The sequence below is a fragment of the Symsagittifera roscoffensis genome, chromosome 4 (genome assembly GCF_963678635.1).
Source record: "Symsagittifera roscoffensis chromosome 4, txSymRosc1.1, whole genome shotgun sequence".
Classification (NCBI taxonomy): Eukaryota; Metazoa; Xenacoelomorpha; order Acoela; family Convolutidae; genus Symsagittifera; species Symsagittifera roscoffensis.
The window spans coordinates 21,349,190-21,410,137 of NC_087065.1; the positions used below are offsets into that span (position 1 = coordinate 21,349,190).

At 33.8% G+C, this 60,948-nt stretch overlaps 1 protein-coding gene across 10 annotated transcripts; it reads right to left on the reverse strand.

Annotated features, from left to right (window-relative positions):
- Positions 1 to 7,700: 7,700 nt before the first annotated feature.
- On the reverse strand, positions 7,701 to 60,616 carry LOC134843523 (5-hydroxytryptamine receptor 1D-like). 10 transcript variants are annotated; one of them, XM_063859625.1, is made up of 10 exons: positions 59,385 to 60,616; positions 44,540 to 44,852; positions 25,377 to 25,456; positions 24,730 to 24,876; positions 16,455 to 16,674; positions 15,486 to 16,039; positions 14,860 to 14,889; positions 13,575 to 13,589; positions 8,637 to 8,787; positions 7,701 to 8,069 (listed from the first exon to the last, which is right to left on the reverse strand). In XM_063859625.1, the coding sequence occupies exons 2-10, from the start codon at positions 44,817 to 44,819 to the stop codon at positions 7,765 to 7,767; spliced, it is 1,782 nt and encodes a 593-aa protein (XP_063715695.1). In that variant the 5' UTR covers positions 44,820 to 44,852; positions 59,385 to 60,616; the 3' UTR covers positions 7,701 to 7,764. The 10 variants fall into 10 exon arrangements, with proteins under 10 accessions (XP_063715695.1, XP_063715689.1, XP_063715690.1 ...); XM_063859619.1 differs by having other exon boundaries at positions 44,540 to 45,094; XM_063859620.1 differs by lacking the exon at positions 59,385 to 60,616 and adding an exon at positions 52,192 to 52,296 and having other exon boundaries at positions 44,540 to 45,094.
- Positions 60,617 to 60,948: the final 332 nt, after the last annotated feature.

Below are 60,948 nucleotides of genomic sequence, written 5' to 3' on the forward strand. Positions count from 1 at the left end.
TACTAGAAGAGCTCTAAGCTCATTTTTAACTGGCATATGGTAGAACCTAAAAGGAATGAGTATCTTCTTTTTTTTAAATGTGAACCTTTACAAGTATAATTTTATTTCCTCTTTTTCGATAGGTGACGAAGTGGCGAAGAAACTTTTTGGGCCGCGCAAAGTTGTGAATTTTTTGGCGACACGCAGATTCGCTCAAAATGCTTCATCGCACAAAGTCGCTACATACCCTTTGAGTCGCAATGATTGCAACAAATGTCGGCACAATAGATAAACAATATCATTAACAATTATCTATAAACAATTATCTATAATCATCATAATAGATAAACAATGGGTCTTCATATGCAACCGAGTAAAAACAACTGCATTTTTCAAGACACACAATTGAGTTATAAGGTGGGGGCTTGTGAAAGAAAAAAAGCCGAGTTGAAACGTTATGATGTAAATAATGGCAGAATAGCGAAGTATTAGATAGATTATAATTAAGAGTGACCCAAATTTGATCCGGTTTGCTGATGGTCAGCGATTAGATGTAGGCAGTAGCGACCTTTCCATCCTTCATTGGACCCCCTGACCCCCCAAAGGCACCGTAGCAGTATTCGAGGAGATCAATTTCTAGCTGCACGACTCTGAAACTTTCGACCCCCACCCCTTCGATAAAATCCCAGATCCGCTTTTAGTCAGAATTTTCAGAAAAAAAAGACACGAGTTTACATTCGGCATCGGCTCAAAGTTTTTCAAAACACGGCCTTTTTATTTCAATTATGGAGTGTATTTTGAAGTTTGACCAAAAACTTGCTGGAACGTTTTTCTCAAAACAAAAAATATTGATGAGAAAAATTCATTTAATTTTTTTTGATTTTGTAAACTATTGTTGAAACAAAAAGTTATGGACGTATCTAAAATTATCTCAGTAGAAAATTTTCAAAAATTCTGTCGACCTTTTTTTTTCAGGCGATTTGAAAAAAAAACAGGCCACAGAAAGGGTGCATTTTTAGGCACTTTTCATTTTTTGAAAATGTTTTCTCTAAAAAATGCGTTTTTTCTTGAACGCTTTTAGAAAATATTTAAGATCTGCCGGCCAAAATGGATGTCGTAAAATGTGCCAGGAGGTTGAATCGCCGAAGAGGGAAGGGTAGGGGAGAGGAGAGGAGAGGAGAGTAGGGGAGGGAAGGAGGGAGGGTCCTTGTCATACTTTACATCGTAACATCACGCTCTTACATATTACAGCACATAAAACAACTATAAAATTGGAAAGTTTGAAATGTGGTGGGGAGAGGGGAAAAGTGCCAAACCTAAACTGTCTCCTAAACTGTTAGTAAACAGCATAATTATTTTTTGAGTGCTACTAGTGCTAATTTGACATGTGCGTTACTAGTGATAAATGCGTAGCCATAAACCATAATATCTAACAAGAGTGGTCGTATTTGGGCAAGGCTTTGAATCTTCTGACTGTCCTTTAGGCTCTCTGTTGATTCAAGCGCACTATACCTCTTGTGTTGAATGCGAGTCGAGCGGAGTGGAGCGAAGACAGGCAAGCAATCGTAACTTGCCAAAGCCAAAAATCTTGCTACGATTGTCACTTTTACGAATTTTGGTCAAATAAAAAAACGGAATAGTTTTTTAGCACTTAAGTTTCTGATTTTTTTTGGTTAGAAGTTCTAATTTAAAAAATCAGATATTTAGTGCTAATCAGATACTTAGTGCTAAGGTTCATTTTTTTATTTGACCAAAATTTGAAAAACGTGTGAAACGTAGCAAGGTTTTTGGCTTTTGCATGTTAGAATTGCTTGCTTCTCTTCGCTCCACTCCGCTCGACTCGCATTCGACTTAAGATGTATAGTAGGCGTGAATCAGCAATGAGCCCAAAGGACAGTCAAAAGATTAAAAGCTTTGCCCAAATACGACGAGTCTTGATAGAAATTATGGTTTATGGCAACGCACATATCACAAGTAACGCACATATCAAATTAGCAATAGTTCAAAAATTAATTATGCTGTGTACTAACAAATTAAGAGAATTTGACTTCCTTTTTTACCAAAACAATGCAAAAAAAAGATAGCATTCAGAGTATTTGCATGATTTATAATGATATGATATTTATGTTACATAGTTATATTATATGCCTGGTCGTAGGGTCTAATCAGAATACTTATTTAGGGTATTCCTTACGAGTGTTTGCTAAAAGTTATTTCAAGTATAACTTACAAAAATAAGTCTGATTGAAATTGTAAAAGTTTCCGAGTGAAGGAAACAAAGATTTATTTTGCGTTTACTAACGCAATATTAAGAACGTTGAGCTGGCCTTTTTCCCCGCTTATTGAACAACATATTTTACGAGTGATTCATAACAAATCAGTCATCATGGCAGTATTCAAAACCCCATAACGATACAAAAACTGGTTGCAAACTAAAAATGTTTTCTATTTGGAGAGTTAAAGCAATTATGTAATCGAGATGCTGAAAAAAAATTATTTAAAAAGTTTATCTGAAGAAAAAACTCACCAAGCACAAATTTTGTTTCTGGCCTGGATTCCGTGTAAAAGAGCATTTATTTTTGTTGCAGTTTCAAAAGTGCAATCAAAGGAGTTAAAAGAAATTGGAAATTTTTCAGTCCTTCCGCTTATTCGTGAAATTGAAACAAAGTCAGCTACAAATGTTGCAAGAAGTTTACGAAGACAATTAAACGAAAACACAAGTATGCAAAAATTGTTATACATACCAAACTGCATTGACCAAAATTAAATTAAAAATTATTTGTTTGCAAAAAAAACTCCAAAAACAAGTTCCAAGCGGTTTTTTATGAGGAATGGAAAGTAAAGTAAACCATATCAGACTTTTAGCCGAACTTCTGTAAAAATATTCATGAAAAGTAATGCAATAAAAAGCATGCTAAAATCACTTCATTTATTTAAAAACATGCTCACAACTAATAATCCAGCTTTCAAGAAAGAAAATGCTGAATAAAAAAACTTAGCCAACTGAATATCTTTGACAATTTGATATTTTTGCTAATTGGCAGTGTCTTGGTAGTGATTTTTTCTTAAAATGCTAATTTTAAACCGCGCAACATTTTCACGTTTCATTATGATTTTATCATATTTTTTTAAATCAAGACACTGCCAATTACACCAAGACACTGCCAATTAGGCAAAAAACGAACTCAAAAACACGACGAAATTTTGACAAAAATTCGATAGAAACACCTAAAAATCCGTCAATTCTGTTATTTTTCATTCTTAGGCAAAAAAATGAGTAAGTCAATCTCATCAGCTTCCTAAGAAACTAATTTGATCCCATTATTTCGAATTCTTTATATTGTATGTGAGGTTGTTATCACAGCAAGAACAATTGTAAAATTAGTTATGATAAGCTGGTTAATTTACGTCTTCAAAACACGATTTTTATCTTTTGGTACGGTTATGTTAAGCCTTTTCAAAAAATTTTATCTACTATTTGTAAAAATTTGAATCCCGCATCTTGAATAGTTCCAGAGAAAACGAACAAAACGTGAAAAAAAAGTTCGCATTTTTTTTCGTTAAAATCAAAAAGTTGCGTTTTCACTGTCCTGTGACTGTAGTTCAGTTAAGGCTATTTTCTTTTAAATTTTTTTGCAGTATTTTCATGCATAATTTAAGGAAGAGAAATTAATTATTCTAATAAGGTCTTATTATTTTGCGTTACTTGAACAGGAAAACAAACACTCAGACCGGCATAAACCATCCTTTTTTTGATTCTCGATACGTAAATGCAAAAAAATTAATTCTTCGAATGGTGTTTTAGGAATTCTTGTAACCTAACTGTTGATATCACTGGAAATTGGGCAAAACTTTAATTTCGGAATGTGTTATTTTTTTCAAAATTGTTATTTTTTTCAACGAAAATAAAAAATCACAAATTAGATGTAGCAAATTTTTTTGAAGAGTTCCGAAATGAAGTACTTTTCGTTTCGACGGTTGACAAGTTTTTAATGAATGAAAGCAACAATGGGGAAATATCACTTTAATTTGAAAAGGTAACCTTTGTTTGATTAATTTCAAAGACCAATTTCTGAAAACTTTTTTAAATTTATTTTTTTTTTCGAGTTTCATTTTGCAAAAAATTGCGGTCAGAGTAGTCTGTGCTTTGTGTAGCAACTACTCACTCTGTACTAATTTTTGTATGATGCAGTCAGGAAGCACTAAAATATCGAAGTGCCAATCTAAATTAAGCAGCAATTTGATATTGCAAAACTGAATGAGCAAAACAATGCAACCCCGGGTTGAAGTCACAGAGAAAAACTGTACTTCTGAAAATGTATCAGATATAGGCAAATGGTAACTTATCTCTGTTCAGACATAAATCAGAGAAAAAAACGTCATTACTGTAACAATACCGTTTTCATTCTGCTAATTTTTTGATCAGAATCAAATCAGAGGTTTTGTTCTGATATTTTTCCGATCAGAATCAAATCAGAGGTTTTGTTTTGATTTTTGTCTGATCGTAATAAAATCAAAACTTTTTTTGTTATCTCTAAAATCAGAAATCGAAAGAGAAATGATCAGAACAGCAACTTTTTGTATAAAAACTTTAAAAATTCTAGAAAAAAGTCTAGGCACAAACGTGATTTCAATAAAATTATTTGGTCGGGCTGATTTTATTGTGTACACTTACTGCGAGAGCAAGTGTCTTATAACCGCGAACTAAACTTAATTTGACGTAAAAAATTTCTCTGAAGTTTTTTTTGCAAGAAATTGATGTTGCTTTCCCAGGCCAAGCAGTCCTTGAAATCTTGAAAATCTTTGAGAAATCTAAAAATTTTGTTTTTGAAATTTTGGCAAGATTACGTCAGGAATCTTGAAGATTGGCATAAACCGTTAAAAAAGTTTTAAAAAACTTGAAGACCAAAAAAATTGCAAACATTTTTTTTACAAATTTTCCTCCAGTTTTTTAAAATCAAGGGATTGCGAGCGCTTAAAAACCAAAGGCTATCAAACTGTTAAAATTATAAATCAAAGTTTTTGAGTTAAAATTGAACCATATAATAAAAAAACTAAAAATCATCAGAATATACTTGAGTTTATGAATTTGAGTCTTGAGTTTGAGTCTTGAATTTTTCAGAAAAACTTATGATGATTTTTAATTCAAAAAACTTTGAGGCGATAAACTGAGGCACTAAAATTTGTCAAAATAATGAAGAGTTTGTCGTAAAAACTTTACAATGTTGATTTTTTTTTAAAAATTGACCAACTAATTCTTGCAAAACTTTTGATAATTCAATTTTTGATAAAAAGAACTTTGATTGGGGCAACATTTAGCTTCAGAAGTCTTCAAATCTGTAGCACTTGATAAATTTGAATCATAAATTTGTAAGCAGTATTCTGAATGTTAAATTTTTTGTTTGAGACAAATTTTCTCAAACAAAAAAATTTTCTCTATGTCGAAAAAATTCACTGTGAATTTTATGCTTATTTGAACAAGTAAAGCAATCGAGTAGAAATTTAAGGCATAAATGTAGTTATATAAGGAAATTAAAACTATATTAAACTTTTTTTGCTTTTTTATTTTTTGAAAATCTATGATAGAAAAAGTAGTTCTTGTTTACTGAAACCAGCTGTAATCGATTTATCCAGGCTACATTTTGCCTCTCTACCCTGCTGGCAGATATACACTGTGCCGAACTTTTTTTTTCACTGCGTCGGAACAGTCTGCGCAACAAGTTACCTCTGAACTTTGTGAAGTAAGCGATAATTTCAAATTCTAGTAATAACTGTTTTTGTTTTTTGGCAACTCACGTAAGCTATGAAACACTTTTTTGGCCAATTTGGCTTCTCACAATTTCTCACGAATCTTTAATCAACTGGTCTTACGTGCAGTGTTTTTCTGAGAAAACATGGAGTTTCATCGAGTTTTGAACAATCACGTTTTGTACGATATAATCACTGGTGTTTTTACTTTCTAAAAACTTTTTTGCTCTTGAATGAGCAAAAAACGGAAGCGAAAACTTCTAATTTTGCCTAAAATTGCCCTGTGAAACAAAAAGAGCAAAAATACATAACTTAGAGTTTGTGCTGAAAAATTCTGTCAAATTCATTTATACTCGGATAACATACCGTTAAGTCGATTTTTTTTCAATATTTGAAGCAAAGGTTGTCAGAAAATACAAATGGAAAAATTACAAAAGTGTTGGTTATTTTTTGTGCGTATAACACAAAAAAAAGTTATGCAATTACTCTTTTAAAACTTTTTTTGCTATCACGAGATCTTAAAAAAGATTTTTTCGGACCCAAAATTTACTTTTTTTCCGCTCCCTGCAAATCAACCGCAAACAGTAATTCACAATCACTAATTTTCTTGCGTTGCTCTACTTCATGCTTGTCTAAATGCCCTCTAAAAGGCTCAACCATTCTGACAGCACCTTCTAAAAAAGAAAAACAAACTATTTTTTTCTGTATACTTTTGCTGCATTTACAACCAGTTAACTCAATTAACAGGAAGATTGGATTGTGTGCTATAAGTGAAAGCTTTTTGGTGAAAAGTTGAGCAAAATATTTCTCTTTGATGAGTTATGGACTCTGAAAATATGAATGCATTGGTGTGAAAATATGAATGCATTGGGAATGCAATGAGGATTCTTTTCTTAGATTCCTGCTCTGGCTTGATTTTCGTGAAAAAAAAATCATTAAAAAAATCGTTAGCAAAAAAATGGAAGAGTTCTTTGGCCTCCGGCTTTTAATATGATAGATCACTCAACTCTCTCTGATGATGATTTGTGGTAGCTGATATACAGCCTCGTGAAGGGATGACGTGAGGGCGGGTTTATGAGGAGGGGGGATGATCTCATATGCGAAGCAGACAAAAAGGGGTTAAATTTGGCTAAACGAAAATAAATTTTAGCAAAAGTTTAAAAAAAATTGCGAAAAAAGTTAGAAAAATTATATTTAATCCATTTTAACCTGGCTTAATCGGGTATTTTTTTAAATTTTTAATGGCTGACAATGAAAGTTCATGATAATTGATGTTTATCCCTGAAATTTTAGTTTCCGGTTTTCTCGAATGCATCATACGAGAAAACGAATTATAATGGATTAAACGAATTATAAAAGTTTTCTCGACCATTTTGAGACTAATAAATTAAATTTCTGAGGGTTTTCTTGATGGTGCGAGAAGCAATTAACAAATCATTTTCAAAAACCTAATCAGCAATATTTTTATTTCGGCCAAATTGTTTTCCTAGATTTTCCCCAACTTCTGATAAGACCATGCCCTACTTAGCAGAAAATTTCTGCACCTTAGACAAACATTTTTACAATCAATTTCATTTTTCGTCAATCCAGGCACTTTTTCTTCTAAATTTTTCTCCAGAGGCACTTTCTCGACAAAATGATTAAAGTTATTGCGTTTTTAAATTAAAACCCAAAAAGACCCAAAAAGACAAAAAGTGGAAAATTGGTCTGTGTGGAGAAAATATGGTTCTAAGTAAGAAGAGCTGTAGGGTTTTTCATTGCTCGATTGCGGACAGACCTCATTAATCAATTTTGACGACTTTCGAAAAGAGATTAGAAAGTATTGACCTAATTAAAACCAAAAAGATAATGTTGCCCAAAAACGAGTTAGCAAAACTTGTTAATGCGGTTTCCTAGCTAAGCTCTTCAAGATCCAACGGTTGAACTGCAATGATAGATATTCAGTATAAGTGTATTTTGTTTATACAAACTTTACAAATGGCTGATTCAAATAAACAAATCTGATTTCTTAATTAACGACTATAAATTTGATTGCTTCTAAATATTATATTGTTGATTCAAATGAGGAGCAAAATCCACGCTAGCAGCTGAGGACTTCTTTTTCGCAGCTGTTGTCATTAGAACTGCAGCGCCTCGGCCCAGCCCCCTGGTTGCCGCTTGGGAGACGGGAGGGGGACCTGCTCGGCCCATTCTTCTCACCCGTCTGGAGGCCGGTATGGAGGTGGGTGTTGCCCCCCTCAAGTGGGGGTTGTGCTTGCCCTTGTATAGTTCTCGGAATGCCTTTTTGAAGCTGTCGATACATAAGGGATACAGGATTGGGTTGAGAAATGAGTTCATGTAGCCTGGGAATACAGTATAAGTGGATCAAGGGGCTCTTTTTCATTCCCTCCCCCCATTTTTTTTGAAAATCTAGATTGGAAAGCCATTTTAACGTTGTCATAATTCAACGAAATTGGCCTGGTGAACAAGATTTGTTCGTCATACCTTACAACGTAACATCACGCATTTGGCCCATAATATCACATAAAACTTATCAAAAAAGATTGAGATGTGGGGGGGTGTAGCTTGGAGTGCAAAAGAGCTGATTAATGTTATGACTTCAATCAATATATTGGAACAAATTGAGCGTCTAGTTAAATCAACAGCTGCAGTTTCGCCCATAGTTGGGGTTTTAATATCAAAAAATATATATTCAAAATTGACATTCAAAATCTACTATTGGGTATTAAAACAAACTTTCTCGGGGTTATAAGCGAAAAGACCAATTGCACCATTTTTTAAACATTATTATTGTTTTTGTTATAATCTCATCTAAATGGGCGAAATGGCAGCTGTTGGTTTAATTAGACGTTCAATCTGCTTCTGTTCCAAATCATTGATTGAATGCTAGCAGCCTTGATGTGACTGACCTAGCCAGACAGAGAGAGTGAAGAATGTGATGGAGAAGTCTGATTGGAAGATGGGGGCCTCAGTTGCATAGCCCATGTAGATGGTCATGTATGGCAGCCAGCAGATGGCAAACGCCAGAAGGATGAAAGCCAGCTGCTTCGCTGCCTTCACCTTCACACATAAACATACACGCAAGTTACAATAATGATCACATGTTGTTCAATTCCGTTTTCCTCTCTGTCTCGGTTCGGTTCGGTTCGATTCAGTTCGGATCGATTCAGTTCGGTAGCTGATCCCTCCCACACATGTCATTTTATAACGACTCGGCGATGGAGTTGTAGAAGTTAGGCCAGTAGAGAAAGCGAGACGCCTCTCCTCCCCCCCCCCCCCCCCCCCCCGTCAGGGGTTCGACCACCTGACCACTCAAAGAGTCCCCCTTTGGTACTATTTTAGAACATCCATTGTTGAATAGTTGAGCCTAAAGTAGTTAGGCGCCAATGTGTTCAAAAATTCGCTTGCTTTGGGAATACGCGGAAAATCAATTTGGTCGACCTACAAACTTTCGACAAAATTTTCGAAAAACTAGAAAACCCACATTTCCCTCTCTTGAGAAAAATCTAGATAACTACACAGATTATAGCCAGGGGCAGATTTAGGGGGGCGGGGGGAGCGGACGCCCCTCTTCAGGGATTCGACCCTCCGCCGACCCAAAGGGTCCGTCCCCCTTTGTACTATTTTGAGATGTCCATTTTTGGTGACGGACCCTAAAAATTTTCTAATTGGCGCCACTATATACTAATTTTGAAGGTGGATGCTAATTTTTCAAAAAATGCCTAAAAAGCCCTTTGTGGCCTGTTTTTTCAAATTTTTTGTTTGAGGCGCAGAAAATTTGGTCAAAACAGAGTCTTTGTAGTGCTTTGGGAGAGCCCGGAAAATCAATATGGTCGACTTAAGAAAAATCGACATAATTTTCGAACATTTTTTGAAAATCTGCCCGCCCCCCTTTGAGAAAATCTTAGATCCGCCCCTGATTATAGCCGTTCCCAAAAGCTACTCATATAATCTTCTTTTATAGAAACTGAATGACACCATATAAATTGTCTGGAAAGTGTTTTTGGATTATCGGGCTCAACTCGGTGTGCTTTTATACTTCATGCGAGTTAGCAACCTGATTCACTTGTTAATACTTTTCCGGAGTTCTCACCGACACTAAGCTTTGCCGAAATATTTTGTTAATCAAACTTAAGAAAGCATAAATCAGACAATTCATGATTTCTTGCGAGTCAAATTTTCTACAAAAAGGTGATCTTATACACATATGATATGCCTCACAATCAGTGTACTGAAAATATAAGTTCCCAATTCCACCAAGTAATACACCTGACTTGATGAGACGTATGTCAATCATCTAGGGTTGGCACACTGAGCAAACAGTCAATTGGCACCTGGCACTAAACTTACCTTTGCACCACTTACCCTTGCACCTGCAGGTTTAGTAGACGTGTTAACCGGTACCCCGCCTCACGTGGTACCTCGTAACAATTTACATGAAAATGTGGTAGCTAGACTATCAAATAATCTCAGCTAAAATGCTTAAAATTGTATAGAGAGGTTGGATTAATGAGCTTATGAATTAGGGTTCCAATTTACTAAGCAAGTAAGCTGCGGATTTACAGAGAGCAGCAAAGAGATAGCACATGTAGAAACATATTCAAACAAAGATTTTTTGTGTTTGTGTTCGCCATCGTCCTGAGCTTAAATTTGAAAAAATATTTCACCTGTGATCATTTTTCGTAAAGTTATGAGGGTTTAAAGATTGCCATTTTGGCCATTTTGACCAATTTGGGACAATTAACGCGCGATATAATTCGCGCTATTAACGCGTAAGCGGAGATTTAATCCGTCCTATAAACCGTTCCAAATTGGTTGAACGAAGCTAATTTGCCATAATTGAATTGTTACAAGGAGCGAAATCTATTTTTTTGTACTTTATATGGCGTGTGGGGGGATGATTTTTATCGAAAAATTTTCAAATTTTAGAAAAAAAGTTGTTCATTTTATTTTATTTTTGTTCATTTTTTATGTTGTTTATGTTATTAGTGCTCCATAAACGTTAAAAGGCAGTCGGAACTTTTAGGGCTTTGCCCTGATACGAGCAGTCTTGTATTATTTTAAAAACAGAGTGCCTTTGATTCTATTCTACTACACCCAATTTGGTGGACTAACTTCAAAATTTTTGCAAAGGCTCCTTGGGCGTCAATATACACTTAGCTTGAGGCAGAAACCCGCGCCAAAAAAAAACAAATTTTTTGCATGTCTTTTTTCAAAAAAATATAGTCTGCTGCGCGGAAACAAATCGCCCGCTGAAAAATTCTTTTTTTTCCCGAAAAATTGACTCTGAAAAATTCTTGTTTTCCCAAAAAATCGCTCCCTGAAAATAATTTTTTTACCCACTACTAATTAAAGATTTATGAGAATAGCAATAATAGAGGTTCAATTTCTGCGAGTTGTTAGAAAAATTTTATTATTATTTTTTTAAATTTCATTGATTGGAATCCAAATACCGAAAGCCACAATCTAAATCAATATTAAAAACTTCAAAATGATATTTGAAACAATTACTTTTTGCAGCTGGGAAGCTAAACTGATCAATGATGACATTTAGTAGAATGGTAACAGACCGCATTGAAAGCAGTATTTCGAGCCTTGCCAAAACAAACTCCAAAGCTGTGCTCTTACCTGACTTGACTGGTTGAAAACAAAGTATAAGTAATACAACCAGAAAAAAATATAATGCTATTTTTTGCAGAAACATTCTGCAAGTTTCAACTTAGCACCAATTTTTAAGCTGCGTACACTAAAACAAACGTACGAAAAAAATTTGGAGGAAGAAAAAACTTTTCGACCAAATTGAAAGAAAACCCGATCAATCATGTCAAAAGAGCTACTAAAATTAACTTCAAAGTTTTTGGTCTGTTTCACCTAATTTTTATCCTCCATGGTATCGTAAAAACACACGCTATCTACTATAAAAAAAACGATCAATATTCTCTCTCTGGTCCACACGCTGATGCCTGAAATAAAAATTTTAGGATTTTTGGCATAAAAGTTTGACAATAAGTAACTAAAAACTAGACGATTCTACATGACTTCAGTATTTTCTAGGAGAAAGACTTTTGCTATCAAAGTTGTTTTCATTATCTCCACTGACACGAAATTATAAATGAAACGACACCTCGATCTTATTATCAAACGTTATATTTTTTGATCTTTTGCTACAAAAAGTCCGTTATAATGAACTTTATTTTTAGAAAATTTCAATCGTACTACGCCTAGATACTGCTTACACTCGGAATATTTTCACGGAAAAACTATCTATCTATGAAAAATTATATCGAACTTAGAAACGAAATTTATTGCTTCTGTTCAGAACATTTTAGATGATCAAACAATCAAACAAATCATAATGTTGCTGCTTCGTAGTTTTTAGCAGATTTGCAAGAAATTGAAAAATTTGCTCTAACTACCTTACAACAGAAACTGTCATATCATCATAAAAGAACAAAAAAAAATCAGTCTCGGTTGTTTGTATAAAAATTTTAAGCGGGAAAACTTGTGCGGCTGCACTTATCGATTATTGCAAGCTCGTTCAAGTTTCGACTAAAAAGAATTGTTATTGAAAAGTACAATGTATGGGTATAAATCTTAAATTTTGCGACTGATCAGCGCCTTTTCAAACATTGTTATTCCGACGAAAACGGAAACCTTATGCTTGGTATAGTTTTTTTATTCAGTCAATTTTCGGCGACCAAAATAATAGTTTGTAACAAATAAAAATTTCAAACCCCATTGAAGATATTGAGTTCCTGAAATCAAACTTAAAAAGATATTTTACATCCGATTATTTTTTGCTATGTTTAAGAAGATCAAAAATTGCCAATTTGGCCATGCTCTGGACTATTTAACAGAAAGAATAAGATTACGCACTTTGAAGAAGAATTTATCCATTTTTTTGAAAGCGTAACGCGAATTATTTGTGCGTGGCGAATTATCCCGCTCAACAGAATTAATCAAAATTGAATTGTGAATAACGAATTGGTCCTATTAATTTTGTACGATTCGAACTTTCACACTTGATATTTGATATTGTCCAAAACTCATAGTTTTTTAATATTATTTGGAAAAGAGAAATTAGAAATTGACATGTCAAGTTTTCAGTTTAGACCGTTTATTTTATGGTAAAAATTTTGAAAAGGGGAACAGAATGCCATTGCAGAAAGTGAATTGACAGAAACTTTTTCTTCTTGAGTTGACAATCAAATTTGTTTTTCCCCTTGACTGTTTTGTATGTTCAAGTTGCTTTCAAAAAAGCATGTCAAACAAAACGATAAAACGACAAAAATTAGATGGCTGTGATGTAAAATGGAGGAAAAATAAAATTCTGGCAATTGGCAATTCAAGCTAACAAAGTGACAATATTAAAAAAGAAAAACTGAAACGTGGAAAGTATTAAAAAGTCATCAAAATTTGTTAATGACTAATGGCTGTAAAAAACGACACTAATTTTTCGGTCTTTAATTTTTCCCTAAAAAAAAACAAAAAACCCTAAAGAAGTTGAGAGGTTATGTTCTGCCATTATAGCAAATGAAGCGGCAAATTTGGCAAGGGTATGACTTTTATAGGTGTGTTAAACACGGCAAAAATTTCATTTCTTTTCTTGGATTGCGCTATGAAAAAGTTTTTGATCGTATTTTAAAGTGGATGCTTTAAAGAAAGCTTGTCAAGCAGAATCAAAAACTGTGATATTTAGAAAATGGTGATGAATTATGGAAACAAAATCATCTTATGGCAAATTACAATTCATGCTAGAAAGCTTAGGTTTTATTTTCATTGAATTAATTTGTGGTCAAAACGGGACACTCGGTAGTAAACAAGAAAAGTGTGAGTTAGTTTTGTACCTTTAAGAAATGTGGCTAAAAAAGCATTTTGAATAAAATAGAAAATTGGTATAACATTTAACTTATTGTAGTTTAACCCATCACGTGATTTGCACATTTTATTAAATAAAATTCTGCAACTAAAAATTAAACAACAAACACTTTGAAAAGCTTTCTTTCATTCTATTTCTTTTCTTTTTTTCAAATAAGTGAATATCAACCCCGATTAAAAGGAACATTTTGATTTACATACTAATAGTAAAACAAAGCTGATATAAACTTTTTTCGTGCATGAATTCTTCATCATAAATTTTAAAGTTTGCGCCTTAAGTTTTAAAGTATTTTGATAACCCTAAAAAAGGTCAGGTTGATCATGCATCTTATTCCATTGAAGTTTTTTCAGCCGTTATTTAGAACCCAAAAAAAAAAACAGAAAACAAAGTTTTTTCGAAAGTTTTCTAGTTTCAACTGAACTTTGCTGACATTGAACTCAAGCATGATGACATCCAGTCGAACTCTGCAGCAGGTTTTAAGTTACTTTAGCTATATTTTTACTTTTGTTATTTTCACTTATTTTAACTGCCCTTTCTTAAAAAATTAACGAGAGGAAAGTCAAAAGCCGATAAATTTAGTGAATTAATCATTTTCGGCGTTTTTATTTTTGCTGGATTTTCTTGTGAGTTTTTCGAGACCTTGTTTGACAAAGAAAAGTTAAATGAAGACTCTAAAAGATTGTTTTCGTGTAGTAAAATTAGATTTTCTACGGTTTAATAAATAACCTCGTTTTTATCGAAAAAACTTTACTAGCTCGCCTATTGTGCTCGAAATTAGACAAAAAAAGCAAAAGATTTTCAAACCGGTTTTTCGTAATACAAAAGTTTGCAAAATTTTTGTAATTACGTTCCAATAACGAAGATTCGAAGGCCTTTAATATGATAAATCGCTATATCCATTCCAATGATTATTTGTGATACCTGATTTTGCGTGAGAAAAATGTTTCAAAATTAGAAAAAATTGAGCACACCTGAAGACAAATTCCTCCCCACTCCTCAGTGTCTAACAAAACCTGTTCAGGTTTTCAAAATTCTGGTCACAATTGAAGTTTTGAAAACGCAGCCAGTTTTCAGAGAAATGAGCCGCTGCTAAAAAGAGAAAAGCATGATCTGTAAGTGCAGATGAAATGAAGTTATCCACCAAAGATATGACAATTCATTCCATAGACAATTTAGCTGTTATTTTATTTGTTTGATCACCATATCATAAGAAATAGAAAGATTGTGCATTTACACGGTTAGTCTTACCATACCTGGCCCATTTTCGCCAGAGACTGGGCAAACTAAAAGGTATCAACAGAACAATTGATGATGAGTAGCAATATAGATGACAATAACATAGAGTGATTGAGTCTCTAACCGCAATTAACAGTCGAGAGGTGAGTATGTTTTATCACATAAAATGATTGCAATTTTCTAGAATGATCTAAACTGATGCTGTGGTTTGAAATTGATCTTATGATTTTTGCCAAAAATTATCCTAAACATGATTAAACAGCGATCTGAAGAAAAAATTGAAGTCTTCGAAGACTTCGAATGTGATTTCAGCACCCCGTGCAACTTTGATATAAAAAAAGCAGTCGAATAAACCCAATTATTTTTATGCCATTATGGTCATCTGAGAAATGAGCACGATTACCGAGCTAAGAAGTTTATAGCCGCTTTTACCACCAACACCTTGATCCCCTTTTTATTCTGTTGCTAAACTTTCAAATTGTAATATGAATTTTTTTACTTTCTACTTCTATGAATGTTTTATCTAAAAATAACTATTGTGCCATTTTTAAAGGGTATCTTGTCTACAAAGTATCAATCAAGATAATTAAAACTAATCTATCAGAAATAAATTTATGGCCCATTATAAGAATGAAGAGCCTACCTCTCTTTGCTGTTCTGTCGATCGTTTTCTTCTGATCATGTTGATATTTGTACTGATGCGCCTCTGCACTTTAGACAACGTCGAAGCCCCATTTTTTGCCAACTCTCCTGACCCCGACCTCTTTTTCCCGTTGGTCTCCTCGGACGAACCACTTGGTTCAATCGCTGTTGGCGGCTTGTCGCTTATCCGAACACCCGTGTTCGGACTTGGACTCGTTTTAGTCGTAACCCTACCTTTCGGGTCGTCAGCATCGGCTCCTCCGTCGTCGATTTCGTAAATCGTCGCTTCTCTTGTTAACTTTGGCGGTGTTTGTCGTATCCTCGGCGACTTCGGATTAATCGAGGATGACACATCGTTTCGCGAGTAGCTACTCGTAGACGTGTGTCGCTTTTTGCTCTTTTGAGTTCGCTGGTGTATGACGATAAATATTCGTAGGTAGACAATACACATGGTGCAGAAAGGTAGTATGAAACTTAAGAGCAGGCTGACAACTTTGAAGTTCATCTCGGTGGCGAATTCGACGTCACACTTATCGGGTGGTATGGTTCGGACCCCTTAATGTTGAAGAAATAAACAGGATGACCATAAAGTCGCGGATAATCAAGTTTGATACATTTCACGGAAATATATTATTTGTCAATTTTTTTATGAAGAGAATACCATCCCGTTACGAAATTATCGAATAACGCTGCAATTTTTTGTTGCCGCGGTTAACTTAACAAACTATGGAGCGGAGTGAAAAAACTGCCGGGAGCGCATCATAATTGATATTTGGAAAAGAACTATTGTAAAAGTTTAATGTTTTGTTTTGGAAGGCAGCAAAAAATGTGGTCGTTTTTTTTTATTAAAAAAGTTTTGTTTTTGTCCAATTTTATTCTACATTTATAACATTGACTCAAATTTCACTATATATTCACACACACATTTTTTTCTTTTTTTTTTAAATTTCTTCATGAAATATTTTGTGACCTTGATTGAATATGTGGTGCCAGAGAAGAATAGGCGGGGTGTAGATGCTGGAGAGTGTCCAGATGAGAGCGATGGCTGCCAGGAAGTTCCGGTAGTTCCTGTACTGTCTGTAGGAGAGAGCGTGGGCTATGGAGAAGTACCTGTCCAGACTCATGGCCATCAGGTTCAGGATGGAGGAACAGGTGGCAAAGTAGTCCAGAGACAGCCACAGCTGGCACACCTGGAAAGCACAAGGAGTCACAAAAGCATCTGCTATAAAGGCTGCTCATACATGACAACATAAAATAACAACACTGCTCCTATCAAGGCGAAGCTTGATTGTCCCGACTGCCCTTTAAAATCTATGGAGCAGTGTTCGTTTTGAAAAATTGAAAAAATCAAATCAAATTAAAAACATATAATTTATAATGAGTTTTTGTTGAAAATCATCCCCCTCACGCTACAGAAAGTATAAAGTGATACATTTGGCATGAAGCAAGTTATTAAATATACCGAATAGGATATCTAAATTCGGAACAATTTATAGGAGAGATTAAATCTCCACTGATGGGTTAAAGGCCTTAAGTTGCACTAAATTGTCCCAAATTGGCAATATTCAAACCCCCATAGCTTAACAAAAAGTAATGATATGTGAAATATGTTTTTAAATTTGAACTCAAGACAACACGTTTCTGGTGATAAAAAAATTCTGTCAGAAGTTGCTACTTGAAGAATCGAAATTGGTCTGGAGAAAAAACCACCCCGAGCACAAACATTCCGTCAACCGACCATAGTTTCAAGAAATAACAATCGATTATGTTGTCAATTTTTGACTTTCCCACTGAAATTGTAAAAAATCCATTTTGATCAATTAATAATCGATTAAAATCTCTTGTTTTCAATATGAAAGCATGCTCAGTTTAATTAACATTCTAATCAATTATAATAGATTAATATTGAAGATATGTTTTCAAGCAGCTATAAATAATTATAATCGATTATAATTTCGCTTTTGAAAACAGAATTTCGAAAAAGCAAAATTTTCGATACTCACCTGTCAAATTGTCAAAGATTGAAAATGCATACGGTTGGCTTTGGATATAAATTAGCCTGTATTTAGCATGAGTCATAACCAACTAAAAATTTTTGCCCCAGTTTGAAAATCAAGTATCCCGATAAATTAAAGTCAATGTCTTTAATCTTCCTCAGAAAATGAAATTAACCCCCCTCCCCCCAGTCTCATTGTCCCCAGTCTCATTGTCCCCCCAGTCTCAATGTCCCGTATGCATTTGTCAAAGATTGAAAATGCATACGGTTGGCTTTGGATATAAATTAGCCTGTATTTAGCATGAGTCATAACCAACTAAATATTTTTGCCCCAGTTTGAAAATCAAGTATCCCGATAAATTAAAGTCAATGTCTTTAATCTTCCTCAGAAAATGAAATTAACCCCCCTCCCCCCAGTCTCATTGTCCCTCCTCTGATTCTCAGTCTGATTGATCAGTCTCATTGTCAGTCCGATTGCACTTTCTTCGAATTTCAGAACAAGATTATTACCTAAATGACGCTTCAGGGGCTATGTAAGGTTTCAAGGTGTTATTAGTTTTTAGTAATTTTGTGCTTTCTTTCATTTCTATACGCAAAAATTAGGAATTAATGAGCTTCTATGCTTTTGGTTTTGGGTTTCAACCAGATAAGTTTAATTAATTTAATTATGTTTTCGCGCAGGATATTATTTGTTTGAACCGCCCCCCCCCCCACCAATCGAGTTAGGGGGATAGGGGGAGATAATACGAATTTTTCAATAGATAACTTAGAATACAATTTATGTCAACTATATAACAAATTCAATTATCGAAAAATACTAAAAACATCAATTTACCTAAAATTGTAAGTGCATAAAAAACAAATTCTGATAAAAAAATTTCAAAGTATTTACATTTTGCGAGAAATTCATTTTTTAAACAGAATTCATTTTCATAATCAATTCATGCGTGGGAGGTCATTTTACGTAGGTCACTAAGGGGGAGATTTTACGGTTGATCCGAAAAATATGTTATGCACCAGTGCGACGGTGTTTTATTGCTAACATTAGAAAATGGAAAAAAGTTGCTGTTCCAAATATCGAAGAAAGTAAAGAATATGTGTGCTCGGGGTGGTTTTTTTTTATTCAGACCAATTCTCAAAATTTCTTCCAACGGAAAATTGATCCATGGATCCTCCTGGTTGTAAATGGGGCGCGCTCACGAATTGTATATACTGCCTTTAAGTATGCTGTAGAACGCTCATTATTCGACTAACGTGACCATAAGAGGGATGTGATACTTTGATGCTTAAAGTTAAACGCGCATTTTTTACGCGTGGTCAAACATCGCGCACCAAAAAAGGGTTCCAAATTGAATTGAGACAGGCTAACTAGTTTTAATAAGTCACGATTCGGCACTTTTCCAAACCACTTTTGAATTTTGGCTCTTTTTCCGGCTATTTTCCAGTTCCCCCCTTTCAAATTCAAATTTGAAAAGCTTATTTAACCTTGTCATAATGCAATGAAATTGGGCAAGGTGAACAAATCGACAACTGTGAACAAATTTGTTCTTCATACATTACAGCGTAACATCACGCATTTAGCCGTAATAACACGTAAAACAAACTTAAAACTGGGTATTTTGAAATGAGGGGAACTGGAAAAGAGCCGTTTTCCCTTTTCCCGCCACCTGCAAATTTATACAAATAAACGTTGTTGATCACATTGTCCGATTGTATCGACAAGTGATATGCAGACTACTTAAGCTTTGGCAAACATATTTGGTCTTCATTAATAACCTCGTAAACCATTCGTTACACCAAAAACTGAATTGATGCTCGTGTGAGATGGGAAAAAGAAAAAAGCCTTAATTTTTTCAGATATTCAATATATGAAAGTCTATTTAGAATATTTATCAATTTTTTAAATGCATCAAAACGTATAAGCTTGAACAGATGAACAAATTTTCACAATTTTCCTACATACAAAATGCTTTGCAAACAGTTTTTCAACAGCTTTATTTTGTAATTTTGCGAGGTCCTGGAAAACTGGAAAGAGCCCACGAATCTTAATATTCAGCTTAAAAATCAAAGTTTTACAATATTTCAAGAACCATAAACCATTTGAGACCAGTTTATGAACAGTCGGAACATTCAGGGTTTTGGCCTGATACGATTAGTCTTATTTAAGTTATATTACTCATTTAGTTGTTTTCCCTCGTAAGCCAATTTGTTTTATCACTTTTTAGTTTATAAGATTGTAATTTGAGCTTTTTATCTTTTATGTGTTCGCCTCTAATTTTTTGCGATCATGCGTACAATTTCGTTTTAAATTTCATCCAATTTCATCAAAGATTTTAGATGTGTCCTAAAATTGAGAACAAGACTGCTGGTATCAGGGCGAAACTTTGAATACTCCGACTCCGTTATAGTTACTATGGAGTAATTCAAAACAAAATTAATTGTGAAAATTTCAAAAAAAAAACTTTTTGATTGTTGTTTTTGAAAATCATCCCTCCAAACGCTATGTAAAATACAAAGTGACACATGAAGCAAAGTATTAAATAGACCAAGGAGCATTGTTATGATTTCTAATACGGATTCAATCTCTGGCGCGTTAAAAGCGCTTAATATATCTCGCGTTAATTGTCCCAACTTGGCCACATTGACACTTCTTAAACCTTCAAAACTTAAGAAAACTAAACACAAACTAAATTTGTTTTTCAATTTGAGCTTAGAACAACAAAACCTTTCAAATGATAAAGAAAAAATTCTGTCGAAATGCTAGATAAAAAAGTCTAAATCTGTCTGGAGAAAAAAAATCACCCCGAACACAAATATTTGGTCGCTTTCTTTAAAATTTGAATAAATTACGTGCATATCAATCCCGCCAAAAAATGCAAAATTGCTATTTCGAAATGAAACAATTTAGAATTCACAAAGCAACGCAAAAATAAAACACTGGATGTTTATGTGATCTTTTAAAGAGTTTTTAATCAAATAGACACCATCTTGTTGAACAATTTAATATGAATGTGTTTTGAAACAATTAATCTAGTGAAATCGTATATAGCAAAATGTCTCTGTTGTCGATGATACTATCCCAGACTGAAAAAAAAATCAGAATTTAAGTATTGTTTTTTCAAAATTGAAAGACTGGTGAACTTAAAAAAATTGATAAATCCGAATTTTAGTTGTGTCTAAAAGTGTGACAAAAGATAAAAATTTATTTTTGATGAATGCTTTCAAATACTTTGGTGTTTGTTCAGATATCTATTGCCAACTCAAACAACACAATTTCTTTGTGAAAAGCAATTAGGGTAAAATTTTCCAGCCTTCTGTATCATACAAGAGACCAATTCAACCAAAAAAACTTAAAAGCATTTCTATCAGAGGCGGATTCAGGGGAGGGCGAAATCACCCTTCCTTCTACGAATTCGACACCCTCGCCAACCAAAGGGCCCCTTTGTTATTATTTCGTGACACTGAATTTCATCTAAGCAACAACCGAATTAAATTTTTCGAAAAGCGCATCTGGCGCCAATATTTACTAATTTTGAAGGGGAGCGCGTGCCGAAAAAACGCAACTTTGTGGTCAAAATTTTCTAAAAACGGCCTAAAAACATCTTTTTTGGGGTATTGATTTTTTTATAAGTTGCATGCGGCGCGGCCATTTTCATCAAATAGAATCTTTATGATGACTTGGGAGGAGAGCTCAGAAAATGAATTTGATCTAAAAAATGGAAAAATTTTTTTTACATTTATTTAAATTCCGCCCCTTCGATAAAACCTTAGATCCGCTCCTGGGACGTAGCAATTGTACCTACGCTATAAACATTTTCCATTTTCAGGCACAAGTTTAAGAGTACTCTGAATTTTCAGATTCGAAAATAATTTATTATATAAGTATAAATCGCGCTAAAATTAACAGCCTTGATTCTAATATTTTTAGGTTTAGATTAAAGTACTCAGTTTGATCGCGGGTTGACCAAAAAGTTCTTATCTTACAACTTTTTTCAAAATGCATTTCAAGCTATATGCATTTCCATCACGGGCGGACTTAGAGGGGGGATGCAGATGTTCCCCCCTCCCTCCTCTTTAGGGATTCGACATCCTCGCCAATCAAAGGGTCCGCATTTTGGTATTACTTTATGACACTCAATTTGGGCTGACGAACTCCAAAATCTTCAAAAAATGCCTTAATGCCAATATATACTAATTTTGAAGGGCAGTGCTTGCAAAAAAACGCAATTTTGAGGTCAGTACTTTCCAAAACGTTCCCAAAAACGGCAATTTCGACCTGTTTCTTCAAAAAACTCCCTCCGGTTGTCAAAAAGGGTTTTTGTAGCGTTACAGAAGCACTTGGAAAAAAACTTTATATAAAAAAGTTAGCATTACGGTTGCGCTCGGAAAAAAAACATTACGGGAGCGCTCGGAAAAATAGTTGACCTAAAAAAAGTTTTCAAAAATTTTAAAAACGGGCCCACTCCCCTCGAAAAAATTCTAGATAAATTCGTGTCTTTTATCATGCATATGCGAAACTTTTAAATAACTAACTGTCACAAAGATTTATACATAAAAGAGCAAACCATTTGCCAGGCGTGCACTTAACTTGAAGACCAATTACATAAAAAAGGTGCCCTACAATTTACAAAGAACCAATTTTACGCCGTGCATTTTGCTGCTTAGCATTTTGCTGTTAGGTAAGGTCACACCAAATTAAGGTTGTATGAACTACATATCTTAACTTCTATCACATCTTAGTTAACCCTCTGATCAACGCACCGCACCTATCACATTAAAAAGTTTAGTTCATCTCAGTTAAACTTGTTTTTATAAAGTTTCCTAAATCGCCTAAGAATCTATTTCTGATTAGATGTCTCACTGAACAAACAAAATTTAAAAGAAAGGCCGGGCTAATTTATAAAAACTTGTGTTTCTGATTAAAACAAAAATTATTGAAACAAAAATTTGACAGTCAGTTTATGCTGTACTTAAGTCATAAGAAAACGCAGAAACTCAAATAAAACTAGGATCGAGTCTTTTTTCGATTTGACAGGTTCACCTAAGAATAACCCAATTCTTATCGCGTCCGTCCACGATTTTTGTTTCAAGCAAAAAATAATTTTACGGAACACTGGATTCGCTCAAAATACAAAAACGCTAACGTCAAGCATCTGCCATTACAGAAAAATAAAAGTTCGAGATGCGTGGTGAGCACAATCATGCCATTTCAGCGCGAAAATCAGATCTTCGAAATGTCATCAACCATTTGAAAGAGCTCTGCAAAAAGTTCACACAGACTGTTGCAGTTGTCAATGCAGTTTTGCGGGGGACCTTCATCGGGTTGTTTTTTCCAACTCCTACAGTGTTTTAAGAAAAAATCAATGAACTGGCTCAGCAAGTAACCTACAAAACAAACAATAATTTGGCGTTGCCCTTATGAATGCTGCCTTCGCTTGCAATTGAAAAAAAAATGGCGAGACTTAAGATATAATCTTTCAAAAATTCAGAACGTATGCAAAATAAACTAATACGAACGCAAAATTTTAAGTTCAATTGACGAGCCGCGTCTCTACTTTGGCGCTAAGTGTTTAAAAAGCAAGGTGCCAAACACGAAGTTCCCGTCCCACACTTCCGTTGAAACCAGCAAGATGCGGCTATGAGAGGGATTGCTACAACAACATATGCTGACAAAAAATAGCGAGTTTGCATCCAAAATTTGTCCAATAAAGCTTATCCTAATATGAGCATCTTGCTTCCGTACAATAGCTAAATATTTTCGACAATCGAATGGCCATAAATGACTTTCTACAAACACAAAAATACTCTGTACTTTTTCAAAGCATTTTCTAGTTTATGTTAAAACAGTAAGTTTTGTTTCATCTTTCTTTGACGCATTCGTTTTTAAATTTAAAATTTTTTATCCTATTTAAAACTTTGATAGCATTTTTTGAAAAGACCTCTCCTTACAGATTCCCGGAAAAAGGAACGTGACTTGCGAATTAGTAATTTAGTCCCAAGGCAATTGTAACTTTTTCGAGATTCACTAGGGGTTGAGACCAGGTTGGGACTAGGGGCTGGCAAACTCTTTAGCTTTGCGTTTATGTGCAAACATTAAAAAAAACCGCTGAACACAGCGATTGGTTTTGGCTACAGGTTTAGGCTCAGGAATGATTCCAAAAATGAATGATTTTTAGCTTTTTGGCATTAATGGATTTTTTTCATTTTTCTGTTCTTACTAAAAGTGTGTGGAAAACCACGTCTTTTTAAGTCAAAGAAAATTTGTTTTTTTTAGGGTCATTGGAGATTCGTTGAAAAACTGCTTGTTTTTGTCTGCATCATTTTAACAGTCCGAATTGTTGGCAAAGTCAATTTTGTTCCAACTTCACGCTAATTAAGTAGCGCAAAACTACCCGGGTTCAAATGGCAGAAATTTTTCTCGCTGAATTCTTTGATGTTTATTGAAGTCCCATTTGAAGTAAGTTCTCTATTCATTTTGGATGTAAACGGAGTTAAGTTGTAGAAATAGCTTTAAAATTTGGCTATTTTAACTTGCTAATGTAACAAAAATAGGTAATGAAATTGTATGTATGGTGTTAAGTTATTTAGTAATAACAAGGTGGGAAACGATATAAAGATACTGGTCTTTTTTCTCATTCAAGTTGCTATACTAATACCACTGAGATTTGGCTTTAAATTAAATGATCAAGTCTTCCAATTTTTAAGAAGTAACATTTTAGTTCCCAATGATCTAGAAAAAACTTCCGAACAATCGCATTGAAGCAATTTTTTCTTGCTTTTCGCAAACAATTACGCGAACAATTTTTATGTGTATCCGGAAAACATATTTTTGTGTGGTTTTTTAAAGATATTACGAACCTAATATTTTGCCTGACCCTGCTGTGGTGTCCCATTCTATATTTTATTTCCGAAAAGGGGTCTCACTAGATCAGCTGAACAGCTCATATGATGATGTAAGTTTTTAAATGGTTTTGAAATAAGGACTATTGTGATACGTACATCTGAAATAAAGTGTTCTTTTCTATGTTCAGAAATTAGAAAAGGTCAGAAAAAGCTGACGAGAGTACTAAATTTCGATATTTAGTTAGCACTCCTGGTGACTTTGATAGTCTGGACATTATACACTCTTGACATAAAACCGGTCACCTACCGGTCGAGGGTATAACAACCGGGCTCAGATGATGGTAAAGAAAAACAGTAATTTGTTTGGTTGATTCAGATAAATGTAATGCTTAAAGAGTTTGCGTACAGGTAGTCCTAAGTTCCAGGTGTTGTCGTTGAGCACGAAGTAGTAGGAGGCCACTGGCATCACAAATGCCCCTATGATCAGATCGGCACAAGCCAGACTCCCGATGAACAAGTTGGACGGGGAGTGGAGGCTCTTGTTACGCACCAGCTGAAACAAAAAAGGTGCTACTAGGTCGCTTTCGGTGTCACAAGTCGATTTCGAAGGTCCGAATGACCGTAATGCCTATTTTTTAAACTATTTTTGAAAGCATTTTGGTCTTGAATCTATGGAAAGGTGTTGGAATATTTCATTCAATTCCTCTAAAGCATTCATCTAATAGATTTTGACGATTTCACCACGCCATCCCATTTTGTACAATTTCATGACTTTTTCAGTCAGATCTTATGTTTTTAAGATACCCATGTAACAATTGGTCACTAAATTTGGGGGATGCGGTGCTAGCAAAAACGACATTGGTTATAACCTTCCAAATATTTTGACGCGGCGTTGAGAGTTTGACCGCAACATCAGTTTTTGCTGATTCAGAGGGCTCAAAACAGATTTATTTGATTTAAAAATTTTTGAAAATGTTGAAGGGTTTTTGAAACTCTGGTTTCCACCCCCTCTAAAATCCAACTGATTAGAGGCGACATAGTCTAATGACTCACCACATACAGCACCAGTCCATTTCCGACTGACGTCACGACGGAAATGACAATGAGTAGAGCGAACAGCACAATGCTCCAATCTAAACCCAGAAAAGTCCATGAATATCCCCCCATTACACCACCTCTGCCCATAGCATCGTGGCCGTCATCGTGGCCACCACCACCACCACCAGTAGCAGCAACAGACGAGGCCATTAATAATTCACTATTACTATCATGGCGCACAACATCCATACCGAGTATGTCCATAACAGTTAAACAATAATAAAAAGAATGCGACACAAAGACTTAGTTGAAAAAGACCTGCAAACCTATTTGCAAAGAGTTCTAAGATAAAAAATTGTAATTGAGGGCTTAAAAGATCCAGACTAAATCACACCGCTTTTGTGAGACTGTAGACTCGTTACAATTGATATAATGTAATACGTTTAATTGAAATCGTAGGGTCAAATATCGGGGGAATTGGTGCGTGAGCTGTTGTGGGTCCATCCTCTTTTTAATATCCGCACACCCAACAGTGAAATCTCCATTATCATTACGCAGCATGACTCCGCTTCAATCAGGCAAGTATTGGAAAATAGTCACAAGTTAGGCACCATTTCACAAGGTGCCGTCTCGTTGCGTATAATGAGCAAGAGTTAGCTCAATCGGGCGGGATTTCACGCTTCACTTCACGCTAAATTGCCCCAGAGAACAAAAATTAGACCCTTAACTTCATCATTGCAGATTGAAGATGACGATTGAAGTTTACTCGAGAACAGATAAAAAGCATTTGAAAATAAAAAAACGCAGGTCAAACTTTTATTATCGAAAATAACTGATTTGCGATAACCAGTAAAACCGCTTATGCTGGTGGTTATAAAATGAGTTAGAACTACTAAAAACAATTATGAAGGAGGAGCTTAAGTTATTAAAAATAGCATTTCGATACCAATTTGATGGCATGAATGTCCGTGTTTGCGAGCTGCGAATTATTTCGGGTCATTTTTTGCTTCTGGTATGAAAAGAAATCGAGTTTAGATTAGAAAATGAAGAACTGAAAAGACTAGAGGGACATCAAAGAGCCGGATTTATTTCTTGATAAAAAGTATATATGCAGCCGCCATCGGAAATTGCTCATGCATTATATAAAATTCCAATTATCAGGTCAAATAACTGTACTTTAATAATTTCGGAAATATTTTTGATAAAAGTAAGATGGAAACGAACTTCATGTTTTAATCCTCGACACTATTTTTTTAAATTGCAAGGAAAGTTTTCCCTTATTCGAATCCGTATGATGCAAGAAAACCGAAAAAATCTGTAAATGAAAAAAAACAATAGAAAAAAATCTGTGTTTTTAAAATTAACATCAAGAAAGTGGCGTTGCTATTTTGGTATTGTTTTCGCTCCACTTTAACTTGAACATTTTGTGCAAACTAACAAGAAGGCACAGATGTCTCAAAAGTTCAAGGACAAAAAACTATTGTGAAAACTGTGATAACATACAAATAGCAAGTTACTGGCTTCCAAAAAAAAATCCAAAATAATCTCAAATCAAAATGTGAGTTAAAAATATTTTAAGTTCTTCCATGCAATAAATTCCTTAGTTTTAAATAATTTATCAATCATTTTGAAAAACCCAGTTTGGAAGATCGATATTAAAGCAAATGATGTCCGTTTTCGGACGTCTCTGAATCTTTAGACGACGGTTATCAGACTTCTTCGGAACAGTTATTATTTCCTCCAATATGCTATGGACTTAGTTGCCTGAGAATGTTGCTCAGATTGATGATGAAGTTGAGTGCCATTAAGCAAGTAAAACAAAATTTTTAAAAAACGTTAAGGCAACTAAAACATCGCGTTATATATGTACCTGCCAGTTTTTATGTATACAACAAAACCTTGAGTAGCATCATTACATATTCACTCGAGAGAACATAAAAAAGCATTGCTGCCTGTCTAGTGAAGTCTCTAAAACTATTTTTTTCATATTCATACACAGAATAAGGGAAACAAACAAAATAGATAACTAATTGCCCAAAATGCCCCTCTGTGGTACTTTTTTAAAATAACCAGTTTTGGCCAATCAACCAAATATTTTTTCTCTAGTCGCCAACTAATTCTGAATAGAGGAGGGAGCATGCGCCGTAAAAAGCAATCTTTAGGTCAAAACAATCCAAAACTGCTCAAAATAGCACCGGTGCAGAAAACTGTGGAAACGTAAGCTTTGATGAAGTTTTGAAAAGCTTGAAAAAAATCAGCTTGATCATTCTAAGAAAGAACCAATAATTTTTTATCCCCCTCACCGCTTAAAAAATACCTACATCTGCTTTGTCTCATTCTTGGAGTGCAAATTTTGCAAAATGCGATATTCTTGCAAGGTTTGAGTTATTCTGATTGCATCACTGAACTCCTGTGGCCATGTAAAATATTTACCCGTGAAGTAGAAACAAATTTTTAAGCAATCCTGTGAATTTGAATTTGCATCTTGTGACTTTGACCTATATTTAATGATTATTAAATTATAAACTCATAAGTACATTCTGATAAACGAAAAAAAAAACGTTTTTTTTCTCAAATAACCACTATTATTTGCCTAATCTGGAAAGATATCAAAAATGATAATTATTTTTTGAACACCTCATTTTTCAAGCACTGGTTCATTTTTTAAATGAAATTTTTTTACTGGAAAAAAAACTTGCAGCTATCGGAGCCCTATTAGGCTAAATTTCTGTAAACAGTTAGCCAAAACTACAGAAAAAAAAATCAATTGAAAACTCTGCACAAAAAAGCTACATCTGCTTTGGCCCAGATATCAAAAGTGATAAGTAATTTTTGAACACATCATTTTTCAAGCACTGGTTCAATTTTTTCGTGAAATTTTTGTCCTGGAAAAATATGATTCAGCTACCGGTACCATATTGTGCTAAATTTATTTAAACAATTTGCAAAAATTATATAGAAAATTCATATGAAAATTCTGCACGAAAAACCTACATCTGCTTTGGCCCATTCTTGGATTGCAAATGTTGTAAAATCTTGAAAGTGTTTCGCATGACTCTTGCAAGATTCTTGCAAGATTAGAATTATTCTGAATGCACCTCGAGACTTCCGTCGCCATGTAGAAATTTTACTGATGATGTAGAAACATATTTCTTGAGCAATCATGCGAGTTTGCATCTTCTGACTTCCGTCCTTATATTTAATGATAATTAGATTAAAAATTCGTAGAACCAAAAAAACTTATTTCATTAAAAAAACCAGTTGTGAAAGCTTAATTTAGGTCTTCATTGGCAATATAGTTTTCAAAAAAAATAAATTATTACTGTGCAAAAAAGGAAAAAAATTTTAAGATTTTTTTTATAACCACACACAAAAAAAACGGATCTACTTAACAATTGTCGCCCCCTCCTTTGATATCTACTTAAGAATTGTCACCCCTATTAATAAAAGCAGTAAATTAGCACTGAGCTTTCTGTTGAGAATTAGAAATTTGCTGCATTCTGATTGGTGGAAAATGCGTTATTTTAATCTACTTAACAATTGCCCGCCTTCTTAAAAGGGGGGGGGGAATGGTTAAGTAGATCCAAAAAACTAAACCAAATTGAAGAAAAAAAAGCTTTTTTGACGAATGTAGGAACGTTCCTGTGCCACAAGCACAACAACAGGCAATTCTTTTAATTGCTCACAATTATTGCAACCTAATGTAAAACTTTTCACTTATAAACAACTGAGGATTTTTATTATTGGAGACAGTATCTTTAAAAGCAACTTTAATTTCACATTGAACGGTTTCAGAAGGGAAAATTGTTAACAGTTAGTTTTACACTGTCTGCCCTATTTAAGCACTAATTAGTAAACTACACTAATTTTTTTCTCACCAATTAGACTCATCTATGACGGTATGAAGCTTAAGAATATCTGTGGTGTAAAATTCACGCCAATAAGTAAAATCAAACCCTTCTCGCAAAAAAAAACTTTTAAAAAATCTATGTTTAACTTTTTTTCTCAAAAATTAACCGTGGCTGGAAAATAGTGCTATTTGCACTGTGAACGGCTAATCTAATCTATCTCATGCATTTGGATTGAAGTTGGTGGAAAATTTGCAGTTCGAATACTTCAAAGTTTTGGACAAGCCAAGAAGTTATGTTAGCGTCAACATGCGGTTCATGTCTTCTGGCAAACATAAGCTTCCCGTTAATAGCTACTAGGTTGGTTGTTTCAAATTTGATGATGAAATAATGTTTATTCATGTAGTGACCCACGTGATAGCAAAAACACGATCAGCATGTATTGCTAAGGGATATTTTTGTTAGAGAAAACAGATTATTTGTTTTTTGGACAAGTTAGAGGCTCCCTCTGGCTCTTTACCAATTCAAAATCAGGTTCAAAGGCAAGTTCCAAGTCACAGTCAGGGTTTATGTGAGCTGCATTGTAAAGTTCTATAACAATCTAGAAAGTCGGCCCCAAATGATTAATCTAAATACTCCGTTAGAAGACACCAAAGTTATTTTTATTAATTTGAACTAAAAATGGCGTCATAGGTGAAAAATTTTTAAACATTTTGACGAATTGAAAGCTGTTTTAGACTCCTTGAAGGGTAGTCGGAACATTCAGGGTTTCATTTCAATTTACATTTTCTAATGCTAAAAAGCATGCTTACTTTTAATTTAAATTTTTTTTGTAATAAACCATTTAATGCTTTTATTTCTAGTTCGCTTTCCAAAAACCCCCACCTTCCATTCCGCATTTGACTGGAAATTAGCAAAAGGTTTTGACTTAAACGAGCGTTGAGACAAAACTCTGGCATTTTTTTCTGAAATTTTAGTTGAGATCAAATTTTAGCAATTTTTGTTTACTTCTTACTTGAGACCAAAACGTTTTTGGCAAAATCAAGCACTTCCTCGCAACAGATATACCACAAATTTATCTAAGTTGAGCACAAAATTACTCAGACAAATTATGACATAGAAATTAAAAGTCAAACGCAATGTGTTACATGCCAATTGATGCACAAATGCTTGAAGGGCTGGTTCCCTTGTTTCTAAGCCGACGACCGAACATTTCTGAGCACAAAATACAAAAAAAACTGCAGACTCTTTCGATCCGGAAATGAAATATCCCTCTCATTCCGAGTATCTCAATGAAAAATTTAACAATTTTTACAAGAAGATGATTTGATTTCCATTTATATATATTTTTGCTCAGTTTAACTATGTACGTAACTATGTACATAGAGATTACTAATTGATTAGTTTTGTTAAAACTACTTCGGTTGAATATTTCAAAGTTGGAACTCAGACTTTCTGCAAAAAGTTTGAATCTTCGTTTGAGAGAATCGATGAAATAAAAAATCAAATGAAGATAACGTAATTCCACAAAAAATTGAAACCTATGCACGAAAATAGCAGAAATGTTCATCACTCCCCGTCGTCTATGTTTTTTAATTAAGAACTGAGTAGATTAACCTCCAAAGGTATTATCAATAAATTGCAAAACTTTCATGGAGATCGAGAAAAAAAACTTATTTAAACTTCATTTAACTCGTACTAGATTCCAAGTTCATAAGCAAATAGATCTTTAAAGACAGTTCCCATATGGTAAATATCCCAGAGCGAATAAATAACGTAGCTTCTCAAGTTTCATGATCATCCACTTGAAATTTTTGCTTCACAAACTTAGATTTGAAACATGTCACAGTCCATTAAATTTAGACAATTTTTCAATTAAACAGTGGAATGTTAATATAGCGGGAGGCAACACAAGTGTCAAAATTCGTTTTTCAATCGGATTCTACGGAGTGGGCAATATGCCGAATGAACTTATTGGAGGTGTATCTTGTACAAATTTTTACATGAACGAAATTTCAATAGCGTCCTAAGAAACTTTTAGCAAATATAAACATATGATTGAAAAAAATTACCATTTCTTGACAGCTACATGTTCGCCGCAAGATGGCCAGTCGCCGACGAGCGATCCATTAAATAATTAGAAAAACTTTGCAAGATCAAGACTTACATTAAATGATTCGGACTCTCGAATTATCTAGAACCTACGAGGCACAATAAAACTTGAAGTCAAATACAATTTTTTTGAGAAACTGTTTAATAGAAAAGCTTAATTTTTCTGGAAAAATCTGTTTTGTAAAAATAACAAAATCAATTTTGACAACAAAAATCAATTATCTAACAGGCAAGATAAAATTGGATCGCCTATGATAGGATAGAACGCGGACATATGAATACTCCATTGGAAAATTGAAACAATTGAACAGACGAGAACAAAACCGAATCCTCCATCACTGGACAAACCATCTTCTGCAATTCGACAGTGGATAGACTTCCTTTGACTATCCCTTTGAAGAAAATCTGATATCTCAATTTAGATAATACAAATAAAATATTTAAAGGAAGGTTGCTTTACTTCATATTAAAGTTGGTTCTGTAGTAGGTACGATGGAAAGACGAGCCGCTGGTCCAAAATCTCAAATAGAAAAAAATATCCATTCCATCTGATTGTCTCACAAAAACGAAAGTCTTAGGTCGATCAAAACTCAGACGAGCAAAAAAGGCAAAAGAGTCAAAACCGGACACCAACCAAAAGGTTTGAAATAAATACATCACCAGGTTACCTATCACCAAAATGGGAAGTTGCGACTTTGTGCGACCGTAATTTGCAGGAACTTGAGCGCGTCCTAAATGTTTACGCAATTTTGCTCGACCCAAAAAACATACTGAGACTTTGCGTTAGTTCAAAAACGATATGTTGTGACCGAAGTCTTTGTGCGACTTTGCGCGACATGGGTTAAGGTTCGCAATTGATATTTTGACCGACTCGACTAAAATTTGTTAGGTTCCGATCGACGCGACCAGACGTGTCTTTGTGTTGACTATGTTTGACCGAAGAAAAACATTTCGCGATGCTGCGACTTTGTGCGACCCATTTTGCGACTTTGCACGACTCAAGCCTCTTGCGGGATGATGGAATTTCGGTCGCAGAAAGTCCAATTCGGCGACCCCATTCAATCGCAACAAGATTTGCTCCATATACATAGATCGATCGATAGGCTATTTCATTGGTAATTATGACCTTAATCTTAATATGTACCAAATAGCGCGTATGACAAATTCATATTGTTACAACGGATTTACTTTCTACGTTATTAATTTCCGACCTCATCAAAGTGCGTGTCGTTCATTATTTCTTCATCTCATGATTCTCCAGGAAAAACCTGCAAGCTAATTTGCTGTGTCTTGAGTTTGTATGCGGATTCATCAATTCTCAAATACCTTCTAATTTTTTCTAACCTTGCAACTTTTGTCTGTTCAGCCAAACGAACTTAATATCAAGCAACTTAATGACATACACGTTCAAAATACTGCACGGATAGGCGGTTGCTGTGCAATGAGCTCAGAATGTTCCGAGCATATTCAGAAGAAAACAACACACAAAATTTGTTTTCTTTTTTTTTATATTGAAGTCGTTGTTCGTACAAGTCGTTGTTCGTGTGATGAGAAAACATTTTAAATGGATAGATATTTAGTGAAAAAAATTAAATACCAACAGCAAAAATGGAAAAAAAAAGAAAAAAAAATTAATTTTTTTTTTGGAAAACTTTCGCTTAAGTAGCGCTATTTGATCTAAATTTTGCTTAATCAGCGTGAAAGAGTTTTCGTTTCATAAAAATCAAGTTCTCTTAGTCTAGAAGTTTTCAATTAGCGAACTCAATCGTCGCTTTTAGACTGAAAGTCAAAAAACTAATAACGTTTTTTCTCAACACTGGAAAAATGTTGAAATTTTTTTATCGTGGTTCGAAATAAGGCTGAAAAGGCTCCAGTATGATGTATCACTCGACCTGTTCCGATGACTTTTAGTTTTACCTAAATTTGCTTAGAAAAAATTAAAACAGACCCGAATGTAAAATTCCTCCCTATTTTCAATGGTCGAGTTTTTCAAAAAACTATCAGATAATTATTCTTCGAATGGTGCTTATAATCAAAGCGTTTTTGTCTGAATTTTTACTTTTTCACAAAAATTGTACCCTAATCATAATATCGACTCCTGAGCTTTCACTGCAACCATTTTTTGTTAAAAATTGATGTTCAGAAACTGCCAATTTTGCTATGCTTCCAAGTTCCTAGGCTAGTTTATTTTCGCTTTCGATAATTTATCTATTATGACACAACCTCGAATAAATTTGGCGTGTTACTATAGTTTATACTACAGAAAGAACTTGAGCCCAATTTTTACGGTCAGTTTTTACGGTGATAATTGAAAATTTGAAAAAAAAAATCATTTAAAAAAATGAAGCCTAAGTATCATCCTCTGAGCGCAAAGCAACAAAAATTATGCTTTCTTGACCAGGTTTTCTCTTACCAATATTTAGATGCTCTGTTGGTTTCAAAAGTATATCAGTTACTTAAGCGAACTCAGTTTTCGTTGAAGTCGATGAAGGAGTTTGAGATATCAGATATGCTAGATTAAATGTTAATTCAGTTTGCATATTGACAAAAAAATCACTTCAGCTCACAGTATCAATTAAGTCACATGTATCAAAAGTGTTTCACTTGAAATAGCAAGAATTGGGCCTAACTTTTTCGCAGTATCAAAGACTAGCTTTTGAAAAAATATTTTTAATTCATATCAACAAATGAAATTGCGAACGAAATTGTTTGTATCATGATGAAATCCTAAAAACGCCGTTTGATTGCAGCCGGAAAAACTATATTTTTGCTAAGAGAAGTTGATAAATATTGCAAAAAATGAATAGCAATTTTTTTATTTATATTTTAATAAATTTTTCAACCGAAGGCCGCTCATTCGATTTTTTTTTACTGTATGACGTTTACTTGCTCTTTTTCAGAATAAATTTCAGAAATTTTTTGTAATTTTTCACTCTCAAACAATGAAACTATTCATTTTTGTTCAACAGATTTATGGAGAATTTCTATCGCAAATAGCGTGAGTTTATCTGGTTTCTCTAAAACTTGAAAGGAATGCTTATGTACGGTGGCTATGCAAAGTAATGAAAGATAAAATCGTTGCAAAGAATTTTCAAATAAAAAAGAATCAATGGAAAAAACATGTAGAATAGCGTCGGCAAGCATTTGTGAACGAAGTTCCATTTGTGAACGAAGATATTCGTATCAGGGTGAAGCCTTGTGAATATTCCGTCAGCAAATTAACGTTTGATTGCAGTGAGAGATTGACACTTTTCTCAGAAAATTAGAACAAAAATTGAAGAAGAAAAGAGCATTTTTGTTCCAACTTTCGATGCGAAAGTAACGGAATATTTGTGCTCGGGGTGGGTTTTTTTTTCTTCAGACAAATTTCGACTTTTTAACTAGCCATTTTTGACGGAATTTTTTTATATCATTCGAAAGGTATTGTTGTCCTTAGCTCAAATTTGAAAAGATATTTTACCTGTGATTATTTTTCGTAAAGTTACGGGGTTTAAAGATTGCCATTTTGGCCAATTTGGGACAATTAACGCGCGATATATTTCGCGTTATTAACGCGTAAACGGAGAGTTAATCCATCTTAGAAATCGTTCCAAATTGGTTAAAAGAAAACTATTTGCCATAATTGGTTTGTAACAAGCAAAATCTATCCTTTTGTACTTTAAATGGCGTGTGGGGGATGATTTGAATTTTTTAATGTTATTACTGCTCCATACGAGCAGTCTTGTTTATACTTTGAAAACAAGCTGGAGTTTTATACATCTGGAGTTTCAATAATGATAAAAAAAAATTTAAAATTTTGACAACTGAAAACTTATTTTGCTAAATAGTAATCTTTCTCCCCTCGAACGGCCTTCTCCCCTCTCGGGGATTCGACCCCCTCCCGGCCCAAAAGGTCCCCATTTTGTTGTATTGCGAAATATCCATTTTTGGCCGACCAAACCAAAAATTTTGCTAAGGGCGCCTTTGGCGTCAATATATGCTAATTTTTAGGGGGGAGTGAACGCCGGAAAAAAACAAGGTTTTATGTTTAAATTTTCCAAAAAAAGGCCTAACAAGGTAAACCAAAATGATTTTCGCTACTTTTGGCCTGTTTTCTCAAAATTTTGCCTGCGGCGCAGAAATTCTGACCAAACCTGGGTCTTTTTGATGCTTTGGGAGAGCTCGCAAAAATCATTTTGGTCCACCAAAAAGATCGACAAAATTTTCGAACACTTCTTGAAAAACCGCCCCCTTCGAGAAAATCCTAGATCCACCCCTGACTCTCAGACAAAAAATACTTTTGATTTTTATTCAGCAGATATCTATATACTTTTTGCTTGAAACAGCATGCATTTATCTAGTTTCTGTAAATTTGAAAATACATACCATATACAGTGGCTAATTCAAAATTTCGAAAAATAAAATCGTTTGAAAGCTGCTTCAAATTTAAGAAAATGGGAACAAAACTGCTCGTATCAGGGCGAAGCCCTGAATGTCCCGACTGCATTTTAAAGCCTATGGAGCAGTAATAGCATGAAAAAATTGAATGTAATAAAAAGTTGAAATAAACACGCTATAAAAAGTCTAAAATGATAAATTTCCCTCCTAATAACAAATAATTTACGGCAAAAATGCTTCGTTCAACTAATTTGGAACGATTTCTAAGACGGATTAAATCTCCGCTTACGCATAAATAACGTGAAATATATAGCGCGCTAATTGTTCCAAATTGGCCAAAATGGCAACCATCAAACCCCCATAACTTTACTAAAAATGATCACAGGTGAAAAATTGTTTCAAATTTAAGCTCAGAACAACAATATATTTTGAATATATTTTAAAAAATCCGTCAAAAAAATTTGGTCTATAATAAGTTTCGATTTCTAAATTCATTTGTGAGTCAACGTTCCAAGTCTTGTTTTAGGAAATGAGCATCAACCCAAATTGAGAATATGATTACTTACAGCTGCATTAGATCAGCTCAAAAACTTATTTGGAAAAAATGACGTAAAAACATATCTGACTTGTTCATTTATGAAGGAATCCCCTTTCGCAAAGGGGGAAAATAGCTAAAGAGATCCCTCTTACCTAAGTAAACAAGCAGGTCCTTGACTCCTTCCATGACTATTCGATGGAATTTGAAAGTGTCATTCGACAATATTGTACCAGTGTCAGAAGACTAAATAAGCTATATTTAGACAAAATGAAATGTTAACTTTTGAGAGAATATCAAGTCCGATATACCAAACCAGTGGGATCGTTTTGAAGGGTGCTCAAAATCAGGTGCCGCTGATAAACAAATCATGCGAGCGAGGTGGAAACTGCGAAAGGAGAGACAACTTGTTGGTAAAATCGTAAGCATTCGAGTGAAAGTGAATTTAGAGAATAGCCCTTGGTTGATTGCTTAGTTAAACTGCATGAGGCCATATAAACCGGGCTGAAAGGGAAGGTCTCGAGCTCTCTTGCATGATAGAGATAGCTCTAATCAAAGCTAACAACATATATTCTGCTTTTTGAAATTACCTTTTATTTACAGAACAACATATGCACATGTGCACTCAATGAGTTATTCGGGATACAACAAATTTTAAAAAAAATTGTACAAAAAGGGGTAAAAAAAATTGCAGTCGAAAAAAATCCACAGAATGTACCCTGTTAGTTTCCTCAAAAAATTGCAATTAGTTAGCCGAAAAACAAACATTTTAAGATATGACAGTGGATAAAGCGGAAACAAAATTTGATAAATGGGCAAAAGCATCAATTAGTGATTTTTTTTTGCAAAAATCAAGCTTCTTGCAAAATGGACAAGTTTTTTGTTTGGATCTACTTAGCTTGCAATTAACATGTTCAACTTTCAAATTCTTCAGTCTACCAAATCAAATATTGAATGGAAAAAGATTTGGCTGAAAATGAAAGGCTGGCATTCTGGGATTTGCTATGAGCAGATTTCAGTCCCGGTACAACTGTGCTATACAGTGATTAAAAGTCAGAGCAGGGCACCGAGAACAGTCTACAGTTCAGAGTGTGTCAAATTCAGTAAGTGTCCAAATTCCGCTATGCCAGTTAGCCGAATTGCCCACAAGGCAGAAACTTTATAAAAGTGACCAAGTTTTGATACAAGTACGTTTTTGAATAAGAGAACTTTTTCGAGCGCAAAATTTTTCAATTTAGTATATGTTGAAACTTCAATCGAAAATATTTTTTGGTCGGTTTTGTTGTAATCTTAAGCCACCAGAGATTGTTTGTAGTATCGTGACATATGCCGAGATTTCTTTTTAAGATTTTATCTGCCCTCTGAGTCCGGCTTTTCTTGTTTTAGGAGATCTCGACCAGCACAATTTCATTGATTTCTGGCCGTCTTTTTCTCTGTCTTCAGTCTGAAATTCAGCACTGATTTCAGTTTATAACCTTTTCCGTCTGGGAATTGCTTTGAACATCCCGGAACTTGTTTTCAAATTGTGGGCACTGCTGATGTGTAGAACTTTGTGGCCAACATATATATATATATATATATATATATATATATTTTGATCTTTTCAATCAGTTCGGTTTGGAAAGCACAGAGAGCAAAAAAGCACAGAAGATAGTTTGGAAAAAAAAGAAGCACAGAAGATTCCGACCATAAGTATCATTGCAAAAAGATTTTTAACCAGCAGTATAAAAAACAGCAAATCAGATTTGTTTCAGAAAGCCAAAAAAAAATCGAATAAAATTTTTATTTTTTCGGTATGATCTTTATTTATATCTTTATTTATTGTAGTAGGAGGAATTAAGAGAATAATTAGGAAGAGAGTCGTCTGGCCTCTCGCAATCAGGCAATTTGAAGTTCACACTTGGTTTTTAAAATGGTTATGAGACCTACTGTAATATAAAGATGAAAAATGAAAAATGAATAAAGCTGAATTTAATGCCTTTTCAATTGAATTATTTTTCGCTTTGAGATCTTAATTGGCCACACCGCAAACTGTTTTTGTTTCGTGAAAGCATATCTCAATTGCTAATTCAATATTATTGTTTAAAACATCAAAGATGAGAAGAAAAACAGAAAAAAGGAAGGAAGAAAATCAGGAAAGAAGGAAAAATATTAGGTTATCGGCGCTGACCTTTGATGAATCTGGTGAAATTGTTACAAAATAAAGAGCCTGTTGGCTTTGTTGTATTAAATTATTCAGAAAGAAAACACCTTTTGTTGCGTTCTTCCGAACTTAATTGCGAGCAGTAATAATAAATAGAGGAAAACCTTGACAGCATTTTGTTCAGCTACTCAATATTTCCAGAGGTTAAAAGCTATGGGCTTTGGATGAAAATATAAGCACAAGAAGATATATCAGGACCTTTGTGATCAGAAAGATGTCACATAAAAATTATTTTGTTCCGACTTTCGAAAAAAAATTAACGAATCTATGTGCTCGGAGTGTTTTTTCACTACCCATTTTTCAATAAGAATTTTCCCTTACGATTTCTGGTTCTTAGAGGAGACACTCCCACTACTATACTAACCTGACAATACTTGGGCTGTGAAACGAGCGTAACAAAACAGCTCGTTTTATAAATTGATGCTGAATATGTAACGAGAATTATTCACGCGTGGCGAACTATCCCGCACCATAAAATTGGTACAAACTGAATTGAGGCAAGCTAATTGGTCTCGTTAAAACCATACGAGACTCAAGCGTAAAAATCATAATTTGTCATGATTTCAGTAACTAAAAACTATTCGAGACCAGTTAATGGCCAGTCCCAATATTCAGGGTTTGCCCTGATACGAGCGAGCAGTCTTGATAACAAATATATGGTCAAACAGTTCGGATATTTCATCCGCTGAACTTTCGTTGAGCCAGTGACTTAATTAATCATTTGCCATTTTTGTTTCACCGCAACAAAAAAAATCAAAAATCATTCTATTTTTGACACAAAAAAAGTTTTTCATTTAAAAACGCGTGATCGATGAGAGGAAATAGCAAATGTTTTCTTGTCGTTTTAGCAAGGTTTAGACCTAGAACTTCGACAAGGGAGGGGCAACAAGATTTTCAAAAAAATTGTTCAGAAAAACTTCGTTTTTTTTTTCAAAGTTTACCAAATTAAATTAGTGAGCTCTCCCCAAACACAATGATGACCGTTTTTTGAAACCAAATTATGCACCGCACACAAACAATTTCTACATAGGCCAGAAACGACGTTTTCGGGTCCTTTTTGAGAGTGTTTGACATACGTTTTTCACCGGCTCGCTTCCAAAACACTGACGGATTAAACCTCTGATATATTGGCTCCCGTTGAGATACAATGATTGACTAAGTAATTTTGGTGTATTTCCTTTTTTTTTAAAAAACCTTAAAACTTTTGGCTTCAGTTTGGGTATTTTAAAATCAAAAACTAATGAACTGTATATTTTATTTACTATTGAGCAATATATTTAAGAATATTTTTTGAACTATCTATTTCCAGAACCAAAAATAACAGACTAAAAATTGTAGGAATTGCAGCCGTGACGAAAATTGTCAAAGTTAGTAGAGATATGGTATGTACGTTGGTTGCATTTCCACAATTTGAAAACGAGAATTAATACGGTAAAATTTTTTGTCTTATTATTTCAAAACTCGGTTGAAATGACGACGTCGAAACTTTTCGGCTGAGAAGCTTTGATAAATTATGCACAATATTCACTCTAGATTTTTCGCTAGAGAGAGTTTTGAGGGTTCGCCGAAAAAAGGAGGCTATATCAAGTTTTTTCAAGCGTTATGAAAGCTGGTCCAATTTGGTACTAGTTGGCATCTCTTTTTTTTGGCTGACTGATTTACATTATTTCCTAAAAATGCAAAGTTGCACTATCTTTGATGGGAGAGCTCGCGAGAAAAACGCAATTTTTTTATTAACAGCTTTCAAAAAACCGAAAATATTTTACATCTTTCATAACGCAAGAAAAAACTTGATATAGCCTCTTGTTTCGGCGAACCCTCAAAACTCTCTCTTGCAAAAATTCTAGAGTGACTAAACTTTGACACGAAATAAACTTTGACACGGAACTTTAACAATAATTTGGGAATAAACTTTGACACGAAACATAATGAGGCTAACTTCTCAAATTAAATCTACTTCAATTTTTTCTATTTTTTTAATTATATGCCTATAACTACTCTAACTACTCTTTTGTGCAGTTATTTACCTAATTAGGACGCCCCGACGAAACAAAAACAACAAAAAAACTCCTAAATGACCTTTTTATCTTTTTTTAAATCAATTTTATCATTATTTGTACTGCAACTGGTCATCCTTGTTTATTAAAGAAGCGAGGAACTTTCTAACTATTATATCATACTTACATACTCGCTCATTTATTTCTTCGGCCCAATTTGCCAGGAGTAATAACATTGTTGAGAAATAAATATATCCGTTATTTTCATTAAATGTAAATTTTCGCAAATTTTAAAAGCATATTTTTTTTGAGAATGATTCTAATTACTTGTTCCCAAATTATTGACAGGTGATAAAAACTTTGGAAAATCTAGAAGTCCTGGACAGAATTTTTATCAACTTTTAAAAATGAATTAAACGTACTGAAATTCACTGAAGAGTACTTACACATTTCAGATTACACTCAACTGAGAGACATACAGACGACTTCAAGATTCGGGTTGCTTATTTCACGACCACAAAATAGGTAAAAACTTTACCACTCTAACACTTAGTGGCATAATTTCGAGAACTTTGAGCGTCAAAAAAGTTGGAAAAAAAGCTTAAAATATCAACACTTTCCATATGACTGATGAAAAAGTAAGAAAAAGCTACAAAGAAAGTTTGAGCGGGGATTTGACGGGGCATTATTTTTTTAAATCAAATTTAGGTTTCTTTTTTAGCCCAAATTATAATCTGTTGCGAAAATGTTGGAGTAAAGATTACCACCAAGATGTGCCACAATACAATAACTGTTATTTGGTTCAGAAATTCTCTTGAAAGCTATTTTGGAAATCATTATGTTGCAAATAGGTACACTTAAGAGAGCCCATTTTTCACGTGGATTGTAAATGACACTAACGACATCACATTTGCGAGAAGAATGAAAACGGGATTGACAAATTTGATGTTCTCTTTTTGATATTGACAATGGCGTTGACTTTCATTCTGTGAATAGAAATGTCTGAATTATTAATGAAAAGAGTTGTCTTATTTTCTTGCAAAAACTTTTTTGAATGAGAATATATAATTAAAACGCAAAGTCATAAATGTGGAAAATCTAATTGAAATTCTTGAATGGAACATCTTACAATTGTTAAACATTTTAAACTTCACAAAATAAGCGATACCAGCCAATCGAAATAGTGTTTAGACGCCTACTTATTACTAACCTTGAGCTTTTTAATCTCTGGTTCAGCACTTGAAAAAAAATAACATATAAAGAGTTAGGTTACAACTAAATTAGTTTTAATGAACTCGCAAAGATGTTCCTTAATATTTCACTTACCGATAAATTGACCAAGAAAAAAAAACATTAATTTTGAATATGAAATCTCAATGTCAGTATTCAAACAACTCAACGCTGGATTAGTTTGGTCGCTTGAGATAAATCTTTATAAATCATTAATTGGCTAAAGGCAAATAATTTGATTCTTAATTTGGAAAAGACGATTTACGATTTTCTCGGGGCGGATTTACGATTTTCTCTAGGGAAAGGGGAAGGATTTTCAAAAACAGTCGAACCTTTGTCCACCTTTTTTTATGGTCGACTAAATCGATTTTCCGAGATCTCCCAAAGCACTTAAAAAGACCAGACCCTGTTTTGGCCAATTTTTTGGCGTTCTTAGGCACTTTTTGGAAGTTTTTGACCAAAAAACGCGTTGATTTTTTGGGGCGCGCTTATTCCTCAAAATTAGTAAGTACCCATTTTTGGTCCGTCAGCCGAAAATGGATATCTCAAAATCGTATAAAGCGAGACCTTTTGGGTTGGCAAGGGAAAAACAACAACAACTGAGAGCATAAAAGATTAGCTTGATTACAATAAAAGTCCTATTTAAAGTCCATAGAGAAAATTCTTATTATACAAGACCATACAAAAATTCTAAGAAAAAAATGCTAGTCAAACAAGCTACATGAATTTTTTGAAACTATTGTAAAAACACGGCAAAAACCATTGTGACCCGTTATGAAAAACGGTATTTTTCTCTCGCGAAAAATGTATCGAACTTGCGTTTTATTAGTGTCATTGATTTTTTTTCGAGCTGCCACACAAAATTTTCTTATAATTTTTGGAGCACAGAACAAATTTTGTCACTTTTCCAAGAAGCGCATGCAAAAGTCAATTCTTGCATCTATATTTGCAGCCGATTGTTGAAAAATTTCTTTTTTTTTCATATGGTTTTTTGAAGAAGTTTTCAAAAGTTGTTTTATTAATTGATTTTTACGTTCTGCACAATGAACTTTTTTTCCAAATATTTCAGCTCGACAATTACGACCATCAAACCAAGCTTAATTACAACCAGACTGCTCATATCAAAGCACAGCCCTGAATGTTTGGACACCCTTTTCAGGTCTCTGGAGCAATAATAACATGAAAAAATTGAATGAAAAAAAAAAGGTTTTTTTTCAATTGAGATTTTTTGTCAAAATTATCCCCCACACGCCATATAAAGTACAAAATGATAGATGTCGCTACAAGTAACAAACAAAATATAGTAAATAAGCTTTCTTAACCCTTTTGCAACGATTTCGTTACAAAAGTCGGAATACAAATACATCAAACGAAGTCTGAATTATTTCAAGACATCATTTGCACAGTTTTTTTTCAATTATGCTGACCTCATTGCATAAAAAGGTCACGGTGTTTATTTAAAAACAGATCAAAATAAGTTTCAGAAAAAAACAAAGAAGCATAAAGCATATGTACTTAGAATGGTTGAAAAAAAATCTTTTAGAATTGTACTGCTTTGAAGTTTCTGTCCTAGTTCTGTCAAAGCGACCATCTACTGTTATTTTCAACAAAGTAATTGGTTATCGTTATCTTTGTTTTCAAATTTATTGTGCTGCAAATTAAACAAAAGCAACACAACTGCTCGTATCAGGGTTCCGACTGCCTTTTCAGGTCTATGGAGCAGTAAAAACAAAAAAAAATTGAATGTAATAAAAAAACTTTTTTAATTTGAGATTTGCTGTGAAAATCATCTCCCCACACGCCATATTGAGAACAAAAAAGATAGATTTTGCTCCTAGTTACAAGCCAATTACGGCAAATAAGCTTCGTCAACCAATTAGGAACGATTTGTAAGACTGATTAAAATCTCCGCTTACGCGTTCATAGTGCGAAATATATCCCGCGGTAATTGTCCCAAATTGACCAAAATGGCAACGTTTAAACCCCATTAACTTGAGAAAAATTGATCAGGGTCGAATATCTTTTGAAATTTAAGCGTCGGACTACAATACCTCTTGAAAAGATTTGAAAAATTCCGTCAAAAACGGCTAGTTAAAAAGTCGAAATTGGTCTGAAGAAAAAAAACCACGCCGAGCAAAAATATACCGTTACTTTCCTTACGAAGGTCGAAACAAAAATCTTTTCTACACAAAGTTCACCGAAAACTAATACACGCCATTCGATTTGAAATTTCAAAAAAAACCCTTCTTTAATGAAAGTTGTATGGTATTGAATGGGTTGAATCTATATAACAATTTCCTCTCTCCCTATGGTATCAATTGAAAATTCCATTGCTTCTAAAAACAGTGTATAAGCCTGCTTGTGCATATTTGCTAAACTTCAAATCTATTTGCTAAATGTAACTGCCGTTTCGATTAAAAGCCTTCGAGATTTTGAGATTTCTTATTTTCATGTATTCTCATTAGTGTATTCTGAAACATTTGATAACTTTACCGAATTGGGTGAGGCGGTTGTCCTTTGAGGCTCATTTGTAACCTCAGATGTTCCTGGTCTCTTTTATTTTTCTAGCTGTTTCAAAACTGGAAACCAGGAAAAACAAATTTAAACTTAGGATGTCAGGATTAATCCAAGACAGTTTGCAGTTAATTGATGTGAGAACAAAAGTTACCTGCAATTTTTTGTTCAGTTCTTAAACAACTCTACCCTTGCACCGAACTAACTGAAGTTCATAAGTTCTGATTATCCGGATCTTGTTTCTAAGGTGTTTTGAGTTGTTTCTATTTTTGGTTGAGAAAAAGGCTCAAAACTAAAACTTCTTGACACAAAATTGATGACCAGAATATGAAATTCAGCCGCCGTGAAAATGTAAAACTTACCAGTAAAGTCATACTTTGTTCTTTCGGCTTCGGAGGAACTACTGACGTCTAAGCCGAGAATTAAACGACATTGCCTTTCGTTTGCTCTAAACACCAGCTGGTTTCCATCGATGAAACAGTTGGCAAAGTCCGCTGCTGATTTCCAGGAAACATTCCTGATTACATCATAACTTAGTCCAATGGATTTGGAATCCCAATAAGATATGGAATGTGAGCTTCTTGGAGAGTATGATTGCACTGATGATGGTAAGGTGGATTGGTTAATGGCCGCCAGAATCATAGAAGCAAGATCATCTTCATTGAGAATCTGGGGCTTAAACATTTCGAAAATGCACCAAAAATTGATATAAAGAAATTACGAATAAAAATAAAAAAGATGATTTCTTTTGATAAAAGAAGGTTCTTGTTCTCATAAAGGAGGGATTTCTTTTTATAAATAAATAAATGATGTTCGTCAAATAAACGTGATTTTCTTCATGAATAAATGGTAATTAACCCCATTGAAAATGGAATTCTATGCCATTTTTTCAGCTGCCATATGATCCTTCCTTTAGCCTGCAAAAACATAAAACTGTTTATTATTCAAAAGATTCTTAAGCTATTATAAGCACTTTTATTATTAACATTCTATTGTATTGGCCATTTACCAGGCGTAAAAATTACTCGGTAGATTGATTATTCTTTTTTTTCTTCCCGAAAATGCGAGTATGGTCTCAAATTCACAAGTTAAGTTATTGATTAAACAGCGCATTAAAATGGATAAGTAGTGTAACGGCGTCTTAAATCAAACATTTTTGAAAATTCGAGTGGATATCCTCGCATATTATTCAAAATTTCCTGGTTGATTAACTTACAGAATTTCTACAAGCGGTTAAATTTTACCTGCATCAAGAACGTAAATATGGAACATGAAAATTTTGACTGATTAATTTATTGAATGATTTGATTAAATTGATTATGGTGTACGCATTATAATAACTTCCAGCAAAAATACTGCAAATGAAGAAATTAAAAAAAATAAATTAAGAAATGCAAAAATATTTTTTTTGTCGAAAAATAGATTTCAGAAATCTTTGAGCTCAATTTTGTTTGCTTGACTTTAACTGTTCGCAGAAGAATCTTAGTCATTTATAGTTACCCGTAAGCCAAGCACAAATGAACTCTTATCAAAACATTGCGCAGATTTGAAAAATCTGATCAGCCAAAAGTTCCTGCAAAATCATCAAATTAAAATATAACTAAAACAAAAAAGTTGTAAATATCGATTGGCGCTCTAGATTTCGTACGGGCATGATTTAACTTATAGGGAGTTTTCAATATGTCAATAGAAATCAAAACCCTGAATCAAAGCAAAAATCCATGCCATTATAAGTTGACACATCAAAACATGACATTTTATTTGTTTTAACAGCACGATATAATTTCTACTGTCGTGGCTCAACATTTTTACAGCGGCAGCGCCCTTCCTTAGTTTAGCTTGTTTGAGAACCTGAAAACCGCAGGTCTATTTAAGCAGAAACTATTAGTATCTTCTAAAGACTGGTTTAAATTGCTCGAGACTGAAAATGGTCGAAATCGATAATTTTAGCCCGAGGTTGATTGATCAGCCGAAGCCTAATTAAAACCAAATCGGTAGCAAATTTATACTCTTGATTGTTGTTCTTAGAACACTTTTTTACTTCTGCATTTCCATACATTTAATTCAGACCAAACCGTTAAATTAAAATATTTTTGAGCATTTTATTGGTTTTTGATGTTAACTGTTACTGTCCCGACAATTCACGGAGTTTGAAAAACTATGGCCGAGCTCGCTTTTTATTCTCAAAAAAATCAAGTAGCTTGAACAACACTCGTACGGTATAAAATGTGATAACGCATAAAAAAGGTCGGAACTCTGTGCTGTTTGTACAGGTACCTTACTAGCTAGTCTCTGAAAATTTTTAAAAAATTTGAAAGATATCGTTGCCTTCAAATTTGAAAAAAAATCCAACTGCCATCTTTTTTTGCAATGTTTGAAAAATGCTCATGAGTCAGGCCGCGTTTAATTTACAGACTTCAGGGACAAGGTTTCGGCATGTCCAGGCTTTTGAAACCATACTCTGGCATGTCCAATTTTTCGCAATTAAAAAATGGCATTTCCAGACTTTCGAAACCACACGTTTCCGTTGCGAAGATCGCAACCGAGGCATAGACGGTGCAACCAGACACTTGTGACCGAGATTTAGTATGCTTAGACTTTCGCGACCAAACTTTATTATTCGTAGATTTTTGTGACTGAAAAACTCTTTTGCGATTTTTGCCCTCCCTCAGGGATTCGACCCCCTGCCGATCCAAAGGGTCCGCCTTATAGACTATTATGAGATATTTTACTAATTTGGTGCCAATACATACTGTTTTTGAGTGGGGAGCGCGCGCCGAAAAAACGCGATTTTGTGGTATAACTTTTCCAAAAAGTGCCTAAAACGCCTTTTTCGCCTGTTTTTTCAAAATTTTGCCCGCGACGCAGAAAATTTGGCCAAAACAGGGACTTTTAGTGCTTTGGGAGAGCTGGAAAAATCAATTTGGTCGACCTAAAAAGAAAAAAAGGTCGACCAAATTTTCCAAAATTTTTTGAAAATCCGGCCCCCCTCGAGACCTTAACGGACGGTCTGTTGCTTTCTAATAACACGAGTACGCGGCGGATTTAATCATTGCCAATAAAGTTTAGGCCAGCTTTTTTTCGATAAATGAAGCTAAACACATTCTTTTCCATTTTACATAGTGTGTGGAAGATAAAAAGAAGTCAAAACAGTTTTTTTCCGTTTTTTCCTTTTTTAAGTTAATTTTCGATTTTCTGGTGTCAAAATTTTTTCTTGAGTTTTAAGTTGCAGAGCATTCAGTTCTTTGCCCTACAAGCAATCTTGTTTATCTTTAATACTGCAAATCTTTGTCCCTCCTCGTTGAGAACAATACATTAAAAAATCAAAAAAAAGCGTTTAAAAACGCGGAAGTAAACAGACTGAAACTTAAGAGTCTGATAGTCAAGAAAGGAACGGCAATTTAATTTCAAATTCATTCATGTGCAAATGCACTGAAACTTAACGACATTTGATAAAATTTATATGACGGCCCAAATAGCAATTCTAGAACTTATATGGTGAAAACAGAAGCTGGATTGTCAAAATAAAAAGTCAGGGCGGGACCAAAAGTTGTCTTTTAGAATTAATCCTGCAGTACATAAACATGCAGAATAAAATAACCGCCCCTTTTCTGGTCAAAATAAATTACGCAATATCAAAATAACGAGTTAGGGCACTGTCATTTCCGTAAACACCTCCATAAATCATTACTCAATTATTTGTCGTTGACACCTTCAGAAATACTAAGTAAAATACGAGTTCAACAATTTTTACGACGACCTTTGCCAAATGATACATAAAAAGCTGTCATTTTCATCTGAGATGGTAAAAAATAAATAAATAAATAACTGAGATTAAAATGAACCAAAAATGATTGAGATGTGTTTAGATTATTCGAGTTAGCGTGTTCGCCTCTGCCGAAAAATATCAATTTCCAACAGATGAAAGCATAAATTATTGATGCCATTAACTAGCTGTGGGCGTCACCGTGCTGCTATTATCTGTATTGTTTCGCGTTATTTGAAATCTGTCTAATAAATTTCCCTTTGACGAGGGAAAGAAAAAAAAGTAGCTGATAAAAATCTGAACCGCAGTCTGACTATGCATCTGCTTCGAGCGAAGTGCAGAAAACAATATGCGAATGCGATACTTTTTTCAAACCAAAAAATTTAAAAAAATCTTGAAGCAAATTGGAAGCCAAATTGTTTTAAATCAAAAGTGCGGCTTGTACTAAAGCGAAGCCTTGGATCTTTTGTCTCCCTCCTACAATTTTCAAATTAGTTTTCTCTGTCCATAAAAAATAAGAAAGAACTTTTAAGCAAGCTTTTTTAGATTGGCCTGTCAAATGAACAAACATTGTCCAAATTGAATGAAATCATCCGCTGTCCTTTAACTTCTTTCAAGTACATATGTAATTGGCAGTGCAAATCACCTAGTACTTGATATCTGTATCAATTTGTTTAATTTCAAATCAATCTAATAAAGTTCCCATTTGACGAGAAAGCAAAGCAATAAGCAGATAAAAAACTTATTTATGTCTTCGAATGAATCTAACTCAATGCATCTAAGAAAGTGAAGGAGGCATTAAGTGAATGTGATACTGTTTTGTTCATAACAAAGCAAAAAACTCAAACTGAAAAACATCAAAACGCGGTCATTGGATCAGGTGAGACCCTGGGTCATTTGACTCCCTTATTAGATTTTTCGAACTAATCTTTTCGGTATGAAAATTTTTTTTTGAAAAAATTGGGCGATGAAACATCTTATTACAGCTGAAATGTAAGCAAAATAATCTGGACGTTCTTTCAAGTTATATTAAACTGATTAGTAATGATTTGGACAAAAATTCAATTGTGATCTGCAAATGCAACAGTAACCGTCCGACAGTGCAGAATACTCGTTTAATTTTTGTTTTTATGACAACTCGGGTGGTTAAACTTCATAAAAAACTCCGTATCATACAATTTCATTAATGGAACCTACGGAATTTTTTTTTATTGTACGACTATGATAAGCAATTGTTCCATTCAAACAAAAAAAACTTCAAAAATTTTTTTAAAAAAATTTTGAGTAGTTTTGAATACATTTTTTACCGCTTTTTGCCGAAGAGAGAGCCTTTTGAGAGTCCTTGGTTTCTCAAAAAAAACGGTTCAAAAACTATTTGTTTTTTACCAAATTTTCAAAAAATATTGTATTCATTTTAGTAGCTAATTGATTTGATTTTCAAAATCTTCAAAAAATGGCATACCATTTTTTGCTTATATCATAGTTCAGACACAGTATTCAAGCAGAAGAAACAAAGCAAGAAAACCACAAGGAAGATGGTTTGTATAATCAGAACTTTTAATTTTATTGTTTCTAATTATTCACAGAAACTTAGTTTACTTCGAAAAACATGCCACAATTTTCAACAACTAAGTTTTCCGATGTAGGCGAAATAACGATGTAAAAACTTATTACAAAAACTGCAATTTTTGTTAGATTGTTATTTGGAAAAACAGCAGAACTATGTTCTAAGAAAGTGAAAGGTTTAAGCAAATGAAACTAGTCTTTCTTCAATCAGAAGAGCCGTATATGAGAGCAAAATTTGTTTTGTAGAAGCTCGGGTTCACGCCGATTAGGAAAAAATCCGTCCTCTTGTTACGTTCAAATAATTTTAAGAAAAATTGGGTGATTAAGTATAAAATTATTGCAAACACAAAAGCAAAATAATTGGAACGTTCTATCAATTTATTTTAAACAGATTTGTAAAGATAATTGGCCGAAATTTTCCAAATGTATCATTTTCTAACAGCAACTTCTTGGCCAATTCGAACTAAGTTAATGATTTTTTGAAATTTTTTATTAGGTTAATTTGAACATAAAAAAGGGACATGAGTTAATTGAAACATAAAAAGGATGAGAAATTAGTTGAAAAGATGGATTCAAAGTCGTGTTCTTTGTAAGTTTTTAACAACAAAAGTCTTACAAATGATTGAACACATGCTTTAAGATCATTTATCCACGAGGGATAGGACCAACATGTGAGCTGTACAGCTCATCACGGCGAACCGCTGTTGTGCCCCTGCTTAAGAACTACAAGCAATTTTTTTGGTTATTTTTCTGGGCTGGGTAATGTTGCCTCACCCTCAAGCAACGAGCACGGATCATGGCGGGCCTCGACATCCGACCTTTCGATTGAGAGGCGGAGACGTAACCACTTCACCACTGCTCCCCTTATTCCCTTCAACACTGCTTTTTTATTCAAAATAATTTTATGAGTAATTTTTATAAACTCCTGAGATTATAAGAAATAGCTTATGTATAACTGTATATTTATACAAATGTCTGCATTGAATCAATAATGAATTTTAAAAATAGGCAAGTATTTAAATGTGACCGGATAAAATAATTTACTTAAACAGCTGTTTTTAAAAGCAATATTCATTTTAAAACATCTGTTTCAGAATCTTATGGTTTTTTGCTACCCATCAACTGAATGTTTTTGGCCAATCCAACATACGTGTTCCAAAACCAATATTTGCGTAGAAGTAATAAAAGTTTATTGTATAAACAGTTTTTTAAAAAAAAATTGACCAAAACTAGAAAAAAAAAACAAAATAGCGAACAAACTACATATAATCAGGGCATCTTATTTAAATTTATGACTAATATTTGTTTTGATTTAACTTATATAAATTAAACAAGTTAATTTTTCAAATTTTAACCCTTTAGGCTTTTGTTAAAAACCACAATCTAAAAGCTGTATTCTCATTTTGAACACGACGAGTACAAGAACGGATGAACAGACAATTTTTGGCAATAATTGCGAAATCGCTCTTTGTTTAAAACCGTATAAACTTTTGTGCATGATGTATGAAAGAATCATACAAACCGTAGAAAATAAAAACAAATAACCAACTGCAATTGTCATCAAAAAATGAATAAGAAACAAAAAATGAATAACCTTTGCAAAAGAAGATTAAAAAATTATAATTGTTTGCACAATATGATTCTGAAATTTTTCTTAGAGAACTCGCCAAGGATGCGCTAAATGAAGTTTCCGAACTTGTTTTGCTCTTTATCAAAGATAAATTTTCATAAAATGGACTACATGTCCAATTTTCATTTAAGGAATGTTACTCAATCGCGTTTCTAGATATAACTATCTACAAAAGACTCTAACGTAAACCTCAAAATTTCCCACCAGTTTTTCTAGACACTTGTGATTATTTTACTATATAATTTAATGTCAATCAATTAAAAGGATTTCAATGACCTGATTTTGAGTGGAAAACAAAAAACTAAAAGACACGACAATACAAAGTTCCTCACCATGGCAAAAAATGCTATCCAAAACATATTTAAACTTTTAAGCCAAAAGTTGGAAAATATTTTTTGAGTTTTAGTGAAGTTTTTTCGTTTTTGTTTGTTGTTCGTTTTTGGAAACAAATGTTGCCTTTTATACATAATTCACAAATTTTCTGCGCGTTTTTATAATTCTTTAATCACGCCACGCACTAAAAACGAGATTAGTTTGAATTAAAAACCTAAAAACTTGTTTGTAGTTTTTTATGAATGAGGTCGAAACATTTTGTGCTACTTGAACAGCCACTGGTTATCCTTGTTTGATTGGGCGTCAGACTCAAATTTAATCATATCAATTTTTTCAGCATCACCAATCCTATCAAAAAGGTGCAACTTAACGAATTCGCCATTTTTTGGAAATTTCTTGACGGTAGCTGATTGCTGTTATTTCAATAGCGATTAAACAGTAGTTTTGGATCGAGCAGATGGTGGATAGTATTGAAAAGTATTGCTGCAATTTTTTGAAGCTCCTCGCAGTACATACAATGAGATGATCTGTAAGTCATTTCAATTTCTAAGGCGTCTCTCAAAACCAACGGACCAAGTTTGAAAAAAAATGTCATAAACAAAAACAATAAATTGAAATCTTAATTTAAAAAACTGACAAGTTTCAAGCTAAAAATTTCATATGTTTTTCTATTTCAATCAAGCACAAAGTTTTTACATTTGCTTGTAAATATGACTTACCTGTAAGCTCCTAAGTAGAATAAACAAAAATACAGTTCATGAATTTGTTATGGATTTTCGTAAGCAGTTGGTACTCAATTACAAGACGATATTTTGCAAACAAAGGGATAAATAAAGCAGAACTTGTGTATTTTGGAGTGGTAGGCGGTGATATGGAAGTTTAAGACAGGCGGATTATACTAGGGTAGTTTTATGGAGTATTTGCCCCTGCGGGCGGCGGGCACAGTGACAGCAGCTGTGCCGGTAGTAAATTTGTGTCCTGCGATGACCTGGGGCGACGGCAGAGAGTGTCAATTTGGCTGACACAAAAGTGTTGTAAGAAGGAGAAAGTAAAAGCTGAAAGTCAGAATTCATCCAATTGATATTGAAACTTTTTGGAGAGTGGGAAAAAAAGAAAACAGACTATGCTTAGACAGGCTGGACAGCTTTTCATATATCCTTTGCAAATCGCAGAAACCAAAAAATTTTTATTATTGCGCTAGTCGTTTGTGCGCAACAAAATTGCAAATAATTGCAAAAAAAAAACAAATAAATTTTCTGTGGCATAAAAGTACAAATCCAAAAAGTAGAAGAGAATTAAAATGAATTTGAATTCAGAAAGAGATAGGAAATAAATGCATGAGGTATAAATTAGCTCAAATACGTATCCCGGATTCAAAGGAAACGAAATTGTAAATCGGTTTTCGAGTGCTTTTTCAACCGAGGGATTGAAAATCGCATTGAATATAAAAACGAGTTCCACAAAAACTCTATTTTGCGCGGTCGCAAATTTTTTTACGTTTCAGGACAACTGCAGGCTGATGAAACTAATCCACGTTCAGTACTATAATACAGGATCCATCGTCTCAATTTTCCCGCTCCTCAATTAGGGGTCCGCCTTCAAAACGGCGTACACAAAAATGAGCGAAATAATCGAATTCGAACACCGGTTACCAATACACCACAGTTAACTGCTGTCAAATTTGTTAACGGAAAAAATGACGTTCATTTTTTGACGCTATTGCGCTAAGGGATCTTCAAAATGGAAATGATGGTACTTAGTTAGTACAACTTTAGCATTCTACGATGAAAAAAATGCACCAAAAATAAATAGAAAGTTAAAAGAATTTAATCAAGATAATAGCTTCAACTTTATCCGCACACTCTACCGTAAAAATGTCTTCATACACTACTTAATCTTCATTTATTGACAAAGTTAAACTCAATCCTTTTGAAAAGTAATTCCTGCTAATTTATAGATTGCCTTTGAAATAAGGGAATCCATTTTCAATAGCTAACATGAAAGAACAATGAAATCAAAATATTTGAGAGGAGCAATTCAAATTAAATTAAATTTTTAAAAGTTTTTGCTGAAGATATTTCAAGAAATAATTTGAATTGAAATAATTTGAAAATACGTGAGTTTAGATTCGAGCAAATATTATTGTGCTTACCATAAACAACTTTTTGTAATTTCGGTAAGAAAGTCAACAAAGGGTTCAAAAAAAATCATTTTTTTGAAGTATCGAAAAATAAACTATCCAATGCGCTAAAGCAAAGATGTGGTTCTATAGAAAATTAAACTTTGTTTACCTATTTTGTTTCAGGCATTTTAGGTTTTAATTGAATCAGGGCTCGAGATAGATCATATTTGATCAAACAAAGGAGCTGCCTGACTTGAATGACCAATAGAATGAAATCACTTCAAAGAAGTATCTTAAATCTGCTCTGTTAAATGTTTCGACAACGAGGTGGAAGGAAATTCTCAATTCGGTGCATTTTAGTTTTTGTTATTGAAACTGTTTTTTTTTTGAAAAAAATATGGTTTTTGTTTTGATTTGAATCGACAAATATAATCACGTGAAACCATCAATAATAATTACAAGTTTAGTTTCTGTCAGTTTTTTTTTGGTTTTTACATGGGAAAACTAGCAACTTCGCAGTTTTGCATACGACGATACTTCTTTGCACTGTAACGTTCAAGCGCTTTAACGTAAAGCCATCTTACCAATGCAAGAGTCACTCAGCAATGCAGCAGTGAAATCCAAAAAGTATCTAAAGTCAAACCAAACATCAAAAAAAAATTCTCCTCAGCGGTGATCTGACAGCAACTCTTCCGAACAAGAATTTTGCCTCACTAAATTCTCAGCGTGACTTGTGACTCTAAGCGGTAAGTTTACGTGGAATGAAAACTGTACGCTTTGAACAACGAGAGCCAATGGCGCTTTATTTCAAATCATACGAAGTCTCACAAAGCAATGCAGTACTATCACCAAGTTAAACGCCTACACAGGAGATGTAGTACACATAGTAGCTTATTAGTTCAGTAGCTTAGTTGAGTTCATTAAAAGGATGCACCGATCATCCCTTGCAGCTCGTCTCTCAATTCGTCGACTTAGTCAAATTTGATCAAATGTGTTATAACAGGAGCTAGATGTCTGACAAGAGTTCATGCTCACATACTATCAACGCGGTGACAAGGTATTAAATACGCAATCCGACGACAAAGAGATATACCAGGATGTTACAACTTTTTTTTTCAACGAGCAAATGAACGAAATTTTTCTTCACATGTTTTGTTTAGTTTTCTTTGCAGATGTTTAAAATACAGTTTACCAAATTTCGTAAGATGTTGGTGAAACGAATTGGAAGGGCTCACTTGAACCAAAATTTGAGAGATTTGGTTTTGAAGGCGTAAATAAGCCAGTATATCATAACAAGTTTTAGAGTTGTTCTTGCCGTGGAAACAACCTCGCAAGCAGTATAACAAATTTGAATATATGGGCTCAAATTAGTTCTTAGGGAAGCTGATGACCCTGATTTAGTCTTCATGATGCCGAAAAATTACAAACAACAGAAATAACAGAGTTTATTGGTCCGGCGTAAGAAAAAGACCAAAACGTACTGATGAATTTTGCGCTCATGATCGAGTTCACTTATCAAATAAAGTGTTTCAGCGAATGTTCTGGAAAAATTACTTCTCCAAGCTATGAAAAGGACTTTTTCTAGCATTTACGTTGCGTGTAAATTTTCTGGTATACGCTCCCAAGAAGTCTTAGTGTATATGCCGTCAAAACAGACATGACTGTTTCTCGATGCAGGAAAAAGTAACTATGTTAATCATGTGATCTGCAACTAGAATAAGATACGTTTATCCATCAGCCTCCCAATATACTAACTTGAACTCATATTTTCAAAATCCATATACTGTTTGCTAGGTGGTTTCTACGGCAAGAACACACTAAAACTAGTTATGATATACTGGCTAATTTACTCCTTCAAAACCAGATTTCTCGAATTTTGGCTAGTTCGAGCCTTTCCAGTTAGTTTCAACTAATTTTTTTTTAGAATTTTAACCCTGTATTTTAACCCTGAAAAAACGAAAAAAACACGTGAAGAAAAATTTCGTTCAATTGCTCGTTGAAAACAAACAGTTGCAACTTCTGTGTCCCGTGACTGTAGCATGGATTCATTATCACTAAATGTTATGAAACATAAAATTAATTTTTTTTTTCGAAGACGAGTTTTTTGGATTCTATTGAATGTCAGGTTTAAACAATTTAGCGTAACTGACTTCAGTAACTGACTAGGTTATTAATGATTAATTGAACTACTTGAAATGCCAGGAAAACTTACTGATTTTGAAGTGAAACACAACACGCTGAGAAAAAGCCAAATTATTAAAGTAACTGTTCTTTTAAAGAAAAAAGTGGAGACACCTATGATATTTTGCAATTTTTTGTTTTTAGTTACATGGATAATTTGTCTATCAAAAAACGAATCAACCGTAAGATATCCCGCATAAAAGACTTACCGTAAGATCCGCCCCCACTCAACCAGGTATTAAGCATAAAATTTAGTCCTGCGTAAAAATTTCATTTTCACTTGAAGCTTAAATTCAATCGGTCACAAAAAGTTTGACATAATGTTAAATACCTAAATTTACTTTTTAATAATTTCTCTGAACAAAAAACTGCTTTTTAAATAAAATGAGCTATCCTCAAACTTAAAATTGTGTTTTCTTTGCGCTAAATCAGCTTAGGGGAAAAATGTACGGTTGATCCAAAAACACTAGTCCATCATTTTGATTTCTCATGTTTCTTGAAAGATCCAAAGATGCAAGATTTTTTTGTGGTCTTGAATATCTGCTAGAAAAAACAACAAAAAAAAGTAAATGAAAAAAGATGTGACTGCTGTATACGCTGAAATTAATACGCAATTAAAAAATTCATTTAAACGAGCATTAAAAACCTACCCCAATCCAAGCAGCTATAGATTATAATAGAGTTCCGAGACAAAATAGTCCATTGCAGATTTTAAAAAATCAGATCACAAAGTCGATTATATTTGCCTAGTTATGAAAAAAGTCCAGTATAGTTGATGAAAATCCAATAGTTTTGGCACTGAAACTAATTTTTTTGTCATTTTTAAAAACTAAAATAGATTGTATTGCAAAAAATTTGCCTTCATTGCCAGAAATTTTATGTCAAAGCTAATAAAAACCCAAACAGGTAACGTCCTTTCAGAAAAGTAGAAAAAAGATAAAAAAAACATAAAATCCAAATCAATATTAAAACTGAAATATGAGAACTTATAGGCGTAGCAACTCCAATAAACACAAAATGGGTGAAAATAGAACTAATTTTTATATTTCATTAGCAATCAATTTTAATAGATTTTTAAAATATACAGCCGCTCTTACAGCTAAACCACAAGACCTGAAATCATACTAAAATTGAAGAAACTGCTTGCAAATTGACAATTGTTACACTCAAAGTATAGCCAGTTGGAAACCATTAAAGATTATGTGGAAAGACTTTGATGGTCCTGTGAAAAAACATACAAGTAAGTCTGAAAGTAGACTCTAATGTATTTTTTGTTCAGCTCAGTTTTTTTGTTTGAAACTTCTGGCCCTCGTTTTTTTCTTTTTTTTTTGTTTTATTTTTGAGGCTAATTAGTGTCTTAACAATCTTATTATGATTATTTCTTGATACTTAGCTTAATTTTTATCGAAAATGGTTCTATACAAACTAGAATATATAGTTGCAGTGTAACTCTCGGCTGTTTATTGCTATTTGAAAAAAATAACATTTAAAATACATAAAAGTTAAGGAATAGAGAAACAATTTGCTGAAATAACATAAAAATTGCAGTAGAAACAACTTGGATGACACTTCCGTCCACACTTCTGTTCCGATCTTCACTTCAAACTAGTTATTATGATTATTCTTTTTGAAAATCTAACAAAACAAGACTGCTTTTATATGAGCGTAAAGCAATAAATATTCCGACTGCCTCTAATTGTTTTCGAGTTGAACTATAGTTTTTGTAGTGCCAATAAATCAAATATAAAGGGCAAATATTTGAGTAATAACAAAATAAATTTGCAATTTAGCTTGCCTCATTTCAATATGGAACGAGTGTGAGTGCGGGATAATTCGCCAAAATATCAAGCATTAAGCAAGCAGGCTCCAACAAAAATATCTAAACGAAGAGTTTTGAACGGAGAGACTCCAACCGCAAATAGGCTAGTGCTAAACACACTCGCTTGGTAAGTTCTGGATTCCAGAATCGATGCATAATCGTTTTCATTTTTTTTGTGAAATACGTCCAAGTGTAAAAAACCGACCTAAGCATTATATATTCCTCACTTTATTCAACAAATTGGAACAATTCAATATAATGAGCTAAGTGCAGACGATAAATAGTAATTTTTGAGAATTGTCTCATTAGCCCTTAGAACCTTTTGTTTTGTGACTTTTAATGCCACTTGTGTTTTATTTCGAATAAATTGAGCGAGAAAAGTTGGAATTTTAATGCTGATTCTTCATTTCTTGAATAAAAATTGGTATACAAATGAAGAATGAGTATCCGATTTCTATCTGAGCGTCACGTAAACTGAATTAGGATAAAAAAAGAAGCACGTAGGATAGTGGTAAGGCATAGTGGTTCAGAAAGTCAGATCGAGTGCTCGATCTCCTGCCACCTCAATGATAGTGTGTGTCGACGCGCTCTCGGCTGCAAAAGTGTTACCATGTGATGAAACTTATCGACATACCAAAACATAACACCTGGAGTAGCAAAAAAAGAGCTTTGTTCAACAAAATAACACGTCTGGATTGAAGTAAGATAATACAAATAGACTATCCTTCGACAGATTTACTAAGGCCTGCTGATAGCTCCTCTGCGATTTGCAGGAACCATAAGTATGCACGGAGACTCCACTCCATTTGATGATTGAAATGAATACAATTCTCGCGAGAGCATGGCCTTTGCTAAAAAAAATTTCAGAAAAACTCCAGAAATTGATCATATTACACTTGCGATGAATGTATCGTTAAATGCATTAATATTTTTAGGCTATAGGTACAAATCTAGAGGTAAATAAATTATGCCAAAATTCTAAAAAAAAAAAAGAAAACTGTGTGATTTGGGCAAACTGGTTCAAATGTTTTGCAGTAATGTTTGTTAAGATGATAAAATTTTTGGAATGTTTTAAAATTGGTATACAAATGAAGAATGAGTATCCGATTTCTATCTGGAAAAAGCAGGGTAGAAGTAAAGACGTTTGGAGTACTTTATGCTGACAATATTTGCAGGACATAGACTAAAAAGGAGAAAACGATTTTTGATTGCATCAACATATGAATGAAATTAGTTTACATAACAAATTTTGTAATCAAAGAAGGTCAGTCAAATGTTGCTTTTTATTTCAATTTTTGAAGTGCTAACGTTACGTGACTTTAACTGTCGTTTTTATTAAAGATTAAATTTGGTCTAATTGAATTTTCAACATCAAAATGTGAAATTAGAATTGATTTTAAGCCTTTACATGTTATCTGTTTCGTTGGCTATGTGTTTTGCCACAAGGGAGAAGAGAACTTCAGCAACAATTTGCATAAAATTAGTCCCAAATTTATGAGGCAGTTGATTATGAATGCAACAACCTAACCTATCTGAGAATTGTGGACTGGAACAATTTATCAACGGCTATAATTAGTTTTTTTAGAAGCACAGCAAGACTTTTCGTCCAGTCCTAATTTATTCAAAGCCCTTACTAAACGCCACGAATAATTAGGAGACTTGCAAGCGTTTCAAGCTTATTTATTTTGGTCATCACATGCCAAAAATTTTACAAGATTTTGGAAAAAAAGTTGTTCACTATGTAATGGAGACTGTGTCAAAACAATCAGTAAGCTGTCAATCATTCTCACCTTTGTTTTTAGCAGAGAAATTTTCTGAGCGTCTAAATTGCACGGGTTGATGAGATACTTTTTTTATCCGGGAAGAATCAAGCTAACATAGGTTCCAAATAATAAGTTTTGATTAGGATTTCATTAAGATCTGTATACAGATTATTGGAAACGATTCATTGAGAGCCTTTTCAATAAGAAAAATGGAAAAACAATTTAGAAACAATGTTGAACTGTAATGAATCCATTCAATTCGATTTTTGTCCTTAAAGGAGAAAAATAAATGGTAGGGTAATTACGCTAGATGTCCAAAAGTAAATTGAATTTTTTTTCAAGCTCTAACTCAGAAGGTCAGTTATCAGTTCAGTCATCCGCCATAAATACCCATTCATCAACGTTTTTTTTGCTAGTTTCGACTAATTTGGCAGCAGTTTCTCACGAAGAAAATGTGCTTTCTGACAACTCTTCCACAAAGTGACGTACAAAATTTAGAAGAATGCGATTTGTAGGTCGTCAATATCTAATCCCGTCGCGGGTAAATGAAGATTAAAGTAATTTGGAGGCCAGCAAAAAGAATTGGACGAAACAAAGTCAAGATTGATGATGTACTCCACCCGTATTTACCCATGCCCTGATCAACAACCTCAGGAGGTTGCGAAAAAAGGTTGCGCACAAAAATTCACTCAAAAAGTGCATTAATTTGTCGATTTTAAGTGAATAGCAACTTTTATATTGAATTATGCTTGTCTACCCGCCACTTTCGATTTACATACAAACACAAAAATAAGAAAGTATTAAAAAATCAATAAACCCGCCTGTTGTACTGTTGGCCTGTTGCGTTCCGGCTGAATTAATATTCAAAACAAACCGGTGCTCTCAGAAATCGACTGGTCCCTCCGGCTTTATTTTCCTGGCCGTCACTTCTGTCACAGCGCAAGCCAAGAGGAAAATTTTATGAAAAAATGAAATTAGCGGAATGAAAATGCCAGATCAAAAAATGGCAAGATCCACATATCGATGATACAGTTTTGTTTTGATTGGCGTGTTTATCTGTTGAGTAACACAAGTGGCACGGAGATTTTGGACACTTGAGGAAATACTAATTAAGTCACCAGCTGATGATTTAGAGCCTCCTATGGATAGCTTGACAGCACGTTAATTGGAGAGCAGCAAATGCGCCAAAGTCGACTGAGAAGTGTTCTGTTTTTATGACTAGTTGTACCAAAAACACCCTTTTTATTGCAAGTGTATGCCACAGATCAAGCTGTTTAATTAAAGAAATCAGAATCAAGAAGGTCAGATGTTCGATTCTTTTCGGGACCTTTTGTTGTTAATAAAAATAAAACCCTCAAATAGTTAATACTGTAGTTTTATATATCGCGTTAATTTTGATTTTCAATCAGTTTCATACATTTCGTTTATCGAAAAAGTTATTCATAATTAACATAGGCGAAAAAACTACAGGAGAACTGTTCAGCCCAATTGTAAAAAGCTGAGTGATTTTATGTTAATGTTGCTTCAGATGTTGTTGTATTTTTTGACAACATCTCGTAATACAGCTTTTCTCTGTGATTCCAATTGTAGT

Bases quoted from the DNA above. Each gene is read 5' to 3' on its own strand.
- LOC134843523 (XM_063859619.1), bottom strand. From the start codon at position 44,861: ATGTTTAAGCCCCAGATTCTCAATGAAGATGATCTTGCTTCTATGATT. The intron at 25,457-44,539 runs GTAAGTTTTACA...TTCTGGGTTTAG, and splicing joins AACAAAGTATGACTTTACTG to ATTGGAGCATTGTGCTGTTC. The intron at 16,040-16,454 runs GTCACAAAATAT...TTCAACATTAAG, and splicing joins GCACCACATATTCAATCAAG to GGGTCCGAACCATACCACCC.